This window comes from Rhododendron vialii, chromosome 1a, assembly GCF_030253575.1.
Source record: "Rhododendron vialii isolate Sample 1 chromosome 1a, ASM3025357v1".
Lineage (NCBI taxonomy): Eukaryota > Viridiplantae > Streptophyta > Magnoliopsida > Ericales > Ericaceae > Rhododendron > Rhododendron vialii.
The window spans coordinates 6,265,380-6,337,468 of NC_080557.1; the positions used below are offsets into that span (position 1 = coordinate 6,265,380).

At 39.6% G+C, this 72,089-nt stretch overlaps 4 protein-coding genes and 1 long non-coding RNA gene across 10 annotated transcripts in view; all 5 read right to left on the bottom strand.

Annotated features, from left to right (window-relative positions):
• Positions 1–5,133: 5,133 nt before the first annotated feature.
• Positions 5,134–9,396, bottom strand: LOC131327058 (uncharacterized). Its single transcript, XM_058360053.1, has 3 exons — positions 8,515–9,396; positions 5,998–7,317; positions 5,134–5,577 (listed from the first exon to the last, which is right to left on the bottom strand). Exons 1-3 carry the CDS (start codon positions 9,394–9,396, stop codon positions 5,134–5,136), a joined length of 2,646 nt encoding a protein of 881 aa, XP_058216036.1.
• Positions 9,397–12,169: 2,773 nt separating this feature from the next.
• Positions 12,170–12,712, bottom strand: LOC131299814 (uncharacterized). The gene is made up of 2 exons (XR_009190817.1): positions 12,635–12,712; positions 12,170–12,465 (listed from the first exon to the last, which is right to left on the bottom strand). It is a non-coding gene; the product is annotated as an uncharacterized LOC131299814 (long non-coding RNA).
• A 2,876-nt stretch (positions 12,713–15,588) lies between these two features.
• LOC131299719 (putative disease resistance RPP13-like protein 1) lies at positions 15,589–44,358 on the bottom strand. 5 transcript variants are annotated; one of them, XM_058325321.1, is made up of 4 exons: positions 39,744–44,358; positions 38,627–39,071; positions 37,903–38,057; positions 15,589–15,653 (listed from the first exon to the last, which is right to left on the bottom strand). In XM_058325321.1, exon 1 carries the CDS (start codon positions 44,100–44,102, stop codon positions 39,765–39,767), a length of 4,338 nt encoding a protein of 1,445 aa, XP_058181304.1. In that variant the 5' UTR covers positions 44,103–44,358; the 3' UTR covers positions 15,589–15,653; positions 37,903–38,057; positions 38,627–39,071; positions 39,744–39,764. The 5 variants fall into 5 exon arrangements, with proteins under 5 accessions (XP_058181304.1, XP_058181298.1, XP_058181288.1 ...); XM_058325315.1 differs by lacking the exon at positions 15,589–15,653 and adding an exon at positions 17,435–18,224; XM_058325305.1 differs by lacking the exon at positions 15,589–15,653 and having other exon boundaries at positions 37,676–38,057; positions 38,627–38,778; positions 38,971–39,071.
• A 7,245-nt stretch (positions 44,359–51,603) lies between these two features.
• Positions 51,604–56,951, bottom strand: LOC131299765 (putative disease resistance RPP13-like protein 1). Its single transcript, XM_058325345.1, has 4 exons — positions 53,039–56,951; positions 52,559–52,718; positions 52,037–52,165; positions 51,604–51,950 (listed from the first exon to the last, which is right to left on the bottom strand). The coding sequence occupies exon 1, from the start codon at positions 56,898–56,900 to the stop codon at positions 53,268–53,270; it is 3,633 nt and encodes a 1,210-aa protein (XP_058181328.1). The 5' UTR covers positions 56,901–56,951; the 3' UTR covers positions 51,604–51,950; positions 52,037–52,165; positions 52,559–52,718; positions 53,039–53,267.
• Positions 56,952–68,837: 11,886 nt separating this feature from the next.
• The window catches only part of LOC131299749 (putative disease resistance RPP13-like protein 1), a 7,101-nt gene continuing 3,849 nt past the window's right edge, over positions 68,838–72,089 (bottom strand). Inside the window, exons 1-3 of one of the 2 annotated variants that reach the window (XR_009190816.1) lie at positions 71,607–72,089; positions 70,552–71,175; positions 68,838–69,216 (exon numbers count right to left, since the gene is read on the bottom strand). The exon at positions 71,607–72,089 is cut by the window's right edge and continues 3,849 nt beyond it. Coding sequence is in view for 1 of the 2 variants with exons in the window: in XM_058325333.1 (XP_058181316.1) it covers positions 71,615–72,089 (475 nt within the window). In the remaining variant the exon portion in view is untranslated. Of the gene's footprint in view, positions 69,217–70,334; positions 71,176–71,606 lie in introns of those variants that run through there. The other variant, XM_058325333.1, reaches the window with a different exon arrangement.

The following is a 72,089-nucleotide window of genomic DNA, read 5'->3' on the forward strand; positions in this document are numbered from 1 at the left end:
CTGAAAAAGAAGTTTTGGGATCTTCAAGAGAGTTTATGGAGACAAAAATATCGGCCAACATGGTTGAAACACGATGGGGTCATTGGCCATTGGATGCTCTAGTTTACTCGGGAGAACAGTGTAACCACAGGTGTTCTTGTTCTTGCTTTTTTGTTACTAGCTGTGTAATGGGTCTTTGTTTCGTTTCGTACCTTACCAACTTTGTTCGGAGATTTGGGATCACGTGATTTGTTGAGTGGTATGTGCTAACTTAGTTGGGGTATATCTCTTTGAAAATGATGCTATTTTGCTCATTCTTAGTTTTAGCTAATCGTATCTTTTACTCGGTCATTGAATTTTCTTCTTCTTATCGAAAAACAGGGTGTGGATAATTTTATTTTATTTTTTTGGTTTAAGGGATGCATTTAATTAACTAAAATAGAAGAGTACATAACTCTTGGGTAGGTCAACATCTCGGCATCTGCCGTTAAGTGAAAAGAAATACAACGGGACATGAAATCGAAGAAATATACTCCATAGTCCATTTGGTGAGGTGGTCCGCACAACAGTTTGCTTTACAAAAGCTATGGTTCACTTCCATTACATCCAAAAGCCTCAATAAGGTACCTGTAATCGTTTAATAAGATGCTAAGATGATGAGTATCCGCACATGTAGTAGAACGTAAATAAATCACGACTCTTGAGTCTGATTCAACTTCCAAATTATGAATTCCTAAATTTGCAGCTAGCTGAAGACCATGTCGCAGTCCCAATATGTAATTCTGCTCCCAGACATGTTGCTGCCCCTTGTTTCCGGCAGAAACCCGCCACCCAGTTGCCGTGGTGGTCATGGATAATATCCCGAGCTGTTGCATCAGTGTTACGGTCACGTGAACCAGTCGGTATTTAACATGAACCAATTTGGTTTCGGAGGCATCCAACCCGTGAAAAACAAATAGTGAGCTCGATTTGAACCACTCATTTGGCATGCTGTAGATTCCCACTCCTTTGCAGCTGCGATGATATGGTTACGAATGCTATCCCGATTGATGGTAATTTTGTTGAACACTCTGCGATTTCTGTTAAGCCAAATGCGCCAGCACGTAAAAGGAAATATGGTCACCCAAGTATTGATTAGAGAGAACTTAGAAGAAGATTGACAGTTCGCTTTGACCCAATGAAGAGTATCCATTGGTAGCCATCCCACACCTCGCTCACCATGAAGTCATACTCAGGAAGTGTTGGCACCACTTTTCACAAGAATTTTGGCCGGCATCTTAGTCATCCCAAAACAAGGAAGTGTTGGCACCACTTTTCACAAGAATTTTGGTCTCTAGAAGGAGAGTATTGCTCTCCTTGAACATACTTCTCGAAATGGTAGATGGTTTATGATGGTTGCAACCAACTCCCTCGTATTTTCCTTTTAAGACTCATGTTCAGAGACTCTTTTTCCGTAACAAATCACCAGTTAAGTTTAGGTTTGGCCGCGGTGGTCAGTTAAGATACCATGTAGTTTCCTCTTGTCTTCTGTAGATCCCCAGAGGAAATCTCTATTAATTCTATCTAGCATACAGGAAACTGACTTAGGGAGAAACATGGTTTGCAGCCGGGATGGACGTGTTGACTGCCTCAATCAGAGTCAATCAGGCGCCAATGGAAGCGATTTGCTTTCCCTAGCCAGAGAGCCTACTATTGACTTTATCAATAATAGCTTAGAGGGCCTTTCATGAAGGAAAGGGCAGCCAAGATAACTAATTTTTTGCCCTGATTCTTTGCAAAAATTCAACAGTAGATTTCATCACATGACATGTCACGCCATCGATTTTAAACATAATAATAAATGAATTTCCATAAATAAAATCTCACAAATGTCCGTACCATAACCCAAAAGGATTCAACAAGTCTATTTCGTTAAATTACACTTCAACGTCCCAATGTTTATAAAAGTACATGATCGGCTCAACGGCCCCAAATTCAACAAAAGTATCAAATGGAGTTACGAATACATCTTCCAAAAGTGATTTACAAAGATGAATATATAACTTCTTCAAGTTAGCTTTCAAAAGAGTGTCCACGCCCAAGCAGTCCAAGCATGCAACTACGGCCCAAGGTTAGTTCCTGAAAGATAACGTAAGGTCTGAGCTACACTAGCTTAGTAAAAAGCTTTAATCTAACAATGTATGCGGATGAGATGCAGGAACGGTAACAGAATAAGAGACGGCAACCAAACCAATGGAAAGGGCAACAATAGTAATCCGATTCCAACATTTCACTCTCAGAACCGATCATGTGTCTTACTAAACGACTTTGAAAAAAAACCATATGTCAAAACGTGTCTCGTAGATGTGTCATGAGCCAAAGCTCCAACTGGGCCAACTCAAGGACCCCAATGTCCTCTGCCAGGCACTTTACTCATTCGGCATGTCCTGAAGTATCAATTACGAGCATATAGCTCATACCCGGCCAATTAAAGGACCCTGATGTCCTCTGCCAGGCTCTTTACCCATTTGAGATGTCTTGAAGTATCAATTACGAGCATATAGCTCATACCCGGCCAATTAAAGGACCCCGATGTCCTCTGCAAGGCTCTATACCCATTTGGGATGTCCTGAAATGCTCTCGTCGTGTTCGTAATGTACCAAATCTTTTAACCGTCATGATAATACCATTTCAAACGCAACTTTGATATGTATATAAAGTAAATTTCGGAAAGTCATGCATAACCGAGCATTAAAGATTGTGGATATGTTCAATGATGTCACAAGGCAAGAGCGATCAAGTTTGAGATCATTAGCATAGTGTTTAAGATAGGCTAGGCTTGATTGGAACACCAAATAATCGAATAGGAAACAAAGGTGGCCAAACAATACAATCAGGAGGTGTTATCGATAACAAATCAAAGAAGGTATCGATAGCTCACGGTCGAGATTAATACAAAACACAATGTTATCGATAACAAGTAAAAGGGTATCTATAGCTTCAGGGTTATGGTCGTTCTAGACGCAAGGGTATCGATCACGGTAGGAATTGTTAGCGATAACCATCAGTTCTTAGGCTTCTGGGACACAATGTTATCGATAACAAATAAAAATGTTATAGATAGCGATGGTCGATCGAGTAGATTTCTAACGGACTAACGTAGGTTTTTCAACTACAGTCACTTCCACAACGACAACAATGATCGAGGACAAGAACCAAGCAACAAGAAACAAATCATAAACATATATTGAGAGTTAGAATTTTCTACCTTAAAGATTGAAGATCAAAACCAAATGAATTTTCCAAGCCCTATCTCCAAAACTTGAAACCGGATGAAATACGCTTCCACTGAGCTCAAACCAACGCAATACAGATTGCAATACACGAGGGAATGAAGGATTGGAGGTTGGGTTTTGTGGGTTTGAGGTGATTTGGTGGAAAAATGGGTGGGAGTGAGTGAGAGAGGGAGAGACCGAGAGATAGAGAGATGGACGGGAGTGAGAAAGGAGGAAAATTGGGAATTTTTATTCCCTACTCACACACACACATGCTATATGCACATTACACACGTCTCACACATTTACCCCTCAAGCATAACACTTAACACATTGACCCCAATTCTCAATAACCCAAATCAATTTCCTCCTTTTATTTCTTATAAAACATTCAAATAAATTTTACGAATTTACGGGTCTTTACACTCTACCCTCCTTAAAGAAATTTCGTCCTCAAAATTTAAATAATCATACTTATCTAACTCATGCACCACATAGATATGCAACAAGTCAAATGACATAATACTTCGATATTGAACACTCACATCGATTCATTCCGAAAATAGGTACGGGTACGTCTCCCTAACTTCATCTTCTCGTTCCCATATCGATTCCTCACTACCCTGACTTTTCCACAATACTCTCACTAGTGGTATCGTCTTACCCCTCTATACTTGATCATGCATATCTAGGATGCTTATCCCCATATGATGCGTCCGCTTTGAATTCGAGTTTGGACCATTCTAACACATGAGACAGATCAGGTTCGTACTTCCTCAACATGGATACGTGAAACACATCATACACATTCGATAATCTTGGCGGCAAAACTAAACGGGTACGCAACCTCCCCGATTTTCTCGATAATGTCAAATGGACCGATATAACGCGGTGAAAGCTTTTCCTTCTTCCCAAAACGTGATAAACCTCGACATGGCGATACTTTGAGAAACACATGATCTCCCTCTTCGAATGATAATGGGCAACGACGATGATCGGCATAGCTCTTTTGTCGACTTTGAGCGGTTAGTAACCTTTGGCGAATCACCTTGACTTGTTCGGTTGTTCTCTTTTGAGCCTCTAAAAGTCGTTGGCGAATCGTTCTCATATTCTTGGTAGTCTCTTTGATCATGTCCGGCCCCACTGACGTAGCTTCTCCCAATTCAGTGCAACACACGGGTGATAGACACGGTCTCCCATACAAGGCTTCATACAGAGCCATCTCAATACTCGATTGATAACTATTGTTGTACGCGAATTCGACTAACGGTAGATGGTCTTTCCAATTACCTTGGAAATCCATAACGCAAGCCCGAAGCATATCCTCCAAAATCTGAATTGTTCGCTCGGATTGACCATCGGTTTGTGGATGATAGGCGGTACTAAACAAAAGGTTCGTGCCCAAAGCGGCCTGCAAACTCTGCCAAAAATGTGCGATAAACCTCGGATCTCGATTGGACACAATAGATACAGGAATCCCGTGAAGTCGAATAATCTCCCGAATATACAAACGTCTAAGCGTTTCCACGGAATCGGTAACGTGGATAGGTAGAAAGTGGGCGGTTTTGGTAAAACAGTCCACGATAACCCAAATGGTATCATGCCCCCTCGGCGATCTCGGCTAACCCGTAACAAAATACATCGTCACATTTTCCCATTTCCACTCTGCCACCGGTAACGGTTGTAGTTCTCCCGCAGGTTGTTGATGTTCATCTTTTACCTGTTGACACGTAACGCATTTGGACACAAAAATCACAACATCCCTTTTCATTCCCGGCCACCAAAATTGTCTATGCAAGTCATGATACATCTTTGTTCCTCCCGGATGAACGGCTAACGGTGAATGGTGAAACTCTCGTAGGATTTCTTCTCGACACGAAATGGGTACAAATAATTTTCCTTAATAACGTAAACTTCGGTCGGCGTGAATCATCCACCCATCTCGAGCTTTACCGTTAAGGAATTTGGTACGAAGTTCCTCTGCTTCTTCATCATGTTGTTGAGCCTCACCTACTTGAGTCGACAAAGCCGATTGCACGGTCAAGTTACATAATGTGACCCCTTCCTGAACCTCCTCAAAGTGCGAAGCATAATGGCCTAAATCGTTCACCACCTTCCACTCTCGTATGGCTAGGCTTGCTAAATGTATCGATTTTCTACTCAACGCGTCCGCCACGACGTTTGCCTTACCCAGATGATAATGCAATTCAAAGTCATAATCTTCTAAGTGTTTCATCCAATGACATTGACGCAAGTTAAGCTCCTTTTGAGAAAAGAGATACTTTAGGCTTTTATGGTCGGAATAGACTTCAAGCTTCTCACCGTAAAGGTAATGATGCCAACTCTTCAAAGCAAAAACGACGGTCGCAAGTTCTAAGTCGTGAGTTGGATAGTTTCGCTCTTGAGTCTTTAGCTGCCTCGATCCGTACGCTACTACTCATCCCGTTTGCATCAATACGCACCCTAATCCTTCCTTAGATGCGCCACAATACACAGAGTAGCCAACTCCACGTTTAGGCACAATCAAAACTAGTGCGGTAGTCAATCGCTTCTTCAATTCCTCAAAAGCCATCTCGCACGAGTCACTCCAAACGAAACGAGTCCCCTTACGCGTTAGTCTAGTCATCGGTGCCGCTAGACGAGAGAAGTCAAGAACAAAATTACAGTAGTATCCGGCCAACCCCAAAAAGCTTCGGATTTCAAGCACGTTCTTCAGTCGTTGCTAGTTCATAATGGACTCTATCTTCGCCGGATCAATGGATACCCCTCCTTTTGAAACCACATGACCCAGGAACTTAACATTAGGTAACCAAAACTCACACTTACTAAGCTTGGCGTATAAACGGTGTTCCCTCAAGAGTTCAAGAACGATGGTAAGATGAATTTGGTGTTCCTCTTCCGAGGATGAATAAATGAGAATGTCGTCGACGAATACAACCACAAAGTGATCGAGATACGCGCGGAAGATACGGTTCATGAGATCCATAAAAGTAGCTTGAGCATTTGTCAAACCGAATGGCATCACAACAAATTCATAATGGCCATAGCGAGTATGAAAGGTGGTTTTAGGAATATCCTCTCTACGAACTCTTAATTGGTGATAACCGGACCTCAGATCGATTTTGGAAAAGCAAGTCGCACCTCGGAGTTGATCAAATAAGTCATCAATTCTTGGCATGGGATACTTATTCTTAACGGTCACACGGTTAAGCTTACGATAATCGATGCACAAACAAAGTGAACCATCCTTCTTTAGGGCAAACAAAGTCAGTGCTCCCCACGGTGATGTGCTAGGACGAATGAACCCCAAATTTTCTAACTCCTGCAGTTGAACTTTCAACTCTCTAAGTTCGGCGGGTGCAAAACGATAAGGAGGAATCGAGATAGGAGCGGTGCCCAGAAGCAAGTCTATCGTGAACTCAATTTCTCTCTCGGGAGGCAAACTGGGTAACTCTTCAGGAAATACATCGGGAAACTCGCGAACTACCAAGGGTAACTCCCCACTCATAGACATATCCTCATCTAATGTCAAGCTCGCCAACAAAGCATAAATCAACTCTCTTTCCCGAGACCCACACAAATACGTAGACAACCAGTCCATCCCCAAAATGAGGTCAAACCCCAACATATCTAGAACGATGAAGTCAAAGATGAAACAGCGGTCACAAATAACGAGCTCACAACCTCTATAGATACGACTCAGAGAGGACTTTCCCCCTAATGGTGTCTCGACAAATAACAGCGAATCAAGATTCTCGGTATCCAACTCCAATGCACACATAAATGACGTAGCAATGAAAAAATGTGATGCTCCAGAATCGAAGAGTACTCTAGCAAAAGAGTTGAATAGAAGAAAAGTACCACTCACAACTGATGTCTCTGGAGCCTGAGAAACAAAAGGTGATGCATTGGTGTTGATATTGAAAACATGCCATTGGGTACCCTGACCCTGCACAAAACCTCTTCCTTGACCGGAACCTTGAGGAGGTGCAGACGAACTTGCCCCTCGGTCGACCCCAGAACTCTGAACTGACGACGTTTGGCGAAAATGAGGCTGCTGCTGCCTCTGAGCACCTCTGAAAGGCTGCTAGCCAACACCACGCCCTGCCCCCGACTGTGCTTGACCGATTCCTAGACCTAAAATAATGGGTTGCCCCAAGCGTAGGGCGGAGACCGACGTAGCACAATATCCGGTAAGTCCGGAGTCGAATCCACAAAGACGGTGATGTGTGCTGACTAAAAATTCGGATTGTTATAATTTAAATGGGCTCTTAGGTAGCCACCCCTTGTCGATTTGGTTGAGATTAATAAAAACTAACAAATTGATGTATTCTTTCAAATAAATAAAAGGAAGGTAAAATCGTGGGGTTCATAGTACTCGTAACCAGTTCAGATCAATCTGCTCCATTTGGTGTTCTTAAAAACGTTCAATTTTGGATTGAAAAGATACCCCACAAGATGCGAAACCTTAGGGTCGCCGTATACCCATGCGCAGCGAAGAATGGGTTTTGGACCCCCATTCTCCCGTTCACATGGGCTCCGACGATGCCCGGATTCGTCCGCGGGAAGTATTTTCCCAATCTAAAATTATCTAATTCAATGTTTGAAAATAGGAGCAGTGCCCGAACCGGTCACAACGTGCTAATCACCTGCGACCCTACCTAAACGACTACTTACTAATCATTATGCAAGAAATAAGAAAAACCCTAATTTGAAAGATGCTCCTAATATGCGAGATGAAAAATAAACAAGAAATATCAATTAATCAAATGTCAATAAATAACTTTTATAAAGAACTGAAAGTAAAACGAATTACCAGAGTGCGAGTAATTGAACAACGCTTCAAAACTTGAAAGAAGAAGAAAACATTAAAAACCCATATGGGTCGCAGCCCCGTCCGTCTTTTATTCCGCCCGTAACTTTTTCTTGTGTTTTTCCAAAGCTGCTGTAGCCTTTTTCCCTTTTTTTCTTCGTAACCTACTATGTCAGTAGGTGAATTGTTTATATAGGGTTGAGGGCTTTAATCACACAAAGGCTTTTGAACTTTAGGAAATAATAAATGAGCCACTCAATTTTGGATCATTTTGCATTTTAACTCCAAACTTCTTTAAAATCTTCTTTTTATCCAAAGACTCGGACAATGGGCTCGAACAACCTATAAATAACAAAAGAACAAAATAAAAATCAATTAACAAAAATAAATGATTAACAAATGCAGTTTGGAGGGCCAAAATATGTATATTTTGGCACTTATTAGACTGCTGTACCGAACCCGACTCACTACACGCTCCCGCCCCTTGAGGGCAACTTCAAGCAAGATGATCCATCTTACCACAATTATAACACACCTTAGAAAGCTGAGGACACTGAGCACGGACGTGCCCGGGTTGGTTACACCTGTAACACACAATCGGAGGTCTAGATGAGGCACCCCGAGTTCTCGAAGAAGAAGGCACCCTAAAATTGGATTGATTAGGTGGTCCCTGAGACGGTTCCCTCTGTCTCTTTGTTCTTGACTCCCGAGACTACCAGAAGAAGAACTCAAACTTCCCACAGGTTGTCTTGGTTCCCAAGCCCTTGCATTTCGTTGGGCTTCTTTCGGTATCTCAATGCTCCTTGCACATTCCACCACTTCGAAAAACTTCATCTTACGTTGGACCATCACCATTCTTCTTATAGTGTTATGCAACCCCTTCTCAAACCGTCGACATTTCCTCTCCTCCGTCGCCACCAACTCTGGAGTGAAACGAGACAAAGACTGAAATTTCTGTACGTACTCTGAAACAGTCATATTTCCCTGTTCCAGCTTCTCAAATTGTTCCCTCAAATTCTCTTGTGAAGTTTTCGAAAAGTACTGCTCCTCGAAGAGCGCCTCAAATTCAGCCCATGTCAGATTTTCAACATCCGGCTCGTTTACTTGAGCTGCGATTCTTGCCGCCCTCCTTGCATCCTTCCTACTCTCTAGAACGGATTCCCACCATTCACCAGCTTCCCTAACTAATTGAACAGCCACGATACCTACTCTGATGTTGTCCTCAATGATATTTAGAGCTCGAAAGAGTTTACGGATCTGAGCTAGCCAGTGGTCGGCTACCAACGGGTCACTACTAGTCCCATCGAACACCGGAGGGTTCCTACGGCTAAACTCCCTCATTGCTACCATAGCGCGATCTTCGACATCCTCCCTAGGAGCTTGGTTCAAAAGATTTTGCAGCTGTAAGTGCTGTGGCGAGGTCCCTAGCAAATTGAGTCTGATTTGGAGATACTCCTACACCTCGACCGGCCCCAACCCCCGGATTTCCACCAGGATTCTCCCCGAGCTGACTAACCTCGTCCTCTAGCGGTACCCCACGGCCACGACCACGGCCTCTATCTCCTCGGGTTCTAGCTCCAATTCGTCTAACACGCGTCTTCGGAGGCATCTTACTAAATGATATAAGAAATGAAGACTATTAATCACAACACTATTACCATGAGGTCAAGCCCCAACTTCCCAACATGGGTTAACAACTCTACACCACTCTACGATAATGAAAATGCAATGCCATGTAGCTATATGAATGTTAGTCACACAAGCATGCACAAGTTATGTTAGAAGGTGCGACAAATTTTTTTTTTTTGAGCCCATGAGACGAAACGTCTCCCCATGGTCTCTAGGTGTTCTAGACCTAAGCTCTGATACCAAGTTGTCACGCCCTCAATTTTAAACATAATAATAAATGAATTTCCATAAATAAAACCTCACAAATGTCTATACCATAACCCAAAAGGATTCAACAAGTCCATTTCGTTAAATTAAACTTCAACATCCCAATGTTTATAAAAGTACATGATCGGCTCAACGGCCCCAAATTCAACAAAAGTATCAAATGGAGTTACGAATACATCTTCCAAAAGTGATTTACAAAGATGAATATATAACTTCTTCAAGTTAGCTTTCAAAATAGTGTCCACGCCCAAGCACTCCAAGCATGTAACTACTGCCCAAGGTTAGTTCTTGAAAGATAACGTAAGGTCTGAGCTACACTAACTTAGTAGAAAGCTCTAATCTAACAATGTATGCGGATGCGATGCAGGAACGGTAACAGAATAAGAGACGGCAACCAAACCAATGGAAAGGGCAACAATAGTAATCCGATTCCAACATTTCACTCTCAAAACTGATCATGTGTCTTACTGAACGACTTTGAAAAAAACACCATATGTCAAAACGTGTCTCGTACATGTGTCATGAGTCGAAGCTCCAACTGGGCCAATTAAAGGACCCCAATGTCCTCTGCCAGGCACTTTACCCATTCGGGATGTCCTGAAGTATCAATTACGAGCATATAGCTCATACCCGGCCAATTAAAGGACCCCAATGTCCTCTGCCAGGCTCTTTACCCATTCGGGATGTCCTGAAGTATCAATTACGAGCATATAGCTCATACCGGGCCAATTAAAGGACCCCGATGTCCTCTGCCAAGCTCTTTACCCATTCGGGATGTCCTGAAATGTTCTCGTCATGTTCGTAATGTACCAAATCTTTTAACCGTCATGATAATACCATTTCAAACGCAACTTTGATATGTATATAAAGTAAATTTCGAAAAGTCATGCATAACCGAGTCATAAAGATTGTGGATATGTTCAATGATGTCACAAGGCAAGAGTGATCAAGTTTGAGATCATTAGAATAGTGTTTAAGATAGGCTATGCTTGATTGGAACCCCAAATAATGGAATGGGAAACAAAGGTGGCCAAACAATGCATACAATCAGGAGGTGTTGTCGATAACAAATCAAAGAAGGTATCGATAACTCAAGGTCGAGATTAATACAAAACACAACGTTATCGATAACAAGTAAAAGGGTATCGATAACTTCAGGGTTATGGTCGTTCTAGACGCAAGGGTATCGATCACGGTAGGAATTGTTAGCGATAACCATCAGTTCCTGGGCTTTTGGGACACAATGTTATCGATAACAAATAAAAATGTTATCGATAGCAATGGTCGATCAAGTAGATTTCTAACGGACTGACGTAGGTTTTTCGACTACATTCACTTCCACAATGACAACAATGATCGAGGACAAGAACCAAGCAACAAGAAACAAATCATAAACATATATTGAGAGTTAGAATTTTCTACCTCAAAGATTGAAGATCAAAACCAAATGAATTTTCCAAGCCCTATCTCCAAAACTTGAAACCGGATGAAATACGCTTCCACCGAGCTCAAACCAACGCAATATAGACTGCAATACATGAGGGAATGAAGGATTGGAGGTTGGGTTTTGTGGGTTTGAGGTGATTTGGTGGAAAAATGGGTGGGAGTAAGTGAGAGAGGGAGAGACCGAGAGATAGAGAGAGATGGATGGGAGTGAGAAAGGAGGAAAATTGGGAATTTTTATTCCCTACTCACACACATACATGCTATATGCACATTACACACACATCACACATTTACCCCTCAAGCATAACACTTAACACATTGACCCCAATTCTCAATAACCCAAATCAATTTCCTCCTTTTATTTCTTATAAAACATTTAAACAAATTTTACGAATTTACAGGTCTTTACATGACAACAATCATCATCGGCCCTCCTGAAATGAACTGCAACAAATAGGTGAGACAAAGCTGGATCACGGCTAGAGATACGGATAGGGGACCCAAATTTCTACTCACAAGCTTTGGATATCGCAATGGACAGGTTAGTAGACTGTTTTCCAGTTATTTAACCATGGCCTTCCGTTTATCTAATTGCCGAGATGTCGCCATCTAGGCTAGTTGACGGTTGTCACTTGTTATAGCAACGCTATTACTGACAAAAGAGAGGGGTGTGAATCAACAATGAAAATTCTATGATCACACAAAACTCAAATCAACAATGCTAGTGACAACCCCATTATGCGCACACACTGCAACTATGTGCGTGTCTTTAGAGTTGTTATGGTAGAAATAGCATCTCACTGGGACAAAAATTCTCAATAAAATAGACACATACACAAATACTTATGATGGGCGGGCCCTGCTCACGCAAACAAATACTTAACACGCCCTGATGTGTCGGGCAAACAAAGAGAAATACCTATACAACTAATGAGCAAAGGATAAAACATTGTAGTTATGATTGATCCCAAATGAGGAGATGGAGCCAAAAACATGAGCAGCACAGGTTGATTCTGCGTAAAGGCCGATTAGATAGTATCCCAAACCAGCAATTTCACCAACACTGTAAGCTATCACCTGCAAGAGATCGAAGAAATTAATTAAGAAGAAGATAATGAAGAGTGACAAAAAGTGAAGTGACAAGAATTGATAAAGGAATGAAACTTATTTTCTTGCATGCATATTATAGCACGAAACATTTGTGGGAGACTTTTTAAAACAGAACCTAAGGCATATTGCATCATACTGCTCAATTCTAGGATCATCGTCCTGGATGTTCCTCTCAGCCTTGTCGATAATATCGGCACCAACATCAGCAGCTTTTTGAATCAAAAAAAAAAAAAACATCAGCAGCTTTTGATGATCGAATACCTCCATTTCCTCTGCCAAAAACAGGACCATAGAAAAGCCACCAAGGCTGAAACCAGTTACCGATTCAAAATGCCCTTCCTTTCGAAAGTGAGATCACCACCAGGCTTAAAGAAGGGGGAAACCCATCCTAAGTGCCAGCCATGATCTTATATACAATAACACCAACGCATTCTTGCGGATTTCGGAGTGAAAACTCTTCTCTCCAATGGAAATTCACCCACTCTTTTCGAATCTCACTATAAAATCTGAACAATCTGTACAAGAGCTGTTATTGACACTTAGCGCTTCCAATCATCACCGTACTACATATGTGCAAAACCAAAGACCATTTTCAGCAATAAGGAAACCCACAACTGCACCGGATCTAAGACGCCTTGATAAGAGATTTCCCAACACCCTTTCTTGCCTCTAATTTGGTTCTGGAATTTGCATAGGTATCTAGCTGGGAACCTCTGAAGTGACAGCACCACACAAGAAAGACATTGTGCTGAAGAGATGACAACGGAGTTTCATAACAATATTAAATTATTTTCTCGTAACAAGTATTGAGTCAGCCTTTTGCATTTCTCATGGTGTCCTTAATTTCTCTAGGAATGTTTTTATGTTATTTTTAAGTTTCTAAGTGTCTTTTATGTTTTCAAGAGTCAAACACTTATATCAATTTAGTCTTTGGTCAAGTCCTTTTTAATTTGTGTCTTGAAAATGTAAGTGTCTTTTCCTATTCTTGGAGGGTTGTTCCAAGTTGCCTATAAATTGTGTTACTATGAATGAAATCAGAGTTTGGAGAGTGTGTTGAATTAAAATATAGCCTTTGGCTAGTGAGAAGTTTATCTTCTTACTTCGTTTCTGTATCTCTTAGGTGGATTCCTTAAGAGTGGTGAGCGATCCATACACCCTGTATCCCCAGTTAAATCATCGGGTGGTGATATCTGTATCCCGTTGGTTCCTAACTTGGGTGGTGAGCGTTACCCCTTTATCCATTTTTTACCTTACTTCCGTCCCTTTTTCAAAACCCGCCGTCAGTTTGGTATCAGAGCTTTGGATTTCATGGCTGGTGGTAGACGTCAAGCTAAGGTGGGAGAGGGTACTCCAGTTCATGAAAGAGATCTCCGCGACATCGAAATAGACGAATTAAGAAAACAGGTGCAGGAACTTCAGCAGCAACAACAGCAATCATTTCAAAATCCACATCGTGGGGAGGACAAGGATAGTTTCAAAGTGGACGATGATACTCTTGAATGGCCCTTTACAACAAAAATTATTCTAGATCCAATTGTGGATTGGAGTAAGCCACCGATGTATGATGAGTATACCGAAGATGGGCTCCTGATTGTTCCAAAGAAGAATGAATCTATCAATAATTCACAAGAGCCAACATTCTCATCAAAGACAGCCTTGGTGTTAACCAAACGAAAATCTGAAGAGAACGATGAACATGGTCTGAGGAAAGGGCAGACGAGACTGGATAATAAAATCACTTATGTGGATGGAGTGTCACTTATGATAGTCAAAGTTTGGGCACGGTTTATGATGGAGATGAAGCTGAAAAAAAATTTGATCATGAGGAGTGTGCCAAAATTCTGGTGGCAGCAAAAATGGAGACTACAACCGATTGGTCTACGCCTCCTAGCTATGATAAATATCCAGAAGAGGATGTTGTATCGGAAGAACTGAAATTGTTAACAGCTCGCCACGTCCCCTAATTTCACCCATCAAACCCAACTGTGAACTCAAATAAACGGAAGGTTGATGATTGGGATTGGCTCGATGAATCGGTCCCAAAACAGCGCACTAAAATTTTTGAGACTTACGGAGTCATTCGAGGATCTGAATGTAGCTTTGTCATGGACTCGGGAAGTGCAGGTAATTATGTGTCCGAAAATCTGGTTTCATTTTTGAATCTCCCAACTGAAGATCTTGCTAATCCTTATCATGTGCGTTGGGTGAATCACGAGGCCAGTACATTGGTGACTAAGCAATGTTTAGTCGAATTCTCTATTGGGCATGAATATGAGGACAAGATTTGGTGCGATGTGATACGAATGGACTCATGTCATATTTTGTTAGGGCGACCATGGCAATGGGACCGCAATGTTTATTATCGAGGGTGCAAGAATGTTTACGAGTTAAAGATGAACGGGGAACCTATAAAATTATTTCCGAAAGTTGAGAAAATGAAACGAGAGAGATTTTTGTTGATTGAGGAGAAAACATTTGCAAGGAAGAAGAGGGAAAATTTTGAAGAGCGTGCCGAAGACTCGAGGACGAGTCTTTTTCAACCAGGGGAGTTTGACAACGGAGTTTCGTAACAATATTAAATTATTTTCTCGTAACAAGTATCGAGTCAGCCTTTTGCATTTCTCATGGTGTCCTTAATTTCTCTAGGAATGTTTTTATGTTATTTTTAAGTTTCTAAGCGTCTTTTATGTTTTCAAGAGTCAAACACATATATCAATTTAGTCTTTGGTCAAGTCCTTTTTAATTTGTGTCTTGAAAATGTAAGTGTCTTTTCCTATTCTTGGAGGGTTGTTCCAAGTTGCCTACAAATTGTGTTACTATGAATGAAATCGGAGTTTGGAGAGTGTGTTGAATTAAAATATAGCCTTTGGCTAGTGAGAAGTTTATCTTCTTACTTCGTTTCTGTATCTCTTAGGTGGATTCCTTAAGAGTGGTGAGCGATCCATACGCCCTGTATCCCTAGTTAAATCCTCGGGTGGTGATATCTGTATCCCGTTGGTTCCTAACTTGGGTGGTGAGCGTTACCCCTTTATCCTTTTTTTACCTTACTTCCGTCCCTTTTTCAAAACCCGCCGTCAAGAGAGCACCGGAAAGAGCAGGCATGCACATTCTGGTTCTGTGATAAGTACAATGCCAGCTCTTTGTGCTGAATCCATCTACAAAACCATGGAGAACGAGGATTAAAACACGAAATGCAACCACGAAAACAACTTCTTACTCGGGCATGTGACGCATGTCTTGAATCACAGGATAAAAGACGCAAAGATTGAGGAATTATTTCCAAGGACAAGTTAGTAGACAGTAAATTTGGGCAGGAGCAAAAGGAAAACAGTACAAGTTTGGAAGCATTGATCGAATTCCGTCTGTCTTCCTCTTGTTGCAAAGTATTACTGGAGAAAATCGTCCTACAAAGAAGCTTAACACCACTTCTCCTAAATGCAGTATTGCAAATATATAATGAAATCTTGTAATGAATTACACACACACGAAAAAAAAAAGAGAACATTTTAACTGTAACAAATTGATCAGTCATGATCATGCACGCTACGAGTTTACTTTGGATCAATGATGGCACAAAAAATTTGTCCTTATTCAAATTTTTTCCACATTTGTTAGTTTTTTATCGATTTTTTGTGGATTATTACTTTGTCATGACAAGAGGAATCTAAAAAATAAAAAATTACGATCAAAATCTAAATTTCTCTTAATAAAGACGAATATAAGCCGATAAGCTAATTTTTTTTCTTCTTTATTTAGCCGAATATATGAGGACTTAGTCTCCCCAATTCAATGTAAAAGCAGAGCATCTGGCACTTGGGATGCACGAGAGACAACCTGGCTTTGCATTTGCGAAACGTGGTAAAATATTTTGTAGCGGGCAAACAGTATCTCGTCAACCTTGACGAGGAGCTGTAGCAATTGTAAAATTTTGCAAACAAGCAAGTAAGAGTATTGAGGCTGATTTTGAGGCCATTTTGTGTCTTTGACTCGCTGAGTTAGCCTAAAAGACATTTTGCCTTGCCTGATAAAGATGCTCTTATAGTGGTTATTTTAAAAATATCAAAAAAAAAAAAAAAAGTTTGTCCGTTTGCATTTCTTGTAATTCTAACACTTGCTCATCTAATTTGTGTTCGAAAAATTTAATTATTGTCCTCCTATGATTGAATACATCAAAAAATTTGACACTAAACATAGAGCCCGTTTGTCAATCTCTTATCTTTGGGGATCAAATAAGAAGAGCGAATAAGAGGAGGATATGATAGAATGAGAGATTAATCAAAGAGCGCTGACTATTATATACTCCTATTTGGTTTGGTTGGTAGTTTTCATCTAGATGAATTGGGAGGATGGTAATAAAAGGTAAGAACTTACTTGTTTGCTCTTCAAAATTCATTTCAAAGCACAAGTTTGAAGATGGGGAGGGATAAATGGATAATGGGCGAAGGGGACTAACTTATGCAGAATAATTGTTTGCTGGACAAGGTTGGAGTGGCCATAAATAGTCCCTTTACCATAAATATTAGTCCCACTCCAAAGAGACTAATTTAATCTCCGGATCAAACAATATATATCCAGATGTGTGTTGGAGAAAAAAACTGAAAAAAATCAAAGTTGCAATTATGTGTCCGCCCTTGCAGCTACAAGGTACTATACCCAAACCTCTTTCAAAATTTACGGCACAAAAAGATGCTTCGCCAATATTTTGAAGAACATCGATAAAATGACACTTGAATATCAGCCAACCAGTTTTATCAAATAATTTATCTCTCATTCAATTTACACCATTAACCCTCTCTGTTTCTCATTGTCTTTTTCAACTTTTGATTATAGTATCTTCCTATTGTTTAAATGATGTATCCACATAGGAGGGCAGAATAAGGATCACTTTGCTGATAAATACTTTATTGCGCAATATCAGAGAGGAGAATATGAAGTTCTCTCTTTGTAGGATCTCAAAGGTTCAGCGCAAGAATGTTCATCAAGCCATGTTTAGATAAGAGGGCTCGGACGTCATTCATGCAGTTTACAGGCGGACAACATCTTTTGAGTAGCGCTAGTGCGGATCTGAATATTCCTCGGTAGCTTTGTTTTGTATTGTTGCCTTTTATTTCCTGTAAACTATTTATTTACTAATCAAGTTTTTAATGTTCCAGTAAAAAAAGGGCTCCATTATTTAGGTCAACTTTTGATTATTCATCCTCAACTTATGTATCTTCAGCAATTGTGACTTTTGATAATGTGATAAGGAGTATTCCTACTGTCAAAAAGAATTAAGGCTCAATTATTGGAGTGAAACTACTTCTTACTTCTATCTCTTCCTCTCGTTTTTTATTCGGTCAAAATCAGTATTGTTTGTTGTCTTTAGTGAGCTCCGAACCATTGCAAATGCTAGGTAGTACATAGCGCTTACCACTTCAGTTGCTTCTCTTTTCCCCTGTGAAACGAAAAGTCTAGGAAAATATTTTAAAACACAATTCCGGACACACAACTGTGTCCGTAGGAGGTTTCGGACACAGTTGTGTCGGGCGTTATGTTTTAAAGTTATGTATGTCGTATTGCTTCAACCGGTTTCGTGCACTAATCGATTGTGCAAGAGGTGTGGGTGGGTTAGTTGCCGAGCTCGGTGTACCATACCTCCTTTATAACTTTGTACAGGCATAAGCGAAGAGCAAGACAGGTCCAGGCTAAATTTACACTGGAAGAAAGATCCCTCCAGCACATGATTTCTGCAACAAACAATGGCATTCACTCATCGAAATCGTCGAAGCCAGAACAGGGAACATAAGACTTCTGTTTCCTCTCACAAAATTGGGCCCAATATAAAGCGCGGAGTTCATCTTTTCTTCTTTTGTATTGCACTTGGGCTATTGTAATGGGGTTGAGCTTTATTTATTCAGTTTGGGCTCTTATAAGGCTGACATTAAATAGAATTGAACCAAAAGCTAAACAGAGAATAGGGTATAATTTATTTTTTTGATTAAAAAAAATAAAAATGAAAGTATATTTAGTAGTATATATGCTCCTCTTGGCGCTCCCAACTATAGAAGCTTCTGCTTATTCCCGCCCCCATGCTTTCGCTCGTGCTCTCGCTTCCGCTTCGTGCAGCTAAGAGGTAACGCTTGTTGTATTAAAGATTATGGAATTCCACATGACCTAAATATGTGAATTGCGTAAGTGTCGGTACATTTTAAAAGGAACGGCTCAAACTATTCAATATGGACCATGTAAGGTCCCATTCTCCTCGTGTTGATCAAGTGAGAAGATCGCACGGGGAAATTACATGGGAGAATTTGTTCTCGAAAACCAGTTGTCAATTGACTATAGAGAGCTTGACAGTGCAGTCTTAAGCAACTTTAACTCATAAAGTGTGGCAATGTAAGGGACTTCGTAAAACCACTGGGTGATCCATACTGGGAAAATGGGAGCTATTATACAGTCATGAAGGATGGAACCACACGACATGCTAAAGAGGAATGTGACTCGACTAAGTACTCATCGATTGTTTGAATAACCAAAATTTTAGCATAAAATAGCATGAGCAACTCTAAACTTTTGTCCGAAAATAGTTTCCACATAATCAAAATTTATCAAAAGAAGAAAAACTTCTTTCTTATGGTGGCAGAATCCAACTCATAGACTCTATACTATTCAGTCTCCAGGTCCACTGGAGCTCTACTTTCATCTTACCCTAAAAGGTACTGAAAGGTATTGAGAAAGTTCTCAAGACTCAACGGAGCCATTTTACAAATAATCTCTCATGGCTAAAGTGAAGTGGGAAGATGTCTGCTTGTCAAGGGATGAGGGTGGTTTGGGCTTTAGAAGGCTCAGAGATTGGAACAAAGCTTCTATAATCAAGTTTCAAGTATGTGTAGGCTATCTCCAAAAAGTCTGATACTCTCTGGGTGAAGTGGATTCACTATTATGTTATCAAAAATCACAGTTTCTGGTTTATGAGATTTCCTCAAAATGTATCCTGGTCTATTAGGAAAATTCTTCATCTTAGGCCTTTGGTGCAGCAATATTGGATCAAGTATGAGATTGGAAATGAGGCTGATACCTTTTTGTGGACAGAGTTCTGTTTGATGCAGGAAGATCCTTAAATGCCAAAGTTGCTTCTATAGTTGGTCCTACTGGTTGGCGGTGGTCTAGGGCCAAAAATCTAGTTGTAAGGGACATTATTGCTCATCCACCTACGAGCTTTCTTCCTAATATTCAGCAAGAGGATTCTGTTTCTTCGACTTTAGAACAGCTAATAAGATCTACTCTGTACAATCTGCTAGGAGTTCTCTTAGAGCTTCTGGTCCTAAAGTGGTGTGGTTTCAAGCATCATGTTCCGCATTGGGCGGTCATACAATGGATGATTATTCTGGGCAGACTTCCAACCAGGGATTGTTTCTGACCCTATTTGTCCTCTCTGTTTTTTTTTTTTTTGGTCGGCCATTTGTCCTCTCTGTTGTGTTGGGCTTTGTAAGGACCCGTATTTTTTCGGATATTATTTGAACATTTTATAAAAAAAAAATAATAATAATAAAATAAAATGTGAAATTGATTGAGTTTATTTTAATTGTGGGTCAATGTGCAAGAGTTTAAAATATGTGGGTGTTAGTGTGATAAGGTGCATGTGTGTATAAGTGTGTGTGTGCCAGGGGAAAATAATTCCCAAAACCCCATCCCATTCTCTCTCCCGTTCTCTCTCTCGGCTCTCTCTACCTCTCTCACTCCCTCACCCAAAAACTCACCTCTAAATTCAAAACCCACAACAAATAACCTCCATTCCATCTTCTACTCGTGTATTGTGGTCCGTATCGCTCCGGTTCGAGCTCGGAGAAGTTGTATTCCGGTTGGAACAAGGTTTTCGGAAAGCTAGGGCTTGTAACTTCTTGGGTTTCGTGCTCCGACTTCGAGGTAGGGAATTCTACCTCACTTTATATGCTATTTGAGTGTTTTTATGCCTTATTCGAGCTGGTATTGGTTGTCGTTGAGATTGGATCGAAACTTAAAATTTTCTGTCGAAATCTGTTGAAATCGTCTGTAAGTAACTCCTCCTACCGGTAGGAGCTTTTACCCTACCGGTAGAACGATTGAGAAATTTTGTAAACCAGCTCAAACGTACAGCAGCAGCTCAAAAGCTGCTCAACGTATCGAACTTCTACCGGTAGGAATTTCTTACCTACCGGTAGGTCACGCTCGAATTTGAATGTTGACCTTTCTGTTTCCAAGTTCTACCGGTAGGACTTGCTTGCCTACCGGTAGGTTGCGTGAATTGGAGTTTCTACCGGTAGGACTTGTTCACCTACCGGTAGGTCTAGGTTTTATCGGAATGTTAGCCTTTCTGTTTTCAAGTTCTACCGGTAGGACTTGCTTGCCTACCGGTAGGAGACTAGAAGTTTCACCTGCTTTCACCTGCTTAGTTGAGCTGCTGCAGTATCTTTCAGCTGCTTTCCTATATCTTTCAACTTGCATGTCAAAGCCTCTCATCGACTCTAATGAGCTTGTTTGTGTATTCTTCCAAGTGTTTTGATGAGTATTACTCATTTCTCACTTAGAGTGGCATCCAATGGACTAGAGTGAACATGTCTAGGGATTCGATGAGTAGTGTTGCAATCCGTTCCCTCTCTCGATTCGTAAATTTCTTAGATTCGTTTAGTACATGCTTTTACGGACTCCAAGTATAGAAACTAGATGATCAGGCATCGTAAAGTCTAGTCATGGGTTAATATGTGGCATGTGAAGGTACGGGAAATGTACTTAGAGGTACGGTGAGGACGCGTGAGGTTATGGTGTACTTAAAGGAATAGGCGTGTAATAATTAATTAGTCCGAGTCTTGATATGGATGACAGTTAGGAACGGTTTGAGATGTAGTCAACGTGGTAGATTGGTAGATTGTTTGGAATGCTTGAAGTGAAAATTGATGTGAGAAAGAATTGTTTGAAATGAGGAAATAACTCGTGTCCTCTCGACTCGTCAAGCCTTTTAATCCTTTTGACACTCTCTCTATGAGGCTCAAGTGTAGAAACTAACGGATAAAGTATGGTAGGATTATATGTACGGGCTTAGTATGCTATGTCAAATGTGAATGGCTAAATTAATGAAAAGGCATGAACATGTATATTTGTGGAGTCACGTAATGATTAATTAAAATTCAGTGGTATAACCGTTAAAGGGATGATGAAATTGATTATGAAATGATGTCGATTGTGAAAAGTGTGAAAGGTGACCCAAGTGGTCGTTATTGAGGGAAAAGACTCGGGGTGACCCTGCGCTCGAGGGAACTAGACCCGAGGTGACCCAACTGATTCATATTATTGGAGGAAAAGACTTGGGGTGACCCTGCGCTCGAGGGAACTAGACCCAAGGTGACCCCACCTGATTATTGTTATTGAGGGAAAAGACTCGGGGTGACCCTGCGCTCGAGGGAACTAGACCCGAGGTGACCCTAGTGATTATTTGATGGGAAATACCGGATTAAAGGAAAAGAAAGGTTTTGCAATTAAGGGATTTAATGAAGATCAATGTGGACACGAGAAAGATTGTACTATCATACGGAGAATAATAAGATGTTTTGATTTGATTATAGACAAGTGTGAGATGACGTGAGTTTAATAATGTAACTAGTTAAAGAAGTAAACGGCTAGTGACATTGATGTGAAGTCTAGGACTCTTAGGCGATAATTCGCAGCTTGTTGGTAGTCATTTGTGGTATAGGCGTATCTGTCAGTACTCATTCATTCTCGGTGCATGGTTCATTCAAATTGCATATAGCTTGAGTTTAGAATTTTCTACTGGGCTAGTGTAGCTCAACCAAATCTTTCTTTTCAGGTTCTGATGCCGGGCAATAGATTGCATGCATTATGTGCTTGACAGTAAAAGACTTTTGGAAGCTGACATCACTGGTTATTTCGTCATCTTTGTGAAGATCTCATTTTGTTAAAGGTGGTTTTGTAACTAATTATTACTGAATTTTCTTTTGACTAAAGTTGTAATTATCTAAACTTAAGGACTTGTTTGTAAATTAAACAGGTGGGAAACTCATTTGGGTAACGTATATGATATGCGAGGTTTCTCTTTTATTGAAATGTATTACTTAATTATGTTGAAAATCGAGGGCGTGACAACTTGGTATCAGAGCATAAGTTTAGAACACCTCGAGACCGTGGGGAGACTTTTGGTCTCATGGGTTCAAAAAAATCGATGCATCTTTTTACAAAAATCACATGTGTGCTTGCATGAAGAGTCAGTATGTCGATGTGACATTGCATATATATATCACATAGAGTGGCACAAAGTTGTTGACTTCGGTTGGAAAGGTTGGAGACCTGTAGCACATAATTAGGTGGCTAATGTTGATGATTTCATTTCTTATGCTTCCATAGTAGGATGTCTTCGAGACGTGGAGATAGGTGTGGTGAGACTGGGGATCGTGAGCACCAGGGCTGTAGTGCAAACGGGGAGAATGAAGTGAGTCAATGTACCAGGGATGAAGCGATGTTTCCTGAGATTGCTGAGTGCGGAAAAGGTGTCGAGACACTGGAAGGTGCGCAAGGTGGTGTGAATGTGGGAGAAATTAGGCATCGAGTCGTTAGCACAAAATCATCTTCTAAGAGTGTTGAGAGTTCAGGAAGGCAGAAACCTAGAGTATTAAATCACTTTACTCAGGACCAGCAGGGCTTTAAGCCACCTCTTTATATCGGGACTCCAAGAGCTCTTCTCAAGTGTCAGACTATGTGTTATCGATGTCGTCAGTTTGGCCATATTCGTTCTCAATGTCCACGGCGTGGGGGATCTTGTTATACTTGCGGTGAACGTGGCCACATGGCAAGGAATTGTCCTCGGGGATTGGGAGTACATGGTGAGTCGAGCTCGATGCAGCAGGAAACACATACGTCGAAACAGCAACAGATGCAGTTCCGCCGCTAAACTACCACCCCCCCCTTATTCTCTAGCTCTTAGAAGCGTCACTTGTTTGAGGTATCATTTATTCCTAGTTGTGCTACTCATTCTCTACAATACTTTTGATTTGGAAGCATTTCACTCATTGAGAATCCTATTCTTGTCCATGTTTGGAATAGAAAATAAGAAATCTTAGTCCACGCGTGTTGAGAAATATCGATAGATCATATTTGCCGAGATTAGAGGTTAATCATTCCGTATTGAAGTGTTGTCTTTGACCTCTTTAAATTGCTTATATCGAGATTTGGTCTGATTTGGACAGGGATTGTTTGTATCCATGATGATTGGTGACATCTCAAATGTGAGTTTAGAAGAGTTGTTTCTTTTATTACCATCTTTCATTGGCCGAGCTGAATATTGCCAGAATTGTATCGTAATTTATTCTTCCATGAAATCCAGTGGGTGGATGACCCGTTATAATTCTCAGTATTTGAGTCAATTGTCATGCGATCCCTTCCTAACTTTTCTTGGGCATATTTAAATTCTTATAGCGAAGTATCTTATGACACTGTTGCTATCAAATTTGACAAGTGTTTCTCGTTCCCTATTCGAGGTCTTATTTGACATCATCCTGCTTGAGATAAGTTTTCATTGGTCAGTTTAGATTTCCTTGATGCGATTATCATTTTCGTCGTTTGCTTATAACCGTTATTCCATATGAGTATTTAATTTGCAACATCAATCTGTTGAACCCAACCTTTAGCTATGTACCGTATGAAATACAAATTCGTTAACACTATCAAAATTTAGACCTTGTACCCATCATTGCCTGCTTGGGCCATCATTCATTGTGGTCCCATGACTAAGAAGTCATATGATTTGAACTCATATCCTCTTTGTATCTATTTGTTTGCCCTTGCCTATTTGGTTGGTTCGAATTTCCATTGTTGGAGTCAAATCTTGTGGTGGTGTAAAGACCCGTATTTTAGGCCTATATTTTTTTTTTATATAATTGTGCGGCTTGTCGAGATAAACGGTGTGGATATATGGAATGACGTATTTGTGGAAGGATATAAAGGTAAATAGATGAGAGGTGCATGTGTGAGTGTGTGGTGTGAGGGCATGGGATTATTTCCCCCACCTCTATTATTCCCAGAGGAATGCTTTCCTCTTTCTCATTTCTATCTCTCGGCTCTCTCTCTAACTCTCACATATCCCTCTCTCGGCTCTCCTCCACTCCCACTCAAAATCAACTCCAATCAACCTCCACTCTCAAAACTCATGAAGATTGACCTCCATTCCACCCTCCGTACGTGGTCTTGAGCGTGTATTCAGTTGGGTCTAGCTCGGAGGAGGAGATTCGGTTGATTTTGAGGTTTTCGGAAAGCTAGGGCTTGTAACTTCTTGGGTTTCGTGCTCCGACTTCGAGGTAGGAAATTCTACCTCTCTTTATATGTTTTGTGAGTGATTTGGTACATGAATCGTGCTTGTAATGTCGTATTTAAGTTTGGATTGAAAATTCGTAGTTGCTGTCAGAATTGTCTGTTTTTCCTGGTTTCCTACCGGTAGGCCCGTCCCTTCTACCGGTAGAACGTTGTTACTTTACCAGAAAATCGATTCCCTACCGGTAGGAACTCTTCACCTACCGGTAGAACGATTGAGAAATTCCTTCGTAACCAGCTCAAACGTACAGCAGCAGCTCAAAAGCTGCTCAACGTATCGAACTTCTACCGGTAGGAATTTCTTGCCTACCGGTAGGTCACGCTCGAATTTGAATGTCGACCTTTCTGTTTCCAAGTTCTACCGGTAGGACTTGCTTGCCTACCGGTAGGTTGCGTGAATTGGAGTTTCTACCGGTAGGACTTGTTCACCTACCGGTAGGTCTAGGTTTTACCGGAATGTTAGCCTTTCTGTTTTCAAGTTCTACCGGTAGGACTTGCTTGCCTACCGGTAGGAGACTAGAAGTTTCACCTGCTTTCACCTGCTTATTTGAGCTGCTGCAGTATCTTTCAGCTGCTTTCCTATATCCTTCAACTCGTATGTCGAAGTTTTTCTTTGACTCTTATGAGTTTGTTTACGCATCATTCCAAGTGTTTTGGTGAGTATTACTCGTTCCTCACTTAGAGTGGCATTCAATGGACTAGAGTGAACATGTCTAGGGATTTGATGAGTAGTTTTGCAATCCGTTTTCTCTCTTAACTCGTAAGATTCTTAGATTCCCACAGTGCATGCTTTTACAGACTCCGAGTATAGAAACTAGATAATCGGGCATCGTAGAGTCTAGTCGTGGGTTGATATGTGGTATGCGAAGGTACGGGGGTGTACTTAGGGGTACGGTGAGGACGTGTGTATTTGAGTATATGCGATATGGTAGATTGTTGGTCTTATAATACTATGCGATTGATTAAATGGTCTTTGGATTTAATTGAATGAATGGATGTTTGTGAAATGGGAAGCGGAATGAAAGTGAATAACTAATGGACAGAGTATTGTAGGAATTTATGTATGGGCTTAGTACGTCATGTAAGATGCGGGTATGTAAACAAAAGAGGAGGCATGAACATGTATATTTGTGGAGTCACATATTGACTAATTAAAATTCAGTGGTATAACCGTTAAAGGGATGATGAAATTGATTATGAAATGATGTCGATTGTGAAAAGTGTGAAAGGTGACCCAAGTGGTCGTTATTGAGGGAAAAGACTCGGGGTGACCCTGCGCTCGAGGGAACTAGACCCGAGGTGACCCAACTGATTCATATTATTGGAGGAAAAGACTTGGGGTGACCCTGCGCTCGAGGGAACTAGACCCAAGGTGACCCCACCCGATTATTGTTATTGAGGGAAAAGACTCGGGGTGACCCTGCGCTCGAGGGAACTAGACCCGAGGTGACCCTAGTGATTATTTGATGGGAAATACCGGATTAAAGGAAAAGAAAGGTTTTGCAATTAAGGGATTTAATGAAGATCAATGTGGACACGAGAAAGATTGTACTATCATACGGAGAATAATAAGATGTTTTGATTTGATTATAGATAAGTGTGAGATGACATGAGTTTAATAATGTAACTAGTTAAAGAAGTAAACGGCTAGTGACATTGATGTGAAGTCTAGGACTCTTAGGCGATAATTCGCAGCTTGTTGGTAGTCATTTGTGGTATAGGCGTATCTGTCAGTACTCATTCATTCTCGGTGCATGGTTCATTCAAATTGCATATAGCTTGAGTTTAGAATTTTCTACTGGGCTAGTGTAGCTCAACCAAATCTTTCTTTTCAGGTTCTGATGCCCGGCAATAGATTGCATGCATTGTGTGCTTGACAGTAAAAGGCTTTTGGAAGCTGACTTCACTGGTTATTTCGTCATCTTTGTGAAGATCTCATTTTGTTAAAGGTGGTTTTGTAACTAATTATTACTGAATTTTCTTTTGACTAAAGTTGTAATTATCTAAATTTAAGGACTTGTTTGTAAATTAAACAGGTGGGAAACTCATTTGGGTAACGTATATGATATGCGAGGTTTCTCTTTTATTGAAATGTATTACTTTATTATGTTGAAAATCGAGGGCGTGACAACTTGGTATCAGAGCATAAGTTTAGAACACCTCGAGACCGTGGGGAGACTTTTGGTCTCATGGGTTCAAAAAAATCGATGCATCTTTTTACAAAAATCACATGTGTGCTTGCATGAAGAGTCAGTATGTCGATGTGACATTGCATATATATATCACATAGAGTGGCACAAAGTTGTTGACTTCGGTTGGAAAGGTTGGAGACCTGTAGCACATAATTAGGTGGCTAATGTTGATGATTTCATTTCTTATGCTTCCATAGTAGGATGTTTTCGAGACGTGGAGATAGGTGTGGTGAGACCAGGGATCGTGAGCACCAGGGCTGTAGTGCAAATGGGGAGAATGAAGTGAGTCAATGTACCAGGGATGAAGCGATGTTTCCTGAGATTGTTGAGTGCGGGAAAGGTGTCGAGACACTGGAAGGTGCGCAAGGTGGTGTGAATGTGGGAGAAACTAGGCATCGAGTCGTTAGCACAAGATCATCTTCAGAGGGTGTTGAGAGTTCAGGAAGGAAGAAACCTAGAGTATCAGATCACTTTATTCAGGACCAGCAGGGCTTTAAGCCACCTCTTTATATCGGGACTCCAAGAGCTCTTCTCAAGTGTCAGACTGTGTGTTATCGATGTCGTCAGCTTGGTCATATTTGTTCTCAATGTCCATGGTGTGGGGGATCTTGTTATACTTGCGGTGAACGTGGCCACATGGCAAGGAATTGTCCTCGGGAATTAGGAGTACCTGGTGAGTCGAGCTCAATGCAGCAGGAAACACATACGTCGAAACAACAGATGCAGTTCCGCCACTAAACTACCCCCCCCCCCATTCTCTAACTCTTAGAAGCGTCACTTGTTTGAGGTATCAATTATTCCTAGTTGTTCTACTCATTCTCTACAATACTTTTGATTTGGAAGCATTTCACTCATTGAGAATCTCATTCTTTTTCATGTTTGGAATCGAAAATAAGAAATCTTGGTCCACGCGTGTTGAGAAATATCGATAGATCATATTTGCCGAGATTAGAGGTTAATCATTCCATATTGAAGTGTTGCCTTCAACCTCATTAAATTGCTTATATCGAGATTTGATTTGATTTGGACAGGGATTGGTTGTATCCATGATGATTGCTGACATCTCAAATGTGATTTTAGAAGAGTTGTCCCTTTTATTACCATCCTTTATTGGCCAAGCTGAATATTGTTAGAATTGCATCGTAATTTATTCTTCTGTGAAATCCAGCGTGTAGATGACCGGTTATAATCCTTAGTATTTGAGTCAATTGTCATGCGATCCCTTCCTAGCTTTTCTTGGGCATATTTAAATTCTTGTAGCGAAGTATCTTATGACACGGTTGCTATCAAATTCGACAAGTGTTTCTCGTTCCCTATTCAAGGTTTTATTTTGACATCATCCTGCTTGGGATAAATTTTCATTGGTCAGTTTAGATTTCCTTGATGTGATTATCATTTCCATCGTTTGCTTGTAATCGGTATTCCATATGAGTATTTAATTTGCAACATCAATCTATTGAACCCAACCTTTGGCTATGTACCGTATGAAATACAAATTCGTTAGCACTATCAAAAATTTAGACCTTGTTCCCACTATTGTTTGCTTGGGCCATCATCCATTTTGATCCCATGACTAAGAAGTCATATGATTTGAACTCATATCCTCTTTGTATCTATTTGTTTGCCCTTGCCTATTTGGTTGGTTCGAATTTCCATTGTTGGAGTCAAATCTTGTGGTGACATATCTATTGATGTCTATTCATTGACACCGTTCAATACAAATTCAATTGTGGAAATTACTTTCAGTGGTATTTTACTCTGTCGTGGTTCCTCGATTCTGGAGGCACATGATTCATCTTGTGATGCTTAGTCTCAAATTGTTGAAAGTTCTACTCATTTCTAGTATGGGAAATTTCCTATTTTGGATCAATTGGTTTGCGAGAGATCAGTCTCATTACCTAGTACTTATTCTTAATATCGAAATCTTTCGTTTGAAAAAAAAAAAAAAAAAAAAAAAAAAAAAAAAAAAAAAAAAAAAACGTTATCCGTTGACTCCTCTGACTTGTAGAGCAATAAGAGAGTTATGATCAGTCATTTCAAATTTCTTGGGTTATCATAAAAAGGTATTTTGAATTGTTGCCAAACCGCCCTGAAGACTCCACGTGTTCTTTGAATTTCGGATGCCTCGTTACCATTCTTCTAATTCTTGACTAACGTTGCTTGAGTTTTGTAGCTTATTCGTTTCGTTTGAGATGACAAACCGAATCCTTCTCGTAATATAGAATGACCCAACCTAGAGTGAAAATTTGGTGCGACTTTTAGAAGAATTGGCTTGTGTTATGGACCCGCTAAAACAATTGATTTGATTCGCCAACGATATTTGGAAGCTCGAGGGAGAATGACCGAAAAGAGAAAGGTAAAGATCGTCAAAGATTGCTCACTGCGGAGGGCCGACCAAAGGATTGTGTTGACCGTCGACGTCACCCAATGTTATTTGAAGAAGGGAAGTCATGAATTTCGTAAAGCGTACTTGCGTTGGGGTTTGTCTCGTTCTGGCAGAAAGGAAGCGTTCACCGTAAGAAGGATAGTCTAAGTGTCGGACACTATGTGCGTGTTTTGGGATACCCAGGCGACAACCGGTGAAATCCACTTGGAAGAGGCGCTTGATCACCGCCCATTCTAGATGGAAGTCTCGGGAAGTCAAATGGATTATCTGATTATACTTAGGAGGTAAGATCTCCATGGTGAGATAGATAATTGTGTATAGGATTTGTATAATAAAGAAAAGTTTAGAAACTGTGAACCGTTTGACGTTGCCGCCTAACTTTTTCAAAATATATGACGCATTCTGTATACGGAGATTGAGGAGGTATGAAATAAATCCATTGCATGTGTTAGAAAGGTCCGAAATTGAATTAGAAGTTCAAGTGTCCTATGATGAGAAACCGATGCGTACCTTAGACTCGCGTAGTCCATTGTTGAAAGGTAAGCTGATGTTGTTAGTGCATGGTTACGTGGAAATGGGGGTACGAAGTTCGAAAGATATACGTGTGTTTGTTGTGGTCTGCTTGATATGAATCTAGACGTAGACTTCGATGGTTATTGAATTGTTGTATAATGGATAGTGTTACAGTTGGAGTATGTTGATGTGATGCTTGGCATGATTAGGCTTGCCTTATCTAATTTCGAGGACGAAATTTCTTTAAGGAGGGTAGGGTGTAAAGACCCGTATTTTAGGCCTATATTTTTTTTTTATATAATTGTGCGGCTTGTCGAGATAAACGGTGTGGATATATGGAATGACGTATTTGTGGAAGGATATAAAGGTAAATAGATGAGAGGTGCATGTGTGAGTGTGTGGTGTGAGGGCATGGGATTATTTCCCCCACCTCTATTATTCCCAGAGGAATGCTTTCCTCTTTCTCATTTCTATCTCTCGGCTCTCTCTCTAACTCTCACATATCCCTCTCTCGGCTCTCCTCCACTCCCACTCAAAATCAACTCCAATCAACCTCCACTCTCAAAACTCATGAAGATTGACCTCCATTCCACCCTCCGTACGTGGTCTTGAGCGTGTATTCAGTTGGGTCTAGCTCGGAGGAGGAGATTCGGTTGATTTTGAGGTTTTCGGAAAGCTAGGGCTTGTAACTTCTTGGGTTTCGTGCTCCGACTTCGAGGTAGGAAATTCTACCTCTCTTTATATGTTTTGTGAGTGATTTGGTACATGAATCGTGCTTGTAATGTCGTATTTAAGTTTGGATTGAAAATTCGTAGTTGCTGTCAGAATTGTCTGTTTTTCCTGGTTTCCTACCGGTAGGCCCGTCCCTTCTACCGGTAGAACGTTGTTACTTTACCAGAAAATCGATTCCCTACCGGTAGGAACTCTTCACCTACCGGTAGAACGATTGAGAAATTCCTTCGTAACCAGCTCAAACGTACAGCAGCAGCTCAAAAGCTGCTCAACGTATCGAACTTCTACCGGTAGGAATTTCTTGCCTACCGGTAGGTCACGCTCGAATTTGAATGTCGACCTTTCTGTTTCCAAGTTCTACCGGTAGGACTTGCTTGCCTACCGGTAGGTTGCGTGAATTGGAGTTTCTACCGGTAGGACTTGTTCACCTACCGGTAGGTCTAGGTTTTACCGGAATGTTAGCCTTTCTGTTTTCAAGTTCTACCGGTAGGACTTGCTTGCCTACCGGTAGGAGACTAGAAGTTTCACCTGCTTTCACCTGCTTATTTGAGCTGCTGCAGTATCTTTCAGCTGCTTTCCTATATCCTTCAACTCGTATGTCGAAGTTTTTCTTTGACTCTTATGAGTTTGTTTACGCATCATTCCAAGTGTTTTGGTGAGTATTACTCGTTCCTCACTTAGAGTGGCATTCAATGGACTAGAGTGAACATGTCTAGGGATTTGATGAGTAGTTTTGCAATCCGTTTTCTCTCTTAACTCGTAAGATTCTTAGATTCCCACAGTGCATGCTTTTACAGACTCCGAGTATAGAAACTAGATAATCGGGCATCGTAGAGTCTAGTCGTGGGTTGATATGTGGTATGCGAAGGTACGGGGGTGTACTTAGGGGTACGGTGAGGACGTGTGTATTTGAGTATATGCGATATGGTAGATTGTTGGTCTTATAATACTATGCGATTGATTAAATGGTCTTTGGATTTAATTGAATGAATGGATGTTTGTGAAATGGGAAGCGGAATGAAAGTGAATAACTAATGGACAGAGTATTGTAGGAATTTATGTATGGGCTTAGTACGTCATGTAAGATGCGGGTATGTAAACAAAAGAGGAGGCATGAACATGTATATTTGTGGAGTCACATATTGACTAATTAAAATTCAGTGGTATAACCGTTAAAGGGATGATGAAATTGATTATGAAATGATGTCGATTGTGAAAAGTGTGAAAGGTGACCCAAGTGGTCGTTATTGAGGGAAAAGACTCGGGGTGACCCTGCGCTCGAGGGAACTAGACCCGAGGTGACCCAACTGATTCATATTATTGGAGGAAAAGACTTGGGGTGACCCTGCGCTCGAGGGAACTAGACCCAAGGTGACCCCACCCGATTATTGTTATTGAGGGAAAAGACTCGGGGTGACCCTGCGCTCGAGGGAACTAGACCCGAGGTGACCCTAGTGATTATTTGATGGGAAATACCGGATTAAAGGAAAAGAAAGGTTTTGCAATTAAGGGATTTAATGAAGATCAATGTGGACACGAGAAAGATTGTACTATCATACGGAGAATAATAAGATGTTTTGATTTGATTATAGATAAGTGTGAGATGACATGAGTTTAATAATGTAACTAGTTAAAGAAGTAAACGGCTAGTGACATTGATGTGAAGTCTAGGACTCTTAGGCGATAATTCGCAGCTTGTTGGTAGTCATTTGTGGTATAGGCGTATCTGTCAGTACTCATTCATTCTCGGTGCATGGTTCATTCAAATTGCATATAGCTTGAGTTTAGAATTTTCTACTGGGCTAGTGTAGCTCAACCAAATCTTTCTTTTCAGGTTCTGATGCCCGGCAATAGATTGCATGCATTGTGTGCTTGACAGTAAAAGGCTTTTGGAAGCTGACTTCACTGGTTATTTCGTCATCTTTGTGAAGATCTCATTTTGTTAAAGGTGGTTTTGTAACTAATTATTACTGAATTTTCTTTTGACTAAAGTTGTAATTATCTAAACTTAAGGACTTGTTTGTAAATTAAACAGGTGGGAAACTCATTTGGGTAACGTATATGATATGCGAGGTTTCTCTTTTATTGAAATGTATTACTTTATTATGTTGAAAATCGAGGGCGTGACAGGTGACATATCTATTGATGTCTATTCATTGACACCGTTCAATACAAATTCAATTGTGGAAATTACTTTCAATGGTATTTTACTCTGTCGTGGTTCCTCGATTCTGGAGGCACATGATTCATCTTGTGATGCTTAGTCTCAAATTGTTGAAAGTTCTACTCATTTCTAGTATGGAAAATTTCCTATTTTGGATCAATTGGTTTGCGCGAGATCAGTCTCATTACCTGGAACTTATTCATAATATCGAAATCTTTCGTTTGAAAAATGTTATCCGTTGACTCCTCTGACTTGTAAAGCAATAAGAGAGTTATGACCTGTCACTTCAAATTTCGTGAGTTGGCATAAATAGGTACTTCGAGTTTGTTGCCGAACCGCCGTAAAGATTCCAAGTGCTCTCTAAATTTCAGATGCCCTATTGCTGTTCTTCAAATTCTTGATTAATGCTGCTTGAGTTTTGTAGCTTATTCGTTTCATTTGAGATGACGAATCGAATCCTTCTCGTAATATAGAATGACCCAACCTAGAGTGAAAATTTGGTGCGGCCTTTAGAAGGATTGGCTTGTGTTATGGACCCGCTAAAACAATTAATTCGATTCGCCAACGATAGTTGGAAGCTCGAGGGAGAATGACCGAAAAGAGAAAGGTAAAGATCGTCAAAGATTGCTAACTGCGGAGGGCTGACCAAAGGATTGTGTTGACCGTCGACGTCACCCAATGTTATTTGAAGAAGGGAAATCATGAATTTCGTAAAGCATAGTTGCGTTGGGGCTTGTCTCGTTCTGGCAGAAAGGAAGCGTTCACCGTAAGAAGGATAGTCTAAGTGTCGGACACTATGTGCGTGTTTTGGGATACCCAGGCGACAACCGGTGAAATCCACTTGGAAGAGGCGCTTGATCACCGCCCATTCTAGATGGAAGTCTCGGGAAGTCAAATGGATTATCTGATTATACTTAGGAGGTAAGATCTCCATGGTGAGATAGATAATTGTGTATAGGATTTGTATAATAAAGAAAAGTTTAGAAACTGTGTACCGTTTGACGTTACCGCCTGACTTTTTCAAAATATATGATGCATTATGTATACGGAGATTGAGGAGGTATGAAATAAATCCATTGCATGTGTTAGAGAGGTCCGAAATTGAATTAGAAGCTCAAGTGTCCTATGAAAAGAAACCGATGCGTACCTTAGACTCGCGTAGTCCATTGTTGAAAGGTAAGCTGATGTTGTTAGTGCATGGTTACGTGGAAATGGGGGTACGAAGTTCGAAAGATATACGCGTGTTTGTTGTGGTTTGCTTGATATGAATCTAGACGTGGACTTCGATGATTATTGAATTGTTGCGTGATGGATAGTGCTACGGTTCGAGTGTGTTGATATGTTATTTGGCATGGCTAGATTAGTTTTAGCAAATTTCGAGGACGAAATTTCTTTAAGGAGGGTAGGGTGTAAGGACCCGTATTTTTTCGGATATTATTTGAACATTTTATAAAAAAAAAATAATAATAATAAAATAAAATGTGAAATTGATTGAGTTTATTTTAATTGTGGGTCAATGTGCAAGAGTTTAAAATATGTGGGTGTTAGTGTGATAAGGTGCATGTGTGTATAAGTGTGTGTGTGCCAGGGGAAAATAATTCCCAAAACCCCATCCCATTCTCTCTCCCGTTCTCTCTCTCGGCTCTCTCTACCTCTCTCACTCCCTCACCCAAAAACTCACCTCTAAATTCAAAACCCACAACAAATAACCTCCATTCCATCTTCTACTCGTGTATTGTGGTCCGTATCGCTCCGGTTCGAGCTCGGAGAAGTTGTATTCCGGTTGGAACAAGGTTTTCGGAAAGCTAGGGCTTGTAACTTCTTGGGTTTCGTGCTCCGACTTCGAGGTAGGGAATTCTACCTCACTTTATATGCTATTTGAGTGTTTTTATGCCTTATTCGAGCTGGTATTGGTTGTCGTTGAGATTGGATCGAAACTTAAAATTTTCTGTCGAAATCTGTTGAAATCGTCTGTAAGTAACTCCTCCTACCGGTAGGAGCTTTTACCCTACCGGTAGAACGATTGAGAAATTTTGTAAACCAGCTCAAACGTACAGCAGCAGCTCAAAAGCTGCTCAACGTATCGAACTTCTACCGGTAGGAATTTCTTACCTACCGGTAGGTCACGCTCGAATTTGAATGTTGACCTTTCTGTTTCCAAGTTCTACCGGTAGGACTTGCTTGCCTACCGGTAGGTTGCGTGAATTGGAGTTTCTACCGGTAGGACTTGTTCACCTACCGGTAGGTCTAGGTTTTATCGGAATGTTAGCCTTTCTGTTTTCAAGTTCTACCGGTAGGACTTGCTTGCCTACCGGTAGGAGACTAGAAGTTTCACCTGCTTTCACCTGCTTAGTTGAGCTGCTGCAGTATCTTTCAGCTGCTTTCCTATATCTTTCAACTTGCATGTCAAAGCCTCTCATCGACTCTAATGAGCTTGTTTGTGTATTCTTCCAAGTGTTTTGATGAGTATTACTCATTTCTCACTTAGAGTGGCATCCAATGGACTAGAGTGAACATGTCTAGGGATTCGATGAGTAGTGTTGCAATCCGTTCCCTCTCTCGATTCGTAAATTTCTTAGATTCGTTTAGTACATGCTTTTACGGACTCCAAGTATAGAAACTAGATGATCAGGCATCGTAAAGTCTAGTCATGGGTTAATATGTGGCATGTGAAGGTACGGGAAATGTACTTAGAGGTACGGTGAGGACGCGTGAGGTTATGGTGTACTTAAAGGAATAGGCGTGTAATAATTAATTAGTCCGAGTCTTGATATGGATGACAGTTAGGAACGGTTTGAGATGTAGTCAACGTGGTAGATTGGTAGATTGTTTGGAATGCTTGAAGTGAAAATTGATGTGAGAAAGAATTGTTTGAAATGAGGAAATAACTCGTGTCCTCTCGACTCGTCAAGCCTTTTAATCCTTTTGACACTCTCTCTATGAGGCTCAAGTGTAGAAACTAACGGATAAAGTATGGTAGGATTATATGTACGGGCTTAGTATGCTATGTCAAATGTGAATGGCTAAATTAATGAAAAGGCATGAACATGTATATTTGTGGAGTCACGTAATGATTAATTAAAATTCAGTGGTATAACCGTTAAAGGGATGATGAAATTGATTATGAAATGATGTCGATTGTGAAAAGTGTGAAAGGTGACCCAAGTGGTCGTTATTGAGGGAAAAGACTCGGGGTGACCCTGCGCTCGAGGGAACTAGACCCGAGGTGACCCAACTGATTCATATTATTGGAGGAAAAGACTTGGGGTGACCCTGCGCTCGAGGGAACTAGACCCAAGGTGACCCCACCTGATTATTGTTATTGAGGGAAAAGACTCGGGGTGACCCTGCGCTCGAGGGAACTAGACCCGAGGTGACCCTAGTGATTATTTGATGGGAAATACCGGATTAAAGGAAAAGAAAGGTTTTGCAATTAAGGGATTTAATGAAGATCAATGTGGACACGAGAAAGATTGTACTATCATACGGAGAATAATAAGATGTTTTGATTTGATTATAGACAAGTGTGAGATGACGTGAGTTTAATAATGTAACTAGTTAAAGAAGTAAACGGCTAGTGACATTGATGTGAAGTCTAGGACTCTTAGGCGATAATTCGCAGCTTGTTGGTAGTCATTTGTGGTATAGGCGTATCTGTCAGTACTCATTCATTCTCGGTGCATGGTTCATTCAAATTGCATATAGCTTGAGTTTAGAATTTTCTACTGGGCTAGTGTAGCTCAACCAAATCTTTCTTTTCAGGTTCTGATGCCGGGCAATAGATTGCATGCATTATGTGCTTGACAGTAAAAGACTTTTGGAAGCTGACATCACTGGTTATTTCGTCATCTTTGTGAAGATCTCATTTTGTTAAAGGTGGTTTTGTAACTAATTATTACTGAATTTTCTTTTGACTAAAGTTGTAATTATCTAAACTTAAGGACTTGTTTGTAAATTAAACAGGTGGGAAACTCATTTGGGTAACGTATATGATATGCGAGGTTTCTCTTTTATTGAAATGTATTACTTAATTATGTTGAAAATCGAGGGCGTGACAGGCTTGAGTCTCACTTGCACTTATTTTTTGATTGCCCCCTTTTCTTCTTTTATCTGGTCCTCTTTTCTGATGAAGAATGGGATTTCTAGACAGATTCTTGCCCTCTCTGAAGAGATAATGTGGGTTGGTTTCTGTAGATGTGGTACTACTTTTCAACATTTGGTCTTCAAGTTGTCTCTCGCTGCTTGTATGTATCATATTTGGAGAGAGAGGAATACCAGGATCTTCCAAAGGATGATTAACTCTTATAAACATCAGTTGGTGACTAGAATTGAGAATGATGTTAGGTCCTGTCAGCTCTTGGCGAGCTGTTCGGAAATCTGACCTTAATAGGCATATTTGTTCATCTTGGTCTATTGGAAACCAGGTGTTTGGTCCTACGAGATAAACTTGTTTTGTTTTTCTTTTGGTAGAGTCTGATTAGTGATTGGTAATGGGACTGATTGTCCATCTTTTTCTCTGGGGCAGTATGCCCCTCTGCACCTGTAATGTTTGGTTTTGTTATATAAAACCGTTAATTTTCCCCCAAAAAAAAAATTCAATAAAACTTATTTGAAAAAGACTGAATCAATAGCATTAACAACAAGAAGACATATAAAAATTAAAATTCAAGTTCCTCACAGAATTGAAAAACATACAACATGTGTAGTAAAACTAAAAAAGTGAAAAAGAAGAGCATTAGTGTTTTATGTTTTGGTTCGGTTCTGTTAATTTACTTTGTCTAAACTCGTAGCCGAATCTTTTGTATTTCTTTTAACAAAAAATCCAAAACCAAACTGGATCGATAACACGAGAAAACTAAACAAATTAAAGCAACTTTCGCATTTCAACAATGCTACTAGACATACCCATTATGCAAGCACACACTGTGCAAGGGTGTGTGTCTTTAGAGGTTTTTGGGTACAAATAGCATATCACTAGGATAAAATTTCTCAAGAAGAAAAATACTCACAAACAAATGCTTAGGGTGATCCCACACAATCACACAAATAATACACTCACTTGGTGGGCAAACAAACAAGGATACCTACAGAACTGATGAGCAAAGGTAAAGCATTGCAGTTATGATTGATCCCAAATGAGGAGATGGAGCCAAAAACAAGAGCAGCACAAGTTGATTCTTCACGAGGCGATTTGATCATATCCCATACCAGCACTATCACCAAGATTGTCAGCTATCACCTGGATGAAAAGAAAGAAACAAATTGATCAGAAACCATCAGCTAGCCTCTGTAATTTTGCTAGGAATAAAAAGATAACGGAGAGTAAAAATGGTAGTAAGTGAAGTGACAGAACGGATAAAGAAGATAACATTTATTTTCTTGCATGCAATTCGCTAGCATAAAACATTTGTACGGGACATTTTCTGAAAAGCTAAGTTTGGATACCATGAAAGTCTCAAGAAAATTGGTCCTTAATGAAAGTAACCTTCCATATCCAAAATCTGAGCAACTTGCACTGAAACATGATTTGGAGCAAATTCATGGGAAAGTGCCAAAGTGGGATAAATCTGAAATTTAAAACACCATTGCCGATTCACATGAGTAAATTTAATTGTTCTTTTGTTTTTGCAAGAAAAAAGAGACATCTTTAGATGTGCAAGTAATTTATACCAGAATTTTTGTTTTCTTGCACTTTTCTGTCTTTCTCTTGCTAAGAGAACGTATGAAAAGTTAATGTTTTTCCTATCGCCATCCCTTTCTACCATTCTCTGGCTAACCAAACAGACACTAAAGCATATTGCATCATACCACTCGATATTGGAGTCATCCTCGGGGATGTTTTGCTCAACCTTGCACACAAGATCAGCACCAACATCGGCAGCTTTTGTATGAATACCTCCACAGAGCCATTGTATGAATACATTCTGGTGCTGTCACAAGTACAAGGCCGACTCTTTGTGCTAAATCCATCCACAGAGCCAAGGAAGAGGAAGATTGGAATGGGAAAAGCGACCATGAAAACAACACCACACTAGGGCATGCTTGAAATCACAGGATAAAAGACACAAACATTGAGGAATTTCCAGGCTAATAAATATAATACACTTGAGCATAAACAAATGACACCACCACAAGTTTGGAGCATTTGATACCATCTTTCTTCCTCTTGTTGCAAAGGGTTACTCAAGAAAATCTTCTTACAAAGAAGCATATATAACACATTCTTGAATCTTCACTCCTCATGAATGCAGTACTGAAAACATCGAACCAAATCAAATTTTAGAACTCTATTAACCTATCAAATCTTGTTATGAATTATGAAAACAAACACTTAACAGGAACAACTTGATCAATCATAATAACTTGATCAGTCACTAAAGTTTACTCTAAATCAATGGTGGCACCAATAAAATTTCTTGTGTAGACAGTAAAAAAGGTTCAAATTGAAGGACATATTTATTAATCACGCTTATCCATATGTAATAATGGAATCTTCCAACACTAAACTTCTGAGTCAAGAATGGTTATGGGCAGTTCAAAAAAAAAAAAGAATGGTTATGGGAGAAGTTTGCTTTATTGTTGGTATGATTTCTACGGTTTCTATATTTTCTCTTGACAAGTTTTCATTTTTCAAAAAATCGTTGCATAATGGTGTGATTATAATATGTCCTAGCAACAATTATGCGCAAGTATTTAGTAATTCCAAGTAAGTGGGCAGGGCATTCAACAAGTCAAAAATGGAAAATTCTAACTCCACAATCCAAAGGAGGATGTTCTAAAATTCGCACACATAAGGACAAAAAAGAGAGCGTATTTGTACGAAAACTGAGTGTGAAGGATAAAGATGTCATGTGGTACAGGTGTAGTGGGTCAATTATGCAGCAAAATCAGTTGAACTAACATGCCAAAGCGGGCGTTAACGCACCTGGGTCATTAACTGCTTGGGTCAATCCTCGTCTATCATGACTTGAGGAACATCTGCAATGAAGCGCCAATATTGACCTCTCCCCTTTTCACATCGTTGTTTCAGTTTCGGACATCCATTGATCTGCAAATACAAAAGCGAGGGAGGCAGCCCTTGCTCCGGAAACGATGCGAGCTTGGGGCAGTCAGAGATCAACAAGTCCGAAAGTGAGGGAAGCGGTCCTAGCTCTGAAATGGACTTGAGCTTGGGGCAATTTTTAATGCAAAGTTGTTCAAGAGAGACGAGGTTTTCAAAGTCCTTGAAAGATAGCTTCTTCAGTTTTGGGAATATCCAGATGTCCAGAACGACCAGAGTGGAAGGCAACACATCTTTTGGAAACGACACCCAATCACAATCATAAAGGTTGAGTTTTCTGAGACTCTGCAAACCACACAGTTTACCGTCACCAATGGGAATATCCACATTGGCGATGGTAAGTGAAGTGAGGTTGGTGAAGTAGGAGGAATTTCTTTCATCCAGAATGTGGGAGACGAGTCCAGTAGCTGCAGGAGAACTATATAGTCCCAGCTTTTCGAGAGAAGCGAGGTTCTTGTTGTTGTACGCGTGGTTTGGACGGGGCTTGAGTTTCTGGCAGCGGATGATATCAAATTCTGTGAGATTGGTTGTGGGGAACCATCCTTCCGGAAGAGACTCCAGATTATCACAGGATCTTATTACCAGTTGACTGAGATTTCTGAGACCGTTATTCTGCATAACATCTGGTAGGGTTTCGAGGCGCCTACAAGACAAGATAGAAATAAATTCAAGGTCTGGGCAATTGATCTTCATCCCCTTCTCTGCTAGTAGCGACTCTAGCTTTGCACAATTATCAACATTCAGTACTCGGAGAGTCCGCGGTAGCCCACTTATGGGGAATGGTGTCCAGCTTTTAATCTCGGCAATCGACAGCTCAGATTTGCACCGAGTAATAGACGGTTTGCATGCGCTCAAATCCAATCCGAGCCGTCCTTGTTGAGATGATTGGCCACTCTGCACCATTTTGCATGGAGAGCTTAAGTATGTGAGGGATGAACAATGATAAAGCTCTAGCACCTCAAGATTATTCAGCAACGTCAAATCAGGTAGGGACTCCAGACCATCACAGAATCTAATCCGCAGCTCTCTTAGCGTAGACGGCAAATCTGTCTTTGGGAAAGATTTAAGACGTGGACACCTGTCGATGGAAAGCTCTTGAAGAGATATTAGCTCATTTCCTTCTTCTCCTTCTGCAAACAAGGAACTAAGTTTGGGGCAAAGTCCAATAGTGAGACGTCGGAGGGCAGGGAGACAGCCTTGTATTCTCACCTCATTCTTCCACAATGTTGTGAGTTCTTCAAAACCAAAGAGATATAATTCTTGGAGTCCAGTAAGCCCTTGAAAGAACCAACTTGGTAGGCATGTGCGATCCCGAATATTTTCCACTTTCAGGAAAGTCAGCGAGCTCAAGAAGCTATGCCTTGTGTTTTTTAGCACTACTTGATCACCGAATTTTGGAATATAGGAGTCCGGAATCGAAACATTTTTTAGATTTAATGAGACGAATGAATCAAAGGGAACCGTGTTCCTCACTTCATTGACGTCATTCAGCTGTATAGGGTTTGGACCCCACGCAACCACCAACACCGGACACTCCTCAATATCCAGCTTTCTTAACCGTGGAAAATTTCTTGGCGACACATGCAAAAGCTTGGGACATCTTTTAATAGACAGCTTTGAAAGGAGAGCAAATGCTTGACCTCCCTCTCCAAAAGGAGTCCAGTCTTTCCATTCGGGCATGTCCTCAAAGGTTAAAATTTCTAGAGCTGGAAAATGATTTGAGCAACCCAGCCCATAGAATTCAAGTCCAACATTATCTATTGCCTTCATACCTTGAATGTAGAGCTTTGCAAGTGAGGGTAGCTGCCCCAAAGATGGCAACGAAGTGCATTTTTCACAATTTTGGAACTTTAAGCATACCATATTGGAGAACAACGAATTTTTGACCCAAGTTGGGAATGTGAGGCCACCATAACCATTAATGGAAAGCTCTTTTAACCTCTCATGAGGTTCTAGCATGTCAAGCACTTTTGATTCAACACTTCCATTGCGAGAATTATTGGAGATGTTACTCCATTTCATCAATAACACATCTAAGCCTTGTTTATCCTTCAAGTTGGCCCTCCTCGCACCTAGAGCATCCGTCACATTCTCCAACCCTGAGATGCAAAGTGTCCCTCTAAGATGAATCAAGTTGCCCAACTCATCTATCGTTGAGCCGTTGCCATTGCCAACAATAAAGTTTGATAATGTTTGGAAACTTGTCAATTTTCCAATATTTGGTGGCATTTCTTGTAAGGAATCTGCACCCGTAACATCGAGATGACGCAAACAAATCAAGTCACTAGTGTTTGCAGGCAATCTTTTGAGATTTTTACAGTCTCTCAAAATTAGCGTTTGTAGGTTGTAGAGAGTGCTTATTGATTCTGGTAACGTTAAAATCAAGGCACATGAAAGGTCAAGGTACCTCACATGTTTCAAAACCCCAATCGAATTCGAAAGTTCACGTATTCCATAGCTTCGCAAACTAAGCACACGTAAACATCTGAGACCCGGCAATAGACAGAGGGGTACATTGCTAGTCAAGTTGGAAAATCCTTGATGTCTAGATCCACATGTTAAAAATGTCCGCAGATTTTTGGCTTTCCGAAAAGCCTCAAACTTCTTTATGCCATCACGATACCCACGTCTAAAGGATGAATGTCGAGCCTTATTGGTACTTTCACTCCCCATTGGTTTATCCTCCGGCCTAAAACAAATTTTTCTTGCAAGAAACTGAGCAAAAACACTAATGAGGTCATGCATTACAAATAGTTCACCATTACTTGATGGTTGAAAAAATGACCTCGATAACAATTCACGGAAGTACTCACAACCAAGATCTTCCATTTGCTTTTGCCCTGTTTGCTCCGGAATTAAGCCCTCTGCCATCCACAAGAAAACTAGTTCCTTCTCCTCAAATTCGTAACCTGCCGGCAATATGGAACAATATGTAAAACACTTCTTCAAATGCGAAGGGAGGTGATAGTAACTTAATCTCAAAGCCGCAGTAATAATATTACTACCCTCTTCTGATAACTCCCATATTTTATTGTTCAATACACCTTCCCATTCATCCTCTGTCAATTCACACCGTAGAAGGCTACCGAGTGTCCTAGCAACCAAAGGCAAGCCTGTACATATTTTGACAATTTTTCGACCAATTGAAACCAAATTTGGATTTGCATCCATACTTCTATCCTCGAATGCATGTTGTGCAAACACTGACCAACAATCATGCTCGGATAGTTCTGTTAGAAAATGATATTTATTGGTTCCAGCCATTATAAATTCCATATTGCGTGTTGTTACAATGACTTTACTTCCTAGGGCTCCATCATTGAAAGGACTCTTTAAACTGCTCCAGTCAGTGTGGCTTTTGTTCCACACATCATCAAGAACGATCAAGAACCTTTTCCTTGCCAAAGCCATTCGTAGCTCATCTTGAACTTGATCCAAGGCATCAAGATCACAGGTCTCGGCAGTAATACTCTCGAGAATCCCTTTAGCCACTCCTACAATGTCGAACACATTTGATACACAGACCCATGCTTTCATCTCAAAATGCTTGTCCACCATCTCATCGTTGTAAACCATCTGAGCAAGGGTGGTCTTGCCAACCCCACCCGCACCCACGATCGGGACTACATCAACTTTTTTACTACCAGATTGATCGCTTAAGAGCAACTCTATTATAGTATGTTTATCATATTCCCTACCATATAAACGAGGTTCAATTATCAAAGATGAAGTAGGTTGTCTTTGTGAAGCATTACTAGACCCCCCTGCAGCAGTGTTTTTCAAGCCAAGCCTAATCCTTCGATCAAAAAGGTCTTGCAACCTCGCAGTGATCTCATCCATCTTGGGCCTCCTTCTAAAATCAGACACAAGAGTGCTTGGATTGAAACTTGTGCAGCAATTAGGTATGAGTTTACGTACCTTGCTGGTGCTAGCTCGAGGCTCTTCCATCACCTTCCGTCGCAAAGTTTCAGTAGCGAACTCGTCCAGTACGTCATCCATATCATAACTCAAGTCTTCAAGGTCGGAGAGCCACAAATTAGTCTCCCGATCGGTGATTTGTTTCTCCTCAGCATCCGCAACCACCGCTTGAACTTGTTCCAACATGCTGCTCCATTTCGTCAGCTGAGTATCAATCCGCTCCTTACGTGCAAAGTTCCACAGATCACGGGATGCTAACCTATCAACTAGCACGTTAACGAAAGCACCAAGGAATACTTCAGCCATCTTTTAGCTCTGTGGAAAGGAAGTTGTGTTGTACAGAGAAACCAAAGACTGCTAATGCGTGAATGCTAATAGATCTTCACCAAATGGAGTTTTGCTAGTTGAACTCCACATAAGCATCATGGAGGGCCCTTCTCCTTGAAAATTTTCTCATAGGAGAGAGAAAGTCAATAATGGAGTCTCCAATGTTAGTTGAGAAGTATAGTCTAAATGTACACCTACACAAGTAACACAAGGAAGGACTTTCGGGCGGATGAGTTCACACGATCCTTATTTTTAACAATTTTCTAGAATTATATATAGGAGTAGAAGTTAGTAATTCGTTCGCCCCCTTTTTGGAATTGCATAAGTTGAACAAAAGTATCTACAAATTAAGGGGAAAGACTATAATACGTACATGGCCCTTATTTGGGTGTTTATCATATGCACCCCCAAAATGTTATCAGTTATAGAGAAAATTTTACGAATCGTATTGTTAAAAAGTTACGAATCGTATAAAGGTTACGAGATACACCAAAATGTTATGAATCATAATGAAAATGTTGCAAATCGTACTGCTGAAAAGTTATGAATTCTAAAACAAAAATTACGAAATACGCTAAAATGTTATGAATGAACAAAAAATAGTTGCATATAGTATACCCTTTTAAATGGGGTGTATTGTAGACTTTCTCCAAATTAAAATATCTATAGTAATGTTTTTTTTATTACTGTTTTTACTTTTTATGATGTGAGACAATGAACTTATTAATTTATCTATATCTATCCACTTATTATCCACGAGAAGTGAAATGAATTGATCAACATAATCGATTTCAGGGTCGCTAAGTTCAAGTAGACTCATGCAAGTGCAGTAAAAAAATGTTTTCATCCTCTTCTTCCTTGAAAATACCAATGAAAGAAACAACTACTTAGGCTGCGTTCTTTCTTGTAAACTTATAATCAAAAACTTCTTTCGATAGTTTGAATTTTCATAATTTTTTTTTTAGAATTCCGTCTTACTTTTTGGGATTAATCGTTCGTCTTGACGAGAGGAGTCTAGAAAGTACAAAATTATGACCGAAAGCATAAAAACAATTTACTAAAAACTAAAAAAAGTACAAACAACTGTCTTATTTATCTAAAATACCATTTTATTTGAATTTTTTCAATATCGGTCCACATTTTTAATCTTTTCCGATTTGTCTCATCGAGACGAATGATTAATCCAAAAATTACAACGAAAAACTAAACAAAAAATTACGAAAAATAAAAAATACCGAAATAAGATTTTAGAATGTACGGTTACAAGAACGCACCCTTAGCAAGCAAGACTCCACACAAGGTAGGAAAGGAGAATACGCAAGTCCATGAGATTAGTGGTTGTGGGATCAAAATAATGGAGTTAGAGAGTCAATAATGGAGTCTCCTATGTTATAGATCGAGCGGGGACCTGTAGCAACCCATGTAGGGAGTAATCGAGTCGTTTGTCTCAACAATTAATGGTTCAAATATACTTGTTATTTTTATCAATAAAAGATAATTCTGACCTATAAAAATTAACAACAAATCTGAACCATTGATTGAAGAAACGGACAGTTCGAATAATCGCTACACCCATGTAGTGGCTTGCTCACTATAGGGTCCCGGGATCCCCTATGTGGCTATGTTAGGTTGAATCCATAGCCACACATTTAACGAAGGACCTCCCGGGCGAATTGGCCAGGCCACACAAACGACAAACAGAGCGGATAACTTCGAGCGAGCAAGCTTCTCAAAATTTCTTTAGAACAATAGCAGTTTTTTATTTTGAAAACATTGGAAAATTATTTACGCTTATATAACTTCGCCCATACAAAATTTCTTTTAATTCTATCACTTGCTCGCCTAATCTTTTAATAACCGTCCACTTATGACTGCATGCATCAAAAAAATAAGAATTTAACAATCAATTTAATGTTTTATGTTTTGGAAAGAATTTGAATGCACAAGATTGTATGCATCGACACTTTTATATGACAGTATTTTCGTAATTGCCCAAATTGAACGAAATATCTACAATAATGTTTTGTTACTGTTAGGCTTAAATATCCCCTGTGTTAGGCTTAAATTAACCACTGGTTCCAAAGTATTAACGGAGAGAGTCATTTTGGTCTAATTACTATACTAAAATTTTGTGTTCAAATGGTGCTAACTCCGTCCAACCTTTTAGAAATTTGCAACATAATTTTGTATTGAGAATCGAAATGATACTTCGCTAATATAACGAGGAACATCGATAAATGACACCTTCAATATTATAGCCCACTGGTGTTGCGAATAATTTATCTCCCATGTACAACATTAACCCCCTCTCTCTCTCTCTCTGTTTCTCGCTGTCTTTTTGCAACTTTTGATTATAGCATGTTAAAAGAAGGGAACCATAGTGTATTTTCCTTCTTTACGTGCGTTTTACTAAGAATTTCAAATATGCACTATCAAAAAGTAGGGGTGAAAACTAGTCGGTTCTGTTCGGTTCAGTTTTTGTGTGTTCAGGACCGAACTGATCGGTTCGGATTATTGTAGCCGGGAACCAACCCCAATCGAAAAAAACAATGGACCGAAATCGGTTCGGGGTGGTTCAATCCAATGGGTTTTTTCAAGTTTTTCAGTTCGGCGTAAAGATTGAAATGGATGATTTAGATTGAGATAGACAACTGAGATTTTTTTATTTATTTTTGGTTTAAGATGGACTGCTTTGATTGATTATTACAAATCGATATATTTCTAGGATATATTGGTTCGGTTCGGTTTGGTCCGGAGAAATTCCCAGGCAACCAAGACTGAACAAAAAATTGATCGGTTCGTTCAGTCCAAACCGAAGCCGACCAAACCCCCCTTACCCCGACGGAAAACTGAACCGATCGGTCTGTTTTTTCGGTTTGTCGGTTTTTCTTTCACCCCTACTATCAAGTTCAACTAATCTAATTGACCTCATTCACACATTGATGAACACAAGTAGGATACAGGAACCCACCTATGGGTTGTCAACAAGGTAAGGGCGAACCTGCGCTTGCAACATAGCAGGTTCGATTCTCCTTGGAGACAAACCATGATTTAAGTGCGGAGCCATGGCGGTGGGTTGCTAAGCTAGTCTCCTCCGAGGTTTGGATTACGGAGTCGGGTCTAATAGTGGCTCGGCTGCAGGGTTGTTCTTCAGTTAAAAAAAAAAAAGTAGGATACAGAAGTAAAAAATAACTACGTCAGTAATTAGTCAACGAATAGTGGGAAAAAATTAGTAACAAAGATAGGAAATGAGAAGTGAAATGAAATTGAATTGTTGTGACAGGAAAAGGAGAATACCCCAACTCCATCAAAAGAGCGGTTGTGCGGTCTCGGCCCGACAGATGAAAGCAATGGGAGAGAGAAGCATAATGGATCAGCAGGGCCCTCCTCCTTGAAATTTCTCTCATTGGAGAGAGAGAGAGAGAGTCAATAATAGAGTGACCTCTTCTTCTGTGTTAGTTGAGAAGAATCTATAGGCACACAACCAACACTACACAAAGGACGGACTGCGGATAAGTTGAAGCAATATCGGTCTTCTACTTCTCCAAAATTTTTACAGTGCTTGTGTTAGAAATATCAAAAAATGTATTTAAGACTAGTGCATGCCCGTGCCTGAAAGTACGGCTCGAATTCGATATTCAACAAATTATTCAGTTATGTCCCTCTAACCTCTTGAAGGCCAAGACCCCATTCGCCAAATGATATACATCAATCCTAAGTTGTATTGGGGTTAACATGCATGAACTCTTTTCATGGCGACTCATAATGCATAATAGTACTTGAAAAAAATTTCATATATTAAATGAATGTTACTGATCACCTCACCAACCAAGCCGACTAATAGTTAAATATGTTTTAGACATAGTTTATCTAATCAACTACATAAATAATCATGGCACACATCAATTCAAAACACCCTTTAATAATGTATAAAAGTTGTAGTAAAAATACTTCAAACATAAGCAAATATGTCATGGGAATACTAACAGGTAGTAAAACGAAACAGAAATAAAATTTGGGATGTAGGTCGTTGGCTGTAATGGCTCCTTTCCCGTTTCCTTTTTTTGTTTCTGAAAACCGTGTCCTTTTGGAGAGTAATGTGAATCCAGATACATATCTGGCCGTTCTCAATACAACCCATGATTGTAATTTTTTACTTTTTATCAAAGGAAAACTTATTTTCATTCATGAAAAGCCCAACACACTTGCAAAAGAATTGTGTCTAAGTACCACCCAAGAAGCAATACATAAGCAAATATCACCAAACTAAGAGATTCCATTTGTTTCTGGTAGACGAAGAATAAAATGTGTATTTAGCATTTTTTTAATCGGTCCAACATTATGAGTTAAAGGTAACGAAAAGTCTCGAAGGGCAGTAAAAAATCCAAAAAAGTCCCTTTTTTGCTTGTATATTTTGCATTTAGATCCGAGTTTAAGAAAATTGATGGAGTATATAACAATGAGATAGTGAGGTATTGTACGACGTATACAAATGGATCGATTTAGTGTGAGTGATTTTCCTTGGACAACATTGTCACAGAGACGGATTGAGTGAGGGAGTTAGAGAACTCAGGCACCAACCTCACGGATAACACCGCCGCTAAATCTGTGCACTCTGCCGAAGGTAAATCAACATAGAGAGAGAGGTCGTGAAACTTGCCTACCAAAAAAAGGGTAAGGATATAACCTTTTTGTAAGAGTTATTAACCCTCTTTAATTGAACAATAAACACTTACAGTGAAATAGCTTTCCCACCATCAATAGAGTGCCTTCCAAGCTAAAAAGAAAATGAAACAAAACTCAAAATTAGACAAACAGTGAGATAAATAGAGAGAACGTGAGATTCAGTGAATAAGTAAAAAATGCTATAGATACCACAGTAGTTACTGTTTATTCGGAGCTGTGGTCTGTGGCTCCTGTTGTGGAGGAGCCAACGTTGGTAAACACAAATGGGTAAATGAGAGGAATGCTCTGAGTAAATACTATAGTCAAAATAAATCCCTAATGAAACCAACACAACTCAACTCAAAATAGAACGCAATCCCCATAAGAAAAGGTTGAACTTATCATATCAAAACTTACATTGGGGTATTTTTAAGTGAATCAAACCCTCTTTGCAGATTACTACAAAAGCACCTAAAAAATTGCATTTGGTAGGAATCAAACAGGAAATTATTTAGAAGTAAGAGAACTCGAGAAAAAAATCTATAAAGAAAGAAACCTAATTGAAAAAACGACCGACGATGAAGGACTTGTGGCTGTTGTTGCCGACGACGGTGGTTTGTGGTTTGAGGTGGTGTACGATGGTGCTGGTGGCAATGGTTGTGGTAACTTCCGAAAGATGCTGTATTTGAACCACAGAGAGAGAGACGTGGTGATGAGTTGTAAAAATCAATTGGAAATAGGAAAATCAATTGGAAAAGGGAATAGAGAAACATTTTGGAAACGTTTCAAAATGTTTACATTTTGAACAGGGTCAATTGATTTACTCCAATTCAAAAAAGGGAACAAAATTAAGGAAAGGGATATATTTAAGGATTTATTAGGAAATGTGTAATTAGGATATAGATCGTAGATTTATAATTAGGAAATATGCATTCGATCCAACAGATACAAAGATACAAAGTTAACAGGAAGTACGATCGAACGGTTATAGAGGCAGCTTTGCTTGTATGCATAGACATTTTCGATGGAAAACCGCTCTGTTTTATAATATAGATAGATTATCCTATAAGTTTTGTCTGTCCAATTTTTATTTCTAATTCTAACACTTGCTCATCCAAGTTGCGTATGAAAATTTTAATTATTGTCCTCCTATGACTGTTTATATGGGACTTTGGGTTGGTGTCGTGTAGTGAGGTGTACAACACCGTGCTGCGCACCTCCGAACCATCGGATCGTGCATCCGACGGCTCGAATCTCATCTCAACAACCAACAATTGAGAGCCGTTCATTGTTGCGCACACCACTCTGGGTTCTTGTAAACTTAATTTATTTCTTCGTTTTGTGTGTTTTATTCGTCTTTTCTGAATTTTTCTTAGATTTGTGTGATATTTTTGAGTTAATCACCCATCTCGACAAGAGCAGTCTAAAAGGTAAAGACGAAAAAAAGTTCTCCATCAAACAGCTGTCTTATTTGTCTAAAATGCTGTTTTATTTGAATTTTTTCAACATTCTTTCATATTTTTATATTTTTCCGATTCGTCTCGTCGAGCTAAACGATTAACCTTAAACATTACGATGAAGAGCTAAATAAAAAGTTACGAAAAGTAAAAAAATACTAAAATAACTTGCAAGACTTATAGTTTATAAGAACGAAACCTAAATATAGAGCATGTGTGTTAATTAGGCTGTTAGCCACTGGCGGCTCTACGCCCATGGAGAATTATTGAACTTAGGTGAGATGTGGTTTAAATTTGAAGAATATTGTACTCCCTCCGTCCCTTTTTTAGAGTCTAGTATTTTATTTTGGGCTGTCACTTAATAAGTGTCCATTTTATTAAGTTAGTGGGTAAAAAATTGTACATTTTTTATTTTACCCCTAAAGTATATTCTATTTTAAAAGTTAGTGAGTAAAAGTGTAATGATGATATTTTCATACAGGGTAAGTAGAGAAAGTGGAGGTAAAAGTTGAAGTGAAATGTGTAATGATGATATTTTCGGGATAGCTGAATACTTAAAAAGAGACGGAGAAAGTAATAAATAAATAACAACATCATAATATTGAAAAGAAAGCCCTTTTTTGGCAGAGCTTCAGTTGGGCTATAGTTCTTACGATGTATGGCTTTTGTGTCCATGTACTCTTGGTGGAGAATTCTATTAGCTACTGATGAATTAGCTATTGTTGAATTATTGAACTCAATGAATCAATGCATGAGTTGCTGGTAGATTTATGAACTCCATGACTAGCAATTAGATTCAAGACACATGCAAAAGAAGGATATCATCAAGACACATGCAAAAGAAGGACATCATCAAAACACATGCAAAAATATACAATAATGCTATTGTGGGATCGAACCACTAGCCTGTCGTGCAAGTGTAGGTTTGCCTAGGAGATTCCCTCCATTGCTTTGGTGTGAGAACTCGTACGCGTCCTTGGTTGACGGCATTTTGCATCCTCGCCTGAAGACAGCCGGTGTGCTTTTTGGACAGCAGTCCAAGGCAATTGATCATGCTCCTGCTGTTCGATATCCATCAAAGATTATTGCTATCGGTGGCTTGGGATTTCATCTATCCTTAGGGGGGTGATTGTCTGAATTTCCTACTCCACGTATCCCGACCTTTATTGACGGTGTGAAGTCATTCCTGGTCTTGGACATTCATCTTCCTTGTTTTGAGTTTCTTGTTCATTTTTGGTTGGATGGATGGTTTGGTTGTGTCCCTTGTCATTGTTTTCACATGGATATCTATAGATGCTATTTGGCTTCTTTGAAATGAATTGATTGTGCTTCAGATAAAAAAAAAAACACATCCCACATTTGAAAAGTCATTCCTTTCATTTATGAAATCCTTCCAAGAAACAATCAAGCCAAGGGAATAGCTTTGAAGCTTATCAAAGATAAAACAAAAGCACTGCACTATACAAAACAAAAGTACTGCACAATATCTGTTATTCAGGCTAATTCAGTATCAACCAACACAATGCTTGATCAGTCATTTACTATGGAAATGCCAAGGAATGCTTTCAAATCCCTCTCCTTGTTTTTGAATAGCAGCTGATGATCTCGATCGGTGATGTGTAGACCATGAAAGCATTTTCTTCACTTGCTATAGATGTCCCAAGCCAAGCACTGGTATTGGTGGCACAAAAAGCGCAAGCCATAACTGCCATCAAACTAAAATTAGGTACTATTTTCCTTTGTAATTTTATGGAACTCACAAAAATTGATAAAACCGGACATACAACCTACCAATCTAAATGCTCTATTAGACACACTCCATTTCTTCAAGGACTAACTGGATTCATGTGTAAGCATACAGGCCAATCTGAAGACTTGAAGTTCCTTGACACTCTTCTTAACATCTCATCTTGTAGAAATCTAAGAAACCAAAACAAATAAGCAACTTACTCTACCACTAATTTAGATAGACTTCGAAAACGTAAACTTAGGGATTCAAAAAAATGAGCATTTCCACCACAGAAAGCTGTTAAGCATTCACCACACACAGAGCATTACTCTCTTGTGATGCTGCAACACTGTGCCATGCAACCTTCCTTCTTGAATGGCAACCGAAAATAAAAGGAGAATTTTTTTTTTCTGTACTTTTTAGGAACCAACAATTGGGATGAAGATCAAAATCCAAAACCATATGGAAAGTATCACAAACAAAAACCGAATCAAATCACAACACAAAAAAAAACCCTAATTTTCCTGAACAAACACAAACCAAAACAAAATCAAATGGCAAGTCGGGAAAGGTCAAAATATTACCAGAGTCAGCATTCTATCATTGTATCAGAGTCACCGGAATGATTGCCCCAGAGTTGCCGGATTTATTGAACCAGAATCACCGGAGGGATGGCATGGAGGAGCATGGGCTGCGTTTCTTCTCTATGTTTGGGGATAACGATGGTGTCTTTTTCCCCAAATTCTGGATAGTTAAAAGAGAATAAACGGAGAAAACGTTTGCTGCATTAGGAGACAGTAAAAGGAATGAAGTCGTTTTACTCAAGTTGGGCTGAGATCTAATATGGACCGTCGATTGTATTCATTAATGTGGTGGCAAGTTGTGATGAAAAAATGGGGTAGATGTGGGAGGAAAATCTGTACATGGAACCGGGTGCGAAACATATAGATAATTAGATATCATATGGTACATGTGCAGTGGGTTGATGATGTAGCGAAATCAGTTGAACTAACATGACAAAGGGGAAGTTTAAAAAAAAAAAAATAGAAGGGAAGTTAACAAACCTGGGCCATTAGCTGCTTGGGTCAAATACGAATCTATGGTCTATCCAGACTTCAGGAATGTGTGCAATGAAGCGCCAATATTGGCCTTTACCCTTTTCACATCGTTGTTCCAGTATCGGACACCCGCGGATCACCAAAGACAAAAGCGAGGGAGGCAGCTCATACTCCGGAAACGATGCGAGGTTGGGGCAGTAACAGATCTCCAAATCCAAAAGTGAGGGAAGCTGTCCTAGCTCTGAAATGTACGTGAGCTTGGGGCAGTTATCGATTTGAAGTTGTTTAAGAGAGACGAGATTTTCAAAGTCCTTGAAAGATAGCTTCTCCAGATATGGGAATTTCCAGATGCGAAGAACGACCAGAGAGGAGGGAAACAACAACTTCCCATCTTCTGGAAAGGAAACCCGAGTTCTCTGAGAGAGTACAATCGGTGCAAACCACACAGCTTACCGATGTCGACGTTGGCGATGCCAAGTGAAGTGATGTTTGTGAAGCAGAAGGAACTCCCTTCATCCAGAATGTGAGAGGCGAGTCCTGTAGCCATAGGAGAACTATTTAGTCCTAGCTTTTTGAGAGAAGCAAGGTTGTTGTTGTTGTTGTACGCGTGGTTTGGAAGGGGCTCGATTTTCTCGCAGTCGAAGATACAAAATTCAGTCAAATTGGTTGTGAGAAACCATCCTTCCGGAAGGGACTCTAGATTCTCACAGTTCCATATCTGCAGTCGACTGAGATTCTTGAGACCATTATTTTGCATAACACCTGGTAGTGTTTTGAGACTCTTACAATCCCAGATCTCAATATATTCAAGAGATGGAGAAATGATCTTCAACCCCTCTGCTATTAGCGACTTTAGCTTTGCACAACGATGAACCGTCAGTTCTTTGAGGGCAGGCGGTAGCCCCCTTCCAGCACTTAAGTATGTGAGCGATGGACAGGAAGAAATATACAGCTTCTCAAGATTATTCAGCAATGTCAAATCAAGCGGGGACAGCAGACCATCACAGAATTCAATCTGCAGCTCTCTCAGAGTAGACGGCAAACCTGTTGTTGGGAAAGAGAAGAGGCATGGACAGCGGTAGATGGAAAGCTTTTGAAGAGATTTGAGGTCATCTCCTTCTCCTCCTTCAGCAAACAAGGAGATAAGTTTGGGGCAATTTCGAATTGCAAGGCGTCGGAGGGCAGGGAAACGGCCTTGTAGTCTCAACTCGTTCTCCCACAATGTTGTCAGTTCTTCGAAACCAGAGAGATATAATTCTACGAGTCCTGTCAGCCCTAAGAACCAAATGGGTAGGCATGTGTGACCCCGAATATTTTCCACTTTCAAGGAAGTCAACGAACTCAAGAGGCTATACCTTGAGTTTCTAAGCACTGCTTGACCACAGACTTCAAAACTACAGGAGTCCGAAATCAAAACATTGTTTAGATGCAAGGAGATGAGTGAATTCAAGTGAAGTGTATTCCTCACTTCATTCAGCTCTGTAGAGGTTGGAACCCACGCAAACACCAACATCGGGCACTCCTCAATATCCAGTTTTCTTAAACAAGGAAGATTTTTGGGCAACTCATGCGAAAGCTTGGGACACCTTATAATGGAGAGCTTTGATAAGCGAGCAAATGCTTGAACTCCCTCCTCAACTCCATAAGGAGTCCAGTGACTCCGGTCTTTCCATTTGGGCATGTCATTGAAGGTTAAAATCTCTAGAGCTGGAAAAGGATTTGAGTGACCCAAGCCATAGAACTCAAGTCCAACATTACCTACTGCCTCCATTCCTTGAATGTAGAGTTTTGCAAGCGAGGGTAACTGCCCCAAAGGTGGCAAGGAAGTGCATTTTTCACAGTTTTGGAACTTCAAGTAGACCATATTGGAGAACAAAGAATTTCCAACCCAAGTTGGGAATGTGAGACCACCGTAACCACTAATGGAAAGCTCCTTTAACTTCTTGTGAGGTTCCAGAATATCAAGCACTTTTGATTCAACACTCCTATTGCGAGAATTATGTGAGATGTTACTCCATTTCATCAGTAGTGCATCTAAGCCTTGTTTATCCTTCAAGTTGGCCCTCCGGGCATCTAGAGCATCCGTCACATTCTCCAACCCTGAGATGCAAAGTGTCCCTCTAAGCTGAATCAAGTTGCCCAGCTCAGTTATCGTAGACCCGTTGCCATTGCCAATAATGAAGTTTGATAATGTACGAAGACTTGTCAATTTTCCTATTTTTGGTGGCATTTCTTGTAAGGAATCTGCACCGGTAATATCGAGATGATGCAAACTAATCAAGTCACTAGTATTTGTAGGCAACTTCTTGAGATTTTTACAGTCTCTCAAAATTAGCGTTTGTAGATTGTAGAAAGTGCTTATTGATTCTGGTAATGTTAAAATCAAGGCACATGAAAGGTCAAGGTACCTCACATGTTTCAAATCCCCAATCGAATTTGAAAGTTCACCTATTCGATATCTTCTCAAACTAAGCACACGTAAACGTCTTAGACCCGGCAACAAACGGAGGGGAACATAGCTAGTCAAGTTGGCAAATCCTTGATATCTAGATCCACATGGTAAAAATGTCCGCAAATATTTGGCTTTCTGAAAGGCCTCAAACTTCTTCATGCCATCACAATAACCGCGTGTGTAGGATGAATGTCGAGCTTTATTGATAATTTCATCTCCCTCACTCTCTTTTAGTTTATCCTCTAACCTAAAACAAATTTTTCTGGCAACAAACTGAGCCAAATCATTGATGAGGTCATGCATTACAAATAGTTCACCACTACTTGATGGTTGAAAAAATGACCTCGATAATAGTTCATGAAAGTACTCACAACCAACATCTTCTATTTGCTTTTTCCTTTTTTGCTTCGGACTTAAGCCTTCAGCCATCCACAAGAAAACTAGTTCATTCTCCTCAAATTCATAATCCTTCGGCAATATGGAACAATATGCAAAACATTTCTTTATATGCAAAGGAAGGTGATAATAACTTACTTTCAAAGCTGGAAGAATATAACTTTCCTCTTCTGATAACTCCCATATTTTATTGTTCAGTACTCCTTCCCATTCATCCTCTCTCAATTTACAACGTAGAAGGCCACCGAGTGTCCTAGCAGCCAAAGGCAAGCCTTTACATTTTTTGACAATTTTCCGACCAATTGAAACCAAATTTGGATTAGCATCCATACTTCTATCCTCAAATGCATGTTGCGCAAACACTAACCAACACTCATCCTCGGATAGTTCCTTTAGGAAGTGATATTTACTGGGTCCAGCAATCATAAATGCAACATCCATAATGCGTGTTGTTACAATGACTTTACTTCCTAGGGCTCCATCATTGAAAGGGCTCTTTAAACTGCTCCAATCACTGTGATTTTGGTTCCACACATCATCAAGAACGATCAAGAACCTTTTCCCAGCCAAAGCCTTTTTTAGCTCAACTTGAACTTGATCCAAGGCTTTAAACTTGCAGGTCCTGGAAGTGACAGACTCAAGAATCGCTTTAGTCACTCCTACAATATCAAACTCTTCAGATACACAGACCCATGCTTTCATTTCAAAATGCTTGTCCACCATCTCGTCGTTGTAGACCATTTGAGAAAGGGTGGTCTTGCCGACCCCACCCATACCCGCAATCGGGAGAGCACCGACTTTGTTACTACTAGATTGATCACTTAGGAGCAACTCTATTATCACCTTTTTATCCTTATCCCTACCATAGAGACAAGGTTCAATTGGTAAAGATGAAGTGAGTCGTCTTAGTGGTGCTCTATCAAACCCCCCTTTAGCTATGTTTTGCAAGCCAAGCACCATTCTTCGATCAAAAAGGTACTCTTGCAACCTCGTAGTGATCTCATCCATCTTGGACTTCATTCTAAAATCAGACACTAGAGTGCTTGGATTGAGATTCGTACAGCAATTAGGTATGAGTGCACGTACCTTACTGGTGCTAGCTCGAGGCTCTTCCATCACCTTCCGTCGCAAAGCTTCAGTTGCGAACTCGTCCAGTACATCATCCATATCATAACTCAAGTCCTCAAGATCGGAGAGCCACAAATTAACACCCCGGTCCGTGATTTGTTTCTCCTCTCTGCAACCACCGCCTGAACTTGTTCCAACATCCTCCTCCATTTCGTCAACAGCGTATGAATCCGCTCCTTACGTGCAAAGTTCCATAGATCGCCCGATGCCAACTTCTCAAATACCACCTCAATGAGTGCACCAAGAAATATTTCAGCCATTTTTTTCTCTGTGGAAAAGGAATTAGTTGTGTTGTATAGAGAAGCAACGGCTGCTATGCCTGAATGCTGATGTTTCACCGAATGGAGTTTTGCTATTTCGTGAAAAAGGGGTTTCACAAGATAGAAAAGGAGAAGTGAAATGAATTGGATGTAACAATTTGAGGGTTGTTAGCGAAGTGTAGTAGACTCGAGTCCAGTAAATGAACTTTTCTCATTTCTTTTTCCTAGAAATTAATTACCATAGAGAGAGAAATATACAATTAGCAAACTTCCACGTAGGAAAGGAGAGTAAAAGTCCATAATGCATGGCAGTGAGAAAAGCATAATGCAGGGCCCTCCTCCTTGAAATTTCACTCTCATTGGGGAGAGAGAGAGAGAGAGTCAATAATGGAGTCTCTTGTGTTAGTTGAGAAGAATCCATAGCCACACAACACAAGGACGGACTGCGGATAAGTTGAAGCAATATCGCTCTTCCAGTTCTCAAATTTTCTTTATAACGGTTATATCTTACAAATATTGAAAAATTAATTAAGTTTATATAAGTTTGTCGGTCCTACATTTTTTTTTTTTATACATTATATAACACATGCTCATCTAAAAAAAATCCCCCAAGTTCCTGATCGAATTTTGATGATCCGAGCCGTTCAATGTGTTCAGAACATGATTTTAAGGGTGCTCACGAGAAATTGGCAAAAAAACAACCGGGAAGGACTTGATTTGAGCAGTTTTTTATTAAACCATTCATTAAAAAAAAAACCTCTAAACCCTCCCACCCCCCCCCCCAAATCTTAATCTCATAGTTCCCGATCAAATTTTAATGATCCGAGCCATTCAATGTGTTCAGAACATGATTTAAAGGGTGCCCGTGAGAAATTGGCAAAAAAAAAATCGGGAAGGGCTTCATCCGAACATTTTTTTATTGAATTTTAGTGAATGGTTCAATAAAAAACTGCTCAAATCAAGCCATTCCTAGTTATTTTAAATAATCATCCTCTTTTTTCATGCCATATAAGAATTCATCTCGCCCACTTTGCATGCTTATGTTTTCATCCTTTCAATGCGTGAATTACCCTTATTACCCCTTTATTGTGATATCTATATAGATATATACATTTATGATTTTTTAAATTAAAAGAATATCAATCTCTGCAATTAAATGAGATACAAGCTATCCGATTTCATGGTAAATTATTTGTAGTATTTACCATGAAATATGTTTGTATGTTCCTATCATTTCATGGTTAATTATTTGGACGATTTATCATGAAACTATTTCATGGTTAATTATTTGGACCGTTTACCATGAAACTAGTCTGGCGAAATCTGTTAGGATACTGAGCAGACCAATTTATATAAGAATAGTTTGGGATGTACAAATACTTATGTTTACATCCCAAAATTCTTGTCTATATAGGCCAAGAATTTTAGGATGCAAACATAAGTAATTTACATCCCAAAATTCTTGTCTATATATGCTAAAAATTTTAGGAGGTAAACATAAGTAATTTTCATCCCAAAATTCTTTTCTATATAAGACAAGAATTTTGGGATGTAAACATATGTATTTGTACATCCCAAACTATCTTTATATGAATTGGTCCTTACAGCGGCCTAACAGATTTCGCCGAACTAGTTTCATGGTAAATGGTCCAAATAATTAACCATGAAATGATAGAAACATACAAACATATTTCGTGGTAAATGGTTCAAATAATTAACCATGAAATGATAGAAACATACAAACATATTTCGTGGTAAATGGTTCAAATAATTAACCATGACATAGTTTCATGGTAAATGGTCCAAATAATTAACCATGAAATAATAGGAACATACAAACATATTTCATGGTAAATGCTACAAATAATTTATCATGAAATCGAAAAGCTTGTATTACATATATGATTTAAAATCAGGCCTATATATATATGGTTTAAAATGTATCCTTGATTTATTTCGCTTCCTGGGTTTTAACGTTTTGTTGAATTTTCTTGTGAATTTTTCCCTGGGTTCCGTGCTTCAATTCGACGTAATCGGTTCTCTAATTCTTGGGTTTGGACGCATTTTCTTTTTGCTTTCCGAGTTTCAATCTTCTGTTGGGGTTTCGTTGATACAGAAATTGGGTACTGCTACTCATGGTTACTTCAATGGAATATGTGTTCTCTCCCATTCTAGATTACGAGCATTTGTATTTGAGAAGAGAAATTGGGGATCTGGGATCCTTTGCGGTGAAAATGGAATGGAGAAAAGCATTTTGTAACGAAATCGCCTATAAAAAATATCGGTTTCCCAAAGGATCCTGAAGAGTGCACCGAGTTACCGAACTGGCACCATTTTTCCAAAGGAGGCATCAGGTTTCCTTGCAAAATTCGGCATCTATATTACTTTTTAAAACCTTCCATCATTTCTTGATTGAAACACTTGTTGAGAATAGATAAATTGCTTCCCTGATATCACAAAATTTCGTGTGCCTTTGTGAACACCCATAATCCCCCATTTCTACTTGCATTTCACATGTTCAATGAAATGTGCGAGAGAGGTGTGGATGGATAGCCCATCTTGCAACCTTCGGAACGATTAATTGATTTCATTAGTGGATCAATCGTTGGTTAATATCTCATCAACATAGTGTATAATTTTGGTGTAGCAGACAATGCTTGGTAAATGTTTGATAAACTTTTTACATTACATAGTGGCACTAAGTTGAGTCCCCATACTTATCCTCAACGTTTTATTGTATTTAAGTGGAAAAGTAATTTGTCCTATCCTATACATGTTCACGTGTATTCCTGGCGTGTGTGAGAGCTTCATAAACACGATTCCTGTTAGATATGCATACTGTTTCTTGTCTTAGTGGAGTAGCATATATATATATATATATATATATATATATATATATATAAATGGCTGCAGATTTTGCCACTCCCTTATTTGTTAACGCCACTTCCCAGCACGTGGTATTTTCTTGTTATTGTTCATTGTTATTATGTCCGCTTTCTTGTATCTTTTGAATGGAAATGAAGCAGATAAAGGAGATGGGATAAAATGGGTCTTTGTCAGTTGAACTGGGTCTCTCTCTCTCTCAATGTCCAAATCATTATCTCTCTCATTTTAAGAAATGATTTGCACCTTAAGTTCTTGACACATAGCTTTCTTTTTCATTGTAGATGTATATTCTCTTTGGTCATGTGTTGATACATGATAGCTAAGAAGCACGGACACTTCAAAGAAGGTGACGTGTGGATGTCCTATATGCGTTTGACACTGAGATTTCTTGGGCAGTCCTGGACACCTGTCGATACTTTGATTTTCTTATCCATAACTAGAAATAAAACTCTTCCTAGATGCTTACTGATATGTAATTACCAAAGTTTGGAATTTGGCATATCAGACTATAATAATGCAAAAGAACAAGAAGATTTTGGGGGGTTATGGGGAAGACCCATGTGAGCACCTTTTGATAATGTTGGTAGTTTTGGATGGTTATTGCAAGTTATGCAGAGGAGCCTAAATGTCAGGGCGAATAGGAGCATAAATTCCATAATCTAATGTTGAAAAAGCCCGGCAGGTGAGAAGTTCTTTGATCAAATACATAGTCGAATGCGCCGGCATTCTAACTATTGTCCCCATTACAGTTTAAGCAAGAAACCATGTATTAGGATTTAGAATTTCTCCAAGAGTGGTGGAAGCAATAGGTGTCTTTCTAAGACTCCATTTTCACTATTTTTTATTTATACTTTTTCATGCATTTTTTTGATTTTGATGGTTGTTTCTATACTTTTTTTCCTTGATCGGTTATCATCACAATGAGTTAGCTAACTACTTGAGGCTGAGGTATTAATGGTTGTACATCTTCATGTGATTAGTCATCGTATTATTCTGAGATGGATTTGTACTAGAAATGGAAAAAAGGCATGAGGATAAAAGAGAAGTTGAAAAAGAGAGGAAGAGAGGAGCTGCATGATTCGAGACATTTGTGTAATGAGATTGTTAGAGATAGGAAGTTGTAGGCAAAGACAAATTAATGACGAGAAAAAAAAAGTAATGATTTGGCTCATTTTCCAGTTCCAATATTGGAATTGAAAAGAGAGACTGAAAAGATAGATGAAGAAGAGTGAATAATGATTGGCGCTGATAAATTATGGGGTTTGATTGTAAGATATTGTTACGTGGACAATGTGTTTGTTTGTTGATGTATAGAGTACTCTCTTTGTAGAAAACACGAAATGAACAATTCAAAATTTATGTCAATTACTAACGATTTAGAAGTTTTTTTCATTTTTTTGGAAATATAAATATGGCTGAGCATTGTGGTCATCATTGTGGAACTTTTGGAAACATACTACTATCAAAGTGCCGTAGTTTTATCTTTGAAATGTTGAAATTTGCATTTATGTCTAACATAAGACCTTTGTGAAGTGCACAAGTACTATAAATTTCATGAGAAAAACTCCTTTTGACAAACTCCAAGGGGTCAAGTTTTGGTGTATGTTTTATATCCTTTTTAAGCTTCGTATACAATTTTGCTACTTTTTAGTTTTTGGATTGCGGTTTGGATGAAGAAACCTGAAGGCGAATCAAAAATCGGAAAGTCGGGATTCATTGAAATATTTGGTGTCTTTTTATTTCAATTGGTATGTGCTTTTCCCTCCAACAATGTTGCATGGTGTTTTTCTCTCCCTTGAACAACAATGGCTTTCAGTTTACTGAATTGCATTTTGCATTTATGCTATGGAACTGTTAAATGCATTTATGCTATGGAACACTATTTCCCCTCACACGTTGACGCAACACGAATAAAGCTCTCTCTCTCTCTCTCTGAAGCTTATTAACTCACGTTGGACTTACATTCCGCAATATGCAAACAGTAAATTAATCGAGAAAACATTTCCACTTGATTTTCCGTTAACGACGACAAAATACCACGGGCAACGCATGTGCAATTCCACTAGTAATTGTAAATGGAGAAGGGGAAGGGGAATAACTATAGGCATGGTTGTGGATGGCCACAAATAGTCCAGCCACAGAGGCACTATTTATTTCCCGACATTAAATAGTTCAGATACGTGTGTCTACCAAACAACAGATTAATTAGTCCAGACAAATAGTCTATCCAACCAAATAATCCGGCTAACAAGCGGGCCCTTTATATTTTACTTTCCGAATTAAGTTTGGATGCATCAGATTGTATGCATCCACACTTATATATGACCGTTTTTATGTAATAGTATAAATCGATTGCAATATCTACAGTAATGTTCTGTTTTTGGATATGCCTCAAAGAGAACTTTTAACGTAAGCATCCTCCGTCTAGCAATTGACGGAAACAGACGGCGTGAATTTAATTGATGAAATGTTGTATAATTCAAAGGTTTAATTGGCATTAAGCTCAAAATGCCATTTCCAAAAATTTTGTCAAAAATTTATGTAACCAATTGGAGCAAACTCAGTTGGCCATCTCTTGCATCTCACTAGGAGGTAAGAGTTCAAATCTCTCCGCTTGCGTGTGGGTGATCTTCCCTTAGATGGATTTTTCCTTCCTTTCTTTATTTCTAATTTTGGCAGACAAGTTCTCGACGGAAGTGGAAAACAAAACCTACATCATATGTATTAAAACTACAATGTGGAAGAAGATTAGCATTAGTGTTGCATGTTTTGGTTCTGTTAAATTTTTATTGGGCAAGTAAATTCATTTCACCAAAAGCGCAAGAAGCTAAAAAATACAAAGGCGTACCTCTGGCAAACCCTATACAACAAAAGGACTAACAAATCCCAACCCTCCAAAACCCAAAGAAACTATCTACATTGTTTAACAAAAGAAATCAAGGAGCCAGTTCTCACACAACCTTATATTCTGAGCAGTGGATTTTTTTTTTTCTATTTTACTTCGACTAAATTCATTACTGAACCAATTTTGGATTTTTTTTTTATATAAAGAATCCAAAACCAAACTGGATCGATACTGATTCGATAACACGAGAAAACTAAACAAACCAATTTTTTCGGCTGGCGCTTTGGGTCGGTTTTCAGTTCTGATTTAGTCCTACTTACAGGTGGGTGTGGACATTAAGGGTAACTAGTAGCATGAGAATGTATTCCATTGTTTGGGAGGAAACTTACATGGTACAACTTGCAGGAAAATGAAATTTGGACTAGATTGGGCAGAGTCTTGGTTATGGGGTCTCCGAAGGTATTTATCAGATCACTGGCCACATATTTTTGTTTGATGATGACTGAAGTTGGGGTCCGAAACGGGCGAAACCATTTCGGTCTATTGACGTGTGGTTACTACATCCAACTTTCGAAGAAGTTCTGAAACACTAGGCGGGATTAAGCTGTTGAAGAATTTGCTAGATTGTTTTTTTTTTGGCACAAGGTTTTACAGTTGTAATTAAGAATTGGAATAACTGTCTTTGGTAACATTACATCTGGGATATCCAAGGCACGGGACTAGAGCAGGAGATAATGGATTTGGATACCACTCAAAAGATGTGAGGGAATTGTGCGAAGGAAAGAAAAACGGAGAGAATGTTATTGAAACTTTTTTTTTTGTGGGATCTTCATAGGAAAGTGGAGAGTTTATGGAGGCAAAAATCCGGGCAAACAGGGGTCATACTCGATGGGATCAAGGTTATGAATCTGCTATTCCAAAAAAAGAGGATAGAATTTTGGTCTCTGGAAGGAGAGTATTGCCCCCCTTGAGCATACTACTCGAAATGGTGGATGGTTTATGATGGTTGCGACCAACTCCCTCGTATTTTCCTTTCAAGACTCGTGCTCAGAGAGACTCTTTTTTTCCGTAACAAATCACCAGTTAAGTTTAGCCATGGAGAAAAGATTGACAAGGTAAGTTTTACCAACTCCCAATCCCCCCTTGGCTCGGTGGTCAATTAAGATAGCATGCTGTTTCCTCTTGTCTTCTGTAGAGCCCCTGAGGAAATCTCTATTAACAGTATCTAACCACAATACCAGGCAACCTCAACTTGGGGATATTCATGTTGGAGATGGAAGATCTGGCTATAGGATCTTTCGAACAACCTTCAGGTTCATTTTCAAAGGAAACCCCAAACTCCTCAAAGATTTTCGTCAGGTATTGAGCATACAGAAGAGACTTAATGGTACTGAGACTAGTGGCAGCCATTTCTTTCATCATAATAAAGGGCAAAGACACCGAGCCTTGACTTACTACTGTATATAGGAGTAGTAGATATCGTTGAAACCAAGTGATTTCACCAAAGTATCCGCCTTGGGAATCACATTCTCAGCTATATATCGATGAAGCATGCGATAATTGGGAGCAAATTACTCGTAAACATTTTACCAGAAAAGAAACTCTTCCCCGTAAGAGTTTTCTCATCCACCATAACACGTAGAGCTTGCTTTAAAGTTTTAGAATCGGAAAAGTGGACTTGTGAGCCACCCGGTGGTATCCCTAAAATTCGAGTGAAATCGCTAACACTAAGCATGGTTTGCATAACATGAGCCGCGTTAACTGCCTCGATCAGAGTCGATCAGGCGACAAGGAGAGAGATTTGCTTTCCCAAGCCAGAGAGCCTACTATTGATTTTATCAATAAGGGAATAGCTTGGAAGGAATGGTTAGAGGGCCTATCATGAAGGAAAGGGGCAGCCAAGATAACTAACCAGGTGGTTGGTTTTCGGAATGCTTAAATATTACAAAAATGATCCAACCTCCCTTCAGGCACATTAATTATTTGAAAAGAGCACTTAAGATTTCTCAAACTGATTTTTTGTCCCGGTTCTTTGCGAAATTTTCAACAATAGATTTCATCACATGACAACAATCATCATCGGCTCTCCTGAAAAGAATTGAGGTCATCCGCGACAAATGGGTGAGACAAAGCAGGATCACGACTAGAGATACAGATATTGAACCCAAATTTCTACTCACAAGCTTTGGAGATCAATGGACATGTTAGTAGACTGTTTTCCGTTTATCTAACCGTGACCTTCCTTTCATTTAATTGCCGAGATGTCGCCATTTAGGCTAGTTGATTGTTGTCAGTTTTTATAGCAACACAATTACCAAGAAAAGAGAGGGACGTGAATCAACAATGAAAATTCTACGATCACATGAAACTCAAATCAACAATGCTAGTGACAATCCCATTATGCACACACACTACAAGTTTTTCCTAGTTTTTTCAGTTATTTTGGTACAAATAGCATCTCACTGGGACAAAAATTGTCAACAAAATACACACATACACAAATACTTACGATGGGCGGGCTTGCTCACGCAAACAAATAATTACACGTACTGACGTGATGGGCAAACAAACACCAATACCTATGGAACTAATGAGCAAAGGATAAAGCATGGGCCGGACTATTTGCAACCACAAATTTCCTGAACGTAACCTGTTTTCATATGCACATGAAATGTGTACCATAGTATAAACAGGCTACGTTCAAGAAATTTATGGTTGCAAATAGTCGGCCCCTAAATCATTGCAGTTATGATTGATCCCAAATGAGGAGATGGAGCCAAAAAAAAGAGCAGCACACGTCAATTCCGCGTAAAAGCCAACCAGATCGTATCCCATACCAGCAATTTCACCAACAATGTCAGCTAACACCTGCAAGAAACAGAAGAAACTAATTGAGAAGAAGAAGATAATGAAGAGTGACACAAAGTGAATTGACAAGAATGGATAAAGGACTGAAACTTATTCTCTTGCATGCATTTTACTAGCATGAAACATTTGTGGGAGACTTTTTAAAACAGACCCAAAACATATTGCATCGTACCGCTCGATTCTAGGATCATCATCGGGGATGCTCCTCTCCACCTTGTCGATAATATCGGCACCAACATCAGCAGCTTTTGCACGAATACCTACACTTCCTCTGGCAAAAACAGGATCATAGAAAAGCCACCAAGGCCGAAACCAGTTACGGATTCAAAAAGCCCTTCCTTTCGAAAGTGAGATCACCACCGGGCTTAAAGAAGAGGGAAACCCCTCCAAAGTGCCAGCCATGATCTTATATACAATAACACCAACATATTCTTGCGTTCTTCGGAGTGAAAACTCTTCTCTCCAATGGAAATTCGCCCACTCTTTTCAAATATCACTATAAAATCTGAACAATCTGTACAAGAAAGAGCTGTTATTGACACTTTGTGCTTCCAGTCATCACCGTACTACATATGAGCAAAACCAAAGACCATTTGCAGCAAGAAGGAAATCCACAATTTGATTCCCCGATCACGATCAGTGATTTGTTTCTCCTTGGCATCTGCAACCACCTCCTCAACTTGCTCCAACATCCTCTTCCATGCCACTTTGTCAACAGGGTATCAATCCACTCCTTACATGCAAAGTTCCATAGATTGCCGGATGCTAACTTCTCAAATAGCACCTTAATGAGTGGACCAAGAAATATTTCGGCCATTTTTTTGCTCTGTGGAGAAGGAAATTGTGTTGCACAGAGAAACCAATGGCTGCTATACCTGTATGGTGACAGGTCTTCACCAAACGGAGTTTTTAGTCTTTCACCAAATGTTTTTCTATCTTCTTCTTCCTAGAAAATACCAATGAAAGAGAAATTGAATACTCAAGTCCAGGAGATTGGTGATTGTGGTTGTGGTTTTGAGCCCTCCTCCTAGAAATTTCTCTCAATGGAGAGAGATAGTCAATAATTGAGTCTCCTATGTTAGTTGAGAAGAATATGCTGAATCTATAGCCACACCAGGAAGGTTGTAATCTTTGCAACCGATTAATAAAATCTCCATTTTCGCCTTTCCCAAAGAAAAGGATGGACCTCTTGGGCGAATGAGCCCTGGTGTCTTAGGAATGGCAAATCTTCTTTATAGTGGTTATTTTGAAAATATCGATCCATTATTTATTTAAGTTTATATACAAAATCAAACTATCATGCATCCATTAATCACCTATCCGGTTACGAAGTAGATTCTTCACAATCTTCGTAGCAGAAAAAGCCTTCTCTGCTATAGCAGTCCAAACAGGTAAAACTAAGGCCAACGTCAATAGTTTGTATACCAATGGATACCCTATATCTCTTCGGGTCTCAACCATCTTTTGAGCAAGATCACCAATTCCTTTGAAATTTGAAAACTCGAAACTAGAACACACATCAATGATGAAATTCTGAAGTTGATCAGAAAGTACCAAAAGTTCAATAAACCAGAAGTCTTTAGGACAAAATTCAGCAAAGCGATTCAACCTTTTGCTTGTCAAAATTTGCAAATGAGTTGGATGGATTTAGGCGTGCAACACAAAGAGATCAGAGGAGTTATTGACAGATTTAAAAAGATAATGAGAGAAATAAGGAAGGAGGCAAAAAGGAGGTTCGCTTGACTTGCACTTTGTGACAAGATAATAACTGTTATTCTGTAAGCACATTGTATTTTGGAGGCAAAAATCCCGTGAATGGAGGTTTGCTTGCGAGTAATTAATCATTCAATCGTCTTGGGGCACCATCGCAAAGACACAAAGTGCCCCAACACCCTTCCCTATCACATATTTAGACACTCATACATTTAGTCTCTCTTTTTTTTTCTTAGACGTTTAGTCTTGAATCCCAAATGAACGTGTGATGGAGTAAGTGTCGGTACACAAGGTGATGGAACCCCAAGAGAATGTGGGGTATGTGAAAAAAAATTTGGTTTAAAATTTAGGAGCATTAATTTAGAAGTACTTTAAATTTTGTGGTTTATGGTTAGCAATCTTTTTTTTTCCCTGGTACCATTGATAATAATTAATTATTCATGGAATTTTGGCTTTTGGTTGATAAAATGTGCTACTTCTGTGCAAAATGCCAAAAGCTACGAGAATAGCCATGGAAGTTAGAGACTTCATCCTTTTTGTATTGATCTCTTTTAGCTGTAATTTTTCTTGTATATTTGTCGCGATTAGAGTTGTTTCTACTTAAAAGTGCAAAATTTCATAAAGAAGCATGACTTATCATCACATGGGGTTTGTATTATTTTTTTATTTGATGATTCGAACCCTTCACGAGTCTCATTGTGCAATTCATTCACGTAAATAATTCGGCTGGTGAAATATTGGTAATTCCGTTTTTCGAATCATTATTGTCTCGATATAAATGAACGATCACGTTCATTTTATATCTCAAGGCAATATGATTTATTAATAACTCGACTTTATTTTTAGCGGTTAAACATCAAAACCTTAAAAGGATCAAATTAACAAATGGGACCATGGAACGTCCCGTTCTCCTCACGTCGAAAATTCAGTCTCGAAAATCTAGATGTCAAATGACTATAGACCTTGACAGTGCATTGCATACCAAATTTAACTCATAAAAAGTCGCAATGAAAGGATTTTGTGATCCAACGTGGGGTAAGGTTTGGCAGTGTTCCACGGTATTGTTTTATTCAATTTTTTTCCTCCCAATTTTTTCCACGTTATTGTGCATAAAACCCTTGCACGCACTCATTAGGTTCGTACCCAAAATGTGCATGTGTGCAAGTCTTTGTGCCTTTTTGTGTATTGCTAGCATTTTCCTTCAAGTTTACAGCAACGACTAACAAGCTCGATACTAGCCAGAAAAGAGACGGGTGTGAATTGACAATGCCAGTGATACTCATTTTGCAGACACGCTTACACACTCATTTTCTGAGTTTTTGGGTACGAATAGCATCTCACTCAAACACAAATCGTCAAAATAATACACACATGCATACACAAGCACCTACACTAGCACAAGAGGTGGACCCACATGCCCCACACATGTATACAAACACTTAGACGCACTCATGGGATGCGCAAACAAACAAGGATACCTGAAAAGCTAATGAGCAAAGATAGTGCATTGCAGTAATAGTTGATTCCAAATGAGGCGATGGAGCCAAAAACAAGAGCAGCACATGTTGATTTTGCGTGAGGATACGAATAGATCATATCCCATACCAGCAATATCACGATCATTGTCAGCTATCACCTGGAAGAAAAGAAAGAAGGAAATTGAGAAAGCATCAGCCTCCATATATAGGAAAATAATATGAAGTCACGTAACGTCTCTAAAGGTTCATTTGATTAAGAAGAAAAAGATAACGGAGAGTGAAAAAAGAGGAAAAGTGAAGTGACAAAATTAAAAAGGAAAAAGAATGTTTATTTTCTTGAAAGCATTTTCATTTTAAACTTAAAGAGCGATCGCAAATGCTGCGAATAGGAGAAAATAGAATGCTGCGAATAGCGGCGCCCTTATTTTGTTGACACAAAATCAAGGCAACTTTTGAGAGGTAGTAAATCAACGCTATGTCGTTAGACTTTCATCAATATAACTTCTCACTTTTGTTGCGCACACAAAAAAATCACATGTGCGTACATTATCACGTCTACGATTTTCTTGCAACGTCTGCGATCTTCTCTGCAAGAGAGAATCTAAGTGTTAAACGTTGGTTGAACAACTAACCATCTTCAATGCCAGGTTCTTTACTGTAGCAATCTTTTAGAATTGCATGGCTTGTTATATTACTTACTGTTATTATTTGTTTTCAATATTCAGACCATAACGAATCAGGCAAACTTTCGGTCACTTTGAGGTTTTGCACGTTTGGCGGTAGTTAGATTCGATCCCGAACTCGGCGACCATTACCCACAAAATCCCACTTCCAAATCTCTCGGAGGAATCTCTAGGAAATCCATCTCGGTAAGAGATCCTCCATCAGTTTTGTTCCCTAGCAAAGTTCGAATATTTATCGATGACATGAATTTCCAAGAACCTTTCTTTTTATAATTGGATGTTCGAATCAACAATTTTAGAATCAAAGAATTTATAGACAGGCAAACCTCCATCCCAGATTTAGCACGTTTGGTTTTATTGTGATTCCGCAACCACTGCCATTAAAATCCCATTTCGAAATCATCTCGGTAAGAACTAAGAAACCCTCCATCTGTATTTTTTCCCCTAACAAATGATCATAATTCAATGAAAATCAAAAGCTACATGGGTTCGTTTTGATTTCAGTTTGCCAAAGTTGCTCCTGTTGCCAAAGTTGCTCCAAAGTTGCTCCTGCAAATGTGAAATTTAAAATGCAGATAACGATTTGCACAACATTCACAATAATGTTCTGTTTTTTTGTAAGAAAAGTGAATGACGTCTTTACGTACACAAGTAATTTGTACAGGAGTTTTCCTATTCTCACACTTTTCTATCATTCTCTTGGTCAGAGAACCAAAGAAAAGTCAACTTTATTTTTTTTTTTTAATCTTTTCATCTCTTTCTACCATTCTCTTTCTAACCAAACAGACACAAAAGCATATTACATCATACCGCTCGATTCTAGGATCCTCCTCGGAGATGTTCTACTCGACCTTGTCTGTAATATTGGCACCAACATCAGCAGCTTTTCCATGAATACCTCCACTTCCTCTGCCAAAAACAGGACCATAGAAAACCCATCAAGGCTGAAACCAGTTACAGACAAAGAGGACTTCCTTTCGAAGGTGAGATCACCACCGGGCTTAAAGAATAACCCCCTCCTAAGTGCAGCCATGATCTTATATACAATAACACCACACATACTCTTGCCTTTTTCGGAGTGAAAACTCCTCTCCAATGGAAATTCACCCACTCTTTTCAAATCTCACAATAAAATTGAACAATCTGTACAAGAAATAGCTGTTATTGACACTTGGTGCGCGCTTCCAATCATCGCCGTACTACATATGTGCAAAACCAAAGGCCATTTGCAGCAAGAAGGAAACCCATGACTGCACCGGAATAAAGACGCCTTGATAAGAGACTTCCCAACATCCTTTCTTGCCTCTAAGGTGGTTCTGGAATTTGCATAGGTATCTAGCTGGGAACCTCTGAAGTGACAGCACCCAACAAGAAAGATATTGCGCATTCCAGTGCTGTCATAAGAACAAGGCTGACTCTCTGTTCTGAGTCCATCTATACATGCAAACAATGGAAAACGAGGATTAATACGGGAAAAGCAACCATGAAAACAACTTCTTACAAGGGCATGTCTTGAATCACAGGATAAAGAACATGAACATTGAGGAATCTCCACTGACAAGTTAGAACGTTTGGGCAGAAACAAAATGAAAACATTAAGTTTGGAAGCATTGAATCCCGTCTCTCTTCCTCTTGTTGCAAAGTATTACCCAAGCAATAATCTCAATTTGGTGTTCATTGCACCACTAAATATGTAATTCCGTTGCCGAAAAAAATGTAGTAGAATCATGAACAGTGTTTGCATCATTTTAATTTTTACAATCTCTGCTCGTACATATATGCAGATATCATGTGGTACATGTGCAGTGGGTCGATGATGTAGCGAAATCAGTTGAACTAACATGCCAAAGGGAAAGTTAACAAACCTGGGCCATTAGCTGCTTGGGTCACACACGAATCTTTCGTCAATCATGACTTCAGGAATGTGTGCAATGAAGCGCCAATATTGGCCTTTCCTCTTTTCACATTGTCGATTCAGTATCGGACATTCTATGATCCGCAAACACAAAAGCGAGGGAGGCAGCCCTTGCTCCGGAAACGATGCGAGCTTGGGGCAGCAACCGATGTACAATTTCGAAAGCGAGGGAGGCAGTCTTAGCTCTGAAATGGACGTGAGCTTGGGGCAGTTTCTGATTTCAAGTCGTTCAAGAGAGACTAGAATTTCCAAGTCCTTGAAAGATAGCTTCTCCAGATTTGGGAAGCTCTGGATGTCCAGAACGACCAGAGAGGAGGGAAACGACAACATCCCATCTTCTGGAAAGCTCACCCCATCACAATTCTCAAGGGAGAGTTCTCTGAGAGAGTACAATCGGTGCAAGCCACACAGCTTACCGATGTCAAAATAGTAG

Coding starts and splice junctions, on each gene's coding strand:
- LOC131327058 (XM_058360053.1), bottom strand. CDS start 9,396: ATGGTAGCAATGAGGGAGTTTAGCCGTAGGAACCCTCCGGTGTTCGAT. Junction 7,318..8,514: donor TCAAGGGGCGGGAGCGTGTA/GTGAGTCGGGTT, acceptor GTTGGCTAGCAG/CCTTTCAGAGGTGCTCAGAG. Junction 5,578..5,997: donor ATGTGGTTTCAAAAGGAGGG/GTATCCATTGAT, acceptor TTTGCTTTGAAG/AGTTGGCATCATTACCTTTA.
- LOC131299719 (XM_058325321.1), bottom strand. CDS start 44,102: ATGGCTGAAGTATTCCTTGGTGCTTTCGTTAACGTGCTAGTTGATAGG.
- LOC131299765 (XM_058325345.1), bottom strand. CDS start 56,900: ATGAAGTCCAAGATGGATGAGATCACTACGAGGTTGCAAGAGTACCTT.